General features: G+C 33.5%; 4 protein-coding genes, 1 long non-coding RNA gene and 1 pseudogene across 6 annotated transcripts; 4 read left to right on the top strand and 2 right to left on the bottom strand.

Moving 5' to 3' along the window:
- The first annotated feature begins 3380 nt into the window (after positions 1 to 3380).
- On the top strand, positions 3381 to 6759 carry LOC111897087 (pentatricopeptide repeat-containing protein At4g14850-like; annotated as a pseudogene).
- An 18862-nt stretch (positions 6760 to 25621) lies between these two features.
- Positions 25622 to 26841, top strand: LOC111897096 (iron-sulfur assembly protein IscA-like 1, mitochondrial). The gene is made up of 3 exons (XM_023893066.3): positions 25622 to 25883; positions 26246 to 26363; positions 26515 to 26841. The coding sequence occupies exons 1-3, from the start codon at positions 25694 to 25696 to the stop codon at positions 26582 to 26584; spliced, it is 378 nt and encodes a 125-aa protein (XP_023748834.1). The 5' UTR covers positions 25622 to 25693; the 3' UTR covers positions 26585 to 26841.
- Positions 26842 to 39660: 12819 nt separating this feature from the next.
- On the top strand, positions 39661 to 41482 carry LOC111897094 (pentatricopeptide repeat-containing protein At3g24000, mitochondrial-like). Its single transcript, XM_052766526.1, has 2 exons — positions 39661 to 39786; positions 39839 to 41482. Exons 1-2 carry the CDS (start codon positions 39661 to 39663, stop codon positions 41480 to 41482), a joined length of 1770 nt encoding a protein of 589 aa, XP_052622486.1.
- A 5935-nt stretch (positions 41483 to 47417) lies between these two features.
- On the bottom strand, positions 47418 to 52099 carry LOC111897097 (uncharacterized). Of its 2 annotated transcripts, none has more exons than XR_002852092.2 (2): positions 51095 to 52099; positions 47418 to 47623 (listed from the first exon to the last, which is right to left on the bottom strand). It is a non-coding gene; the product is annotated as an uncharacterized LOC111897097 (long non-coding RNA). The 2 variants fall into 2 exon arrangements; XR_002852091.3 differs by lacking the exon at positions 47418 to 47623 and adding an exon at positions 50594 to 50833.
- An 8678-nt stretch (positions 52100 to 60777) lies between these two features.
- LOC111897074 (F-box/LRR-repeat protein At1g67190) lies at positions 60778 to 63024 on the top strand. Its single transcript, XM_023893043.2, has 2 exons — positions 60778 to 61089; positions 61561 to 63024. Exon 2 carries the CDS (start codon positions 61605 to 61607, stop codon positions 62862 to 62864), a length of 1260 nt encoding a protein of 419 aa, XP_023748811.1. The 5' UTR covers positions 60778 to 61089; positions 61561 to 61604; the 3' UTR covers positions 62865 to 63024.
- A 1366-nt stretch (positions 63025 to 64390) lies between these two features.
- LOC111897075 (mitogen-activated protein kinase 3) lies at positions 64391 to 66979 on the bottom strand. Its single transcript, XM_023893044.3, has 6 exons — positions 66660 to 66979; positions 66402 to 66531; positions 65765 to 65902; positions 65263 to 65595; positions 65002 to 65185; positions 64391 to 64922 (listed from the first exon to the last, which is right to left on the bottom strand). Exons 1-6 carry the CDS (start codon positions 66815 to 66817, stop codon positions 64753 to 64755), a joined length of 1113 nt encoding a protein of 370 aa, XP_023748812.1. The 5' UTR covers positions 66818 to 66979; the 3' UTR covers positions 64391 to 64752.
- Positions 66980 to 72089: the final 5110 nt, after the last annotated feature.

Below are 72089 nucleotides of genomic sequence, written 5' to 3'. Positions count from 1 at the left end.
CTCTACTCAAGTTCCCAATATGTTTTGGGGAGAAGCTGTTCATACCGCTACTTATGTTCTTAATCGAATTCCTACTGCGTACACTTCAGGGAAGTCTCCTTATGAAATGTTGTTTGGACAACTCCCAGATTATTCTTCATTACGAGTGTTTGGGTGTACATGTTTTGTCTTGAAACCTCATGTAGAGAGAGATAAGTTGTCTTCAAAATCAGCTCTTTGTGTTTTTCTGGGATATGGTATTGGTCAGAAAGTTTATCGGTGTTATGATCCTTCAAATCAGAAACTGTATGTATGTCGCAATGTCACCTTTTTGGAGCATATTCCATTCTATAGCATTCATGTTCAGTCACATGATGCAACCCGAGAGGAGCTCTGTACTATTGATCCGTTTAGCATTGACATTGATGATCCACCACATGTCACTGATCCACCACTTGCTGCTGATCCACCACATGTGGCTGATCCAGCACCTATCGTTGATCCTCTGCCTACAAATCATCAAGACCCCCTCCATCGAGACCTTATCGTAATAATAAGTCCACAAAGCTTCCTGACTTTGTCTATTCCTCTTACTCACCGGCTTTTGCCTCTTTTATTGCTAATGTACATCGTCTCTATTTTGATCCCCTTTGGCAGACCGCTATGGCTGAGGAACTTGTAGCTCTTTATCAGGCTCATACATGGGATCTGGTTCCGCTTCCACCAGGAAAACACACGATTGGTTGTCGTTGGGTTTATAAAATCAAAACAAAGTCTGATGGATCCGTTGAGCGTTATAAATCCAGACTTGTTGAGAAAGGGTACGCGCAAAAGTATGGTATGGATTATGAGGAGACGTTTGCTCCTGTTGCAAAAATGACGACTGTTCGCACCTTGATTGCAGTTTCTTCAATTCGTCAATGGAAGATTTATCAAATGGATGTCAAGAATGCTTTCTTGAATGGCGATCTTCATGAAGAAGTATACATGTCTCCTCCCCCTGGTATTGCTCACCGACCAGGTGAAGTTTGTCGACTTCGGAAGGCTCTATATGGCCTCAAACAAGCCCCTCGTGCTTGGTTTGAGAAATTTTCTACGGTGATTACTTCTCTTGGTTTTCAACCAAGTAACCATGATTCGGCTCTATTTATTCGATGTACGAATGCAGGGCGGATTATTCTTTCCTTGTATGTCGATGACATGATTATTACTTGTGATGATCATGATGGTATAGAGTCTTTAAAGTGTGATTTGGCTCACTGTTTTGCTATGAAAGACTTGGGATTACTTCGTTATTTCTTGGGGATTGAAGTTACTCAATCTCCAAAGGGTTATCTTTTATCTCAAATAAAGTATATTTCAGATTTGTTTGAACGTGCACGACTCACGGATAATCGAACAGTTGATACGCCTATAGAGAGTAATGCAAAGTACTCTCCAACTGATGGTGTCCCATTATCATATCCAAGTCTTTATCGTACCATTGTTGGGAGTTTGGTTTACCTGACTGTCACTAGACCGGATATTGCTCATGCAGTTCATTTGGTTAGCCAGTTTGTCACTGCTCCTACTACTGTTCATTGGGGAGTTGTTCTTCGTATTTTGAGATATTTACGTGGTACTCAGTTCCGCACTCTTATGTTTCCTTCTTCATCCTCTCTTGAGTTGCGTGCCTATAGTGATGCAAATTGGGATAGTGATATTTATGATCGTAAGTCCACTACTGGGTATTGTGTTTTTCTTGGAGATTCATTGATATCATGGAAAAGCAAGAAACAAGATGTTGTTTCTCGATCTTCTACATAATCTGAGTATCGAGCCATGGCTATCGCCACTTGTGAGATTGTTTGGTTGAGATGGTTTCTTGCAGATATGGGCGTTCACATCTCTCAGCCTACCCCTTTGTATTATCATAACGAGAGTGCGATAATGATTGTCAAGAATTCAGTGTTTCATGAGCGCACAAAGCACATTGAGATTGGCTGTCATTTCACACGTCATCATCTCCAGAAGGGCACTATCTCCCTTCCTTATGTTCCTTCATCTTTGCAGATTGTTGATATTCTTACGAAGCCGTTGACTGCTCCTCGATTCCATTTTCTGTCTGACAAACTCTCAATGCTTATTGCTGTTGCATTGTGAGTTTGAAGGGGGATGTTAACCTAATAATATTTTGGGCTTTATTTTGTATTGGGTTTTATGATTAGGCCTTTTCGCTAGGAAACCCTAATTAGCTTGTCTATATATTATGTCTTTCCTTTTCATTGTATTTGTACTTCTCTTTGATAATAATATGAAACCATAGCCGTTATATGTATTTCATTTGTTAGTTTACAATTTCCATGTAACTGTTCACATGTTAAATTTATATGAGGTATACATGTCTCTAAATTAATTAACAATATCATTTTACATTGACTAGAATGATCGAGAAATATAATTGGATATGGGTTAGAATGTCACGGCATGCCGTATAGTGTATTATATTAATTCATATATAAAATTTTATTATTGTAAAATATAATACATATAGTCGGGTTGGCGAATGGATCCGCGAATCTAAATATGTAACCTAACCCAACCCAACTCATGAAATAAACAAGTTAGCGGGTCAGAAATCTCAACCCAAACTTGTTTATTTTCATATCTTGTTACATGTTGAGTTGAGAATTGTCATCCATAATCACACCGGTATTCATATCTCCTCTTACTTTTACCTCTCTTAATCTTAAACACTTAAGAAATTTATCTCTCTCGACCCACATACTATGGTACATATATACAAACATAAGTTGCAAGCAGCCAATGCATAAGCTTTCAGGGCTTGATCGTTTCACTAACCTGCTAAACTTAGAGATGTTCGTTTGGATGGATCAATTTGAACCGATCCAATCAAGTGAATCTAAATATATTTTGGTTTCCAAATTATGGATCCGAATAATCAAAACTAAATTCAAATTCCATCTGATCCAACCAAATTATAATTCAGTTGGATCAGTTTTTACAAATCGATTTTCAAGACTCAAAACATATTAAAAACATGTATAATTAGAATATTGGTCAACTTTATTTAAGAAACCAAAAACTAATTATTTAATCGTATATTAAATTTTATAAACAACTATTAAAAAATAATTAAATATATTATAGTTAATATTTTATAGATAAAAAGTTTTTAAGAAAAAAAATACATATTAAAGTCTTTTATTGGGTGAAATGAATTGTAATTTGAAACATAAAAGTTACTTACTGTTCTGCCAAGTACAAGTTGTTTCAGTTGCATATGAGAAATAGAGATGATTGTATCATTCTTTTGACTGATAGTTTATGGAGACGGCGACGAGAAGGATAGGCGGGCGACGGCAGAGCGATCTGGGAAGAGGTGAGAGGCGGAATTTGTTATGACATTTGGAATGTTAACCAAACACTTGCAAAAACACTCGAATACCTTGGCGCACATTATCCAAACCTACGCCTAATCCAAACAGCTATCTAATGGAAAGCTACATCATGCGCAACTCATCACCTCTGGTTACCCATCATCCACATATCTTACCAATCATCTCCTGTCAATGTATACAAGATGCGGTCAACTCGGATACGCCCATAGGCTGTTCGATGAAATGCCTCAAAGAAACTTGGTATCCTGGACTGCTATGATCTCTGTGTTTTCTCAGAATTCTGAGTTCACAAAAGCAATTACCACATTTTGTGGAATATGGGACTCCGGTGAAAGCCCATACCAGTCTGCGTTTTCCAGTGTGATGCAAGGTTGCTCGTCTCTCAAATCAGTCCAAATTGGGACTCAAATCCATTGTCTTGCTCTTAAGGTTGGGTTTAGTTATGAGCTTTTGTTGGTTGTAATTTAGCAGACATGTACTCAAAATGTGGGTCTATCATTGAGGCTTGTATGGTTTTTGAGGAGATGCCTTCTAAAGATGAAGTTTCATGGAACTCAATGATTAATGGGTAGGCAAAAAATGGTTATAACGAAGAAGCATTGGTTTCTTTTAAGAAGATGTTGATTGAAGATGTTACAATCGATCAACATCTTGTTTGTAGTACACTTTGTGCTTGTGGACCTTTAAATGCATATAACATTGGAAGATCTCTTCATTCCTTTGTTACAAAATTGGGATTTGAACAACATATTTCTGTTAGCAATGCACTTATGGACATGTATTGTAAAGTAGGAGACATGGTTAGTGGCTCACAGTTGCTCAACATCAACTCTAAAGGTACAAATATCATTTCCTATATTTCTTTGATTGATGGATTTGTTGAATCTGATCAAATCGAGAAGGCATTCACTATTTTCATTGAGCTAAAAAGACAAAGAGTTGAACCTAATGAGTTCACCTTTTCTAGCTTAATCAAAGCTTGTGCTAATCATGCTACACTTGAACAAGGGGTCCAACTTCATGCCCTAGTGTTAAAATACAATCTTGATCAAGACCCTTTTGTTTCTTCCATCATTGTTGACATGTATGGGAAATGTGGTTTGCTTGATCATTCGCTTCAAGCATTTGACAAAATCTCTAAACCAAATGAGTACACATGGAATTCATTGATTGGTGTGTTTGCTCACCATGGATTTGGGAACAAAGCTATAGATGTATTTGTAAAGATGTTATTGCATGACATTAAACCAAATTCAATCACATTTATAAATCTTTTAAACGCATGTAGCCATTCGGGGTTATTAACAGAAGGATTAAGCTACTTCAACTCCATGGAATCAATCTATGGTGTAAAACCTAAATCAGAACATTACTCTTGTGTTATTGACTTATTGGGAAGATCAGGGAAGCTTAAAGAAGCTGAAAATTTTATAAAAGGTATGCCATTTGAGGCAAACGCGTACACATGGTGTTCTTTTTTAACTTCTTGTAGAAAATATGGTGATAAAGAAAGGGGAGAGCTTGCATCCAAAAGTTTAAGAGAAAATTACACGAATGGTCCCTATGGTTTGTGGTCACTTGCACGCTTGATCCCTAGAAAGATTTTTTAACTCGGACCGTCCCCAAAACTTTAATTTGTTACCCGTCCAGTCCTTCTTTTAACTTTTCCGTCTGTTTAGGTGTTAGTAACTCCCATACCAGGGGCATTTTTGTCCTTTCGCCATTGCAAGGCCTCTAAAACGCACCTCGTTCATTCTTTTTCTCAATTTCTTCTTCTCACTTCTTCCTTTCGTGTTCTTCTCTTGGGCTTTCAATCCAAACGAAGGGAAAAAAGTGTACGTTCCCACTTTCCGGCAGCACATGCTGCTCAGGTATGTCTGTGAGTTGTAATTTTAAGAGACATAAAAGCAGCCGGCAACAAATGTCTGCAGCCGGAGCTTCTTGAAGAAGAGAACCATGAACTATGAAACGGAGCGGCAGTCTCTCATTCTGTGCGGCGTGTGTGCTGGCTTCTAGTGACAGTTTCTGATAGGCCATCAATCGACAGAGTAGCTCCCAATTGGAATCTATCAGCCATGGATGTGCCTGTAAAATTACGATTACAAGGTTTCGCCATTTGAGTTTGAACTTCTGCTTCAACATTTTAGAAATTTCTATGAATAAATTGAAAAGGATTTTGTCCCTCTTTATATGATTGCAAATATTACGTATAAGAAAATCTTTATCCTGAATTTCTAACAATTTCGGTCTCAATTTTGACTTTAAAAGTCAACTGTACCTTGAGATATATATCTATTGCTCGATATATTCCTTCATCGATTGACCTTGCAAAATCAGTGACAGTAGCAACCAAAGATTGAAACTTTTTGAGCTTTAAGTTAACATCGGATGCCACCTCAGCAAGATAGTTGTCGATGAGATTAGCCACCATCGTCACGGGTGTAAGCGAGTAAGAATTCCTGATTAAATCATCATCATTGTCTTTTAAGCAACCCGAATAAGTAATTTCACTTCCATATTAATCGTGATCTCGATCTGCAACCATGAAATGATCAAGCAACCCGACCCGTCTTTCCAAATTCTGAAGGCACAAAGGGCTACATGACCACAAATAATGAAGGGGTGGGTTTTAGAGGTCTTGCAATGGCGAAAGGACAAAAATGCCCCCGGTATGGGAGTTACTAACACCTAAACAGACGGAAAAGTTAAGAGAGGGACTGGGCGGGTAACAAATTAAAGTTTCGGGGACGGTCCGAGTTAAAAAAAACTTTCTAGGGATCAAGCGTGCAAGTAACCACAAACCATAGGGACCATTCGCGTAATTTTCTCAAAGTTTAAAGATTATTGACCCTTTAAACAGTGGGGCCCATGTTTTACTTTCGAATATATACGCAAAAGAACAACAATGGGAGGATGTGAAAAGTGTTAGAAAGATGATGAAAGATAAAAATGTGAAAAAACTTAAGGGGTGTACTAGTGTAGTTGGGTTGATGTTGATAAGAGAGTTCATGTTTTTGGAGTTGAAGATTTGTGTCATGGGGATAAAAAGGAGATTAATTTGAAACTTCATGAGCTTTTGAGGAAGATAATTGAAGTTGGATATGTTCCTGATGTTGAATATGTTCCATTTGATTTGGTTTTTGATATGAAGGTGAAGGTTTTGAATCATCATAGTGAGAGGATTGCTATAGCGTATGCACTTATAAGGATGCCAATTAGGAAACCAATTATTGTGAAGAAGAATTTAAGAGTTTGTGTTGATTGTCATTCTGCAATTAAGTTGATGTCTAAAGTTGAAGGGAGAGAGATTATTTTTAGAGAGAATAGTCGGTTTCATCACTTTGTGGATGGGTCTTGTTCTTGCAAGGATTTTTGGTAAGTTTTAAGATGATTATTTTTGTTTGGAGCTAAACTTTTGAGTAGCTAAAGAACTTTGTACGTCATAGTCAATAGTTAATAGTTGTTCAAAATCATGCATGAACTAGTTGTATCATATGAAAAAAAAACAGATTTTGTAACATGTCACTGAAGCCGTGCAACGACCACTTATTACCAATAACAGTCTACTTTCATATAGTTGTATCATATGAAAAACAAATGTTAAGGAGTACTTTTAGTCGATAAATCATGATACAAATATAAGACCCAAATAGTAGTACATATAGCAGATTATAAAGCAAAATAATATTCAATGATATATATATATATATATATATATATATATATATATATATATATATATATATATATATATATTCAACAATTACTTGCATTCCAGATGACCCATCTCTTCATCTTGGCAACTCTTCCGTATATCTTGTCCATGGTATCCTCAAAAAACATGAAAAGCTTCGGTCTCCAAGGCTTCTTGAACAACAAAACTCCAATAACACCCCAAAACCCTATTGCAAAACCTTCATCAACTCCTCAATTGCTTTCTATTTCTTCTTGGGAGCTGTTGTTGGGTCTTGATTATTTGAGCAATCCTTTGGCAATGAAGCTCAACATAGATTTTTGTTCCCGACATAAGTCTGCAACTGATGACCTGTTGGAATTACTCCTGACAAGTTGTTGTGTGACAGATTCAAATGGCTCAAAAAAGTCAAAGTTGTCATGCTTGGAAGGATCGTCCCAGTCAACTTTTTTGTTGAGGAATTGAGAGACTCTAACCTTTTCATGTTTCCAATGTTGTCTGTAATACCCCCAGTGAGATGATTATTAGACACAAATTGAAGACCCACTAACATAAAAAGTGCAGTTAGCTCAACCGGTATTTCTCCTACTAGTTTATTGCTTGAAAGATCCATGTTAAAAACTATATCAAAAGTTTTTGTATATTCAAGATCAATACCTTTTATGACCTGAATCTGATCATAATCGAGACTGCTAAGATCCACACCCGGTCCATTAGCCATGGCATCCAACTCTCCTAGACAATTCAATTAGGGATGGTTCCTTTTAAGTTGTTGCATGAAACATCCAAAATCTGAAGATTTGATTTGACGTTTTACACATAGATTGAGGAATTTTTCCACTGAAGTTATTTTTGTGTAACCTCAAAACTACCAAAGATGCAAGTTTTTCCCCAATCCAATCCAATCCATTCTAGACAATTTATTATCCCCCACGTCGAAGACTCTTAAATCTCGCAAATTCCCCAATTCTGGGGAAGTTCACCAATGAAATTATTGTCATTCAGTTTTAACCACTGTAATGGTGAAGCAAGAGCTATGAAACTTGGAATAACACCGGACAATCGATTTGAACTATCATGTTATACAACCTTTGCAGTTTCACAAGACACTTGGGCATTTTCCCAGTTAACAACCGATTTATGAAGCAAAGCCAAATATGTACTTTTGCACAATGACCTTGGAATCGATTCATTGAAAAGTTTATTTTCCACAAATAATACCCCACCAAACACATACCCATAAGGAAGGTTTTTCATAGGTCCATTGAGTTTGTTGTGATAGAGATCTAAGAAAGGAATGATGGGCATAGAGTACCCAAGATTGTAGTATTGGACAACACTAAAATCACAAGTTTTCTCTGATATCGAAGCCACTGCATTTGCAATATTGCAAGAAGCAATAGGAATGGAGGTATCCACTCATGTGAAACATTGAATGTCAACTTAGTGTTGGAACAAGTATCCAAGTGTTTCAACATCGAAAGGTTAGCAAAATGGGCTTCAGAAACTACTCTTTCTAAAGAATTGTTAGAGAGATGAAGAGAAGGGAGTTTTGAAAGTTTCCCAACTGAAACTGGAATAGTCCCGTTTAACAAATTTGAAGAAAGGTCTATTTGGGAAAGTTTTCCAAGGAATGTCGAAATAGGACCTGATACTTGGTTATTAGATAGATCTAATACTTCTAGAAATCTTAATCGGGGATTGAACCTGTTAAATCTGTTATAAGATAGATCTAAGCCTCTTAAATTGGTGAGTCTTCCAAATGGTTTTTCTGGAATTGTACCATATAAATCCAACCTCTCCAAAGCATATTGTGAGCATTCTGATATGTTTTCTAGTGATTTGATCGTTTCTAGATCCACATGATTGAATGACGCACTCAATTGTTTAAGATGACATCGTCTCCATATTCCAACATGATTAATCTGTGTAAACCAATTCAAAGAGAGATCAAGCTCTAGCAGCTTGGAGGCATAATGAATTCAGCATGTTTCCTAAAAGGTTGAGGACTCTTAGGGAAGTCATGTTCGTTAAAATGTATGGAAACATGCCTTCAATTGAATTGTATATAATAGTTTCTCAAGTGTATAGATTCATTCTTGGGAAGGGATATTATATACCCTTTTCTGTCTAGTTTTGAAGCAACTTGGTTTCTTTTCTTTACGTTTTTCAGTTGTTTTTGAACTTGAATAATTAATTATTAAAGTGATATTTGTTGAGTTTTGTGACAACCCGAAATTTCCATTTGTACGAACCTCATCTATTCAATAGAAGCTAGTTCAGTTTCAGTTATTTTCAAGCTTTTCCGAACAAGTTTGTGTACATTAGGGTTTATGTTTTAGATGATATCAGGAGAGTGGATACTCCTGGTTTTGTGAAACTTGGGCATTTCAAGTTTCATAATGTTACAGTCCAATATCAGGAATAAAAATAATTTCTGCCAAAATATTCCAGGACTATAAATAGTTTCTGAATGAAACTAATTCATTATTTACAATTCCAAATAGAGAAAAGCCATATTCTCTCTGACGGATCTTCGGGTTTTCATCCCACATTGTGAGTCTACTTTACTAAATGTGTTTCAAAACTTGTTAGATGCTTATTAACATCAATAACATGTTTAGATTACAAGATCCGGGAGTTTACCGCCCAAGAACGTTCTTGGGGAGTAAACTCCAAAATGGAACTTTAATGCTTTCTAGACCCATTCCCATGTTAGACAACTTATCAAGGACATTGTGTATGATCTTTATAGGCTAGAAATCATCCAAGAAACACAAGATATAGGAGTTTACGGCCAAGGAACTTCCTTGGGCCGTAAACCCCTTTTCAAGGGCTTAATGTGCCCTAAACTTCCCCCTAATGCTTAAGGACTTTACCCACTAATACTTGTGCTTATTTAGAACATCAAAAACCCATCAAAACCACAAGTTAGTAGGAGTTTACGGCCAAGAACCCCTCTTGGGCCGTAAACCCCTTTTACTAGGGTAAAATGCATTCCAATCTCACCTTAAGCCTTAAGACAATTTACCTTGAATACTTGGGACTAGAATGGAGAGTAGAACACATAAAAATCACTCCTTGAAAGGAGTTTACGGCCAAGGAACATATCTTGGGCCGTAAACTCCAAGTGAAGGCACAAAAGTGTGCCTCTTGTCCCCATTAGCCTTAGATAAATTCATGGAAGCCATCCTTGATGTTTAAGAGCCTCAAAACAATTAAAAGCCATCACCCATAAGAGTTTACGGCCGTAAACTCTAGGATGAATGGACTTTAGGCCGTAAACTCCCATATGGAGTGTTCTAGAGCCTTAAACTACTTCATGTGTTATTCCAACAAAGCTAGGAGTGTTCTAGAAGCAAGATAGCACCACAAAACACCCAAAACCACCATTTGAGGAGTTCACGGCCATAAACCCATGAGTTTACGGCCGTAAACTCCAAGGTGTGGGGTTTGTTGGGTGGTGAACTCCTATACAAGGCCATTTGATGTTTCAAACCCTTTTGCCTTGTCCCGTAGCAACTTAGATGCAACCATTTGAACCTTAAACACTCATAAAAGTGTTTACATGTTTCCTATGTGTATTAACTTATTTATTAAGTTATTATTTGTCTAATTAGTTATATATATGCTTATTATATGATAACTAGGCTCGTGCGTGTAAACCAGTCTCCGTTTGCCACCTAGCACGGTAGCCGACACTGCAATTCAAACGACTCACCACAAGTGAGTTCATACCCCTTGAATCAACCTTTGAAATGATTTTAAATGTTTTATAACACTTTATGGGGGGGAATACAAGTCAAATACTTATAGTTATTGTTTCAATCACGTGTGATTGCATTTAATCACATGTGATTAATAACTAGGAAAACAACGATTTTCACCACTGTTCAAACTGTTTTTCAAACTGCTTTACTATTGAAATGTTTTACAAACCGTTTTACTATCCAAACTTACTTATAGACTGTGATTCAAACAAATGCTTCTTATACTTAAACTGTTTTATCAACTTATGCCTTCAAAATGATTTATAGATCGACATCAAGTCAATCTTCTCTTGAAATTATATTTATGCTTCAAATGTTTTATGAAAACTTATTTATGCTTTTATATATATCCAATTGCATGCCCATATATGTATAGATATATAAATAATGTTCAAAGGTCTTAGGAAGGCCATCCGCTCTATTTCCTTTTCCTCGATTTGGATGTGGTCTGGTGGGATTTCGGATGACCATCCGAAGGTCGTTTCCATATTACTTATATATCATATATACATGTATAGACATAAAAGTACTTCCATATTCATACTCATCAGTACATCATTAGCTGGTTACCATCGGGGTAACGCAGGATCATACATATACAGATATACTAGAAACAAGTACATATACAGATATACTAGAAACAAGTACATATACAGATATACTAGAAACAATACATATACAGATATACTAGAAACAATACATATACAGATATACTAGAAACAAGTACATATACAGGTATACTAGAACGAGAAGCATTACATATACATGAATACGTAACAATTGTGATCCACTGTGTCGGAGCATGCCTTAAATGTCGTGGCCCGAGTTGTAGCTAGAATTCTCTTGGAGGGAGAGCGTGAGTTTGCGTATAGATCTATACTGGATTGACTATCCTACACCTTGCTGCTAGCTACAGCCGGACCTGCAGGTCTGCGGGTGCCAAACGTCATTTCTTTTATTACGACCATTCATTATGTCGTTGTTACCAGTCGATAGCATGGTGCAATTTATCACAATATACCTTAATATAAATCCGGTTTAAGGTAGTAGTATTTAGTACAACAGTAGTCTTATTATACAAAGCTACAGTACTACAATGATTTACCCATTACATATTTTAGTGATAATCTCACTTAAGCATTAATGTACAAACTATATTTATAACAAATGATAGTTATACTTGGGTAATTACACACTTTTACAACAGAAAAGTTTACAAATCAGTTTAGCCTTGGTAGAAGGTTACTTTTATAGAAAATATAAGATTTTCTGAGAGATTCAAACTTTTACAAACACTTTCGAACATTTACTTACATTTTCACAAACTTATACATTGAGACAGGTTCAAACGTTTTTACAAGAAACCTTGACACTAAAATACTTATGAACTCACCAGCTTAATGCTGATAAACTCTTTCAAAATAACTTGTATTCTTAGGTCATCAGTAGACAGGTACCGAGGCCAGCTTTTGAGAAGATGGAGTGCATTCAAGACTCATCTCATATTATTTTGTTATACATTATTTTGGTGTCTATAACTGTACAGAACAACACTTGTATTAAAATTATATATTTAATGCAATGGATGATGTTGTTTGCTTATTTACATTTACTGTGTTTTGATACTATACATGACGTCCTCCGCCCCAGAACGTTTCCGCCGTTCTTGGTTTTGGGGTGTGACAAGTTTGATGTTATATGGATAGTGTAGGGATCATGAAGGTTTGATCCAAATCATGATCAACCTGTGCATTTTAATATGAATCTTTATAATATTTGGCATCTTAATATTATGAGTTACATTTGTCTTTGGTTTTCTCTAAAATAGGTTGCAAAAGCTCATATTCTCGATGTTTACTACTTTGATTGGAGTCCTCGTGATGAGAGGTTGGGAATTGTTATGGTTGAACTTTAAGGACTAATACTCCTTTGATCCCAAATTTCCTATAGGTGTTTATAGAAGCTATAAACTGTTTAGTCGATATAAGCGATGATGCAATTGAAATGATGTTTAGTCTGAGTAGAACTTAACCCTCTTAGTGTTTATTTTTTACTTAAGGTTAAAATAATTCAAGAACTTGGTAGATAAGTTTTTTTTTTTTTCCTTTTTTACAAATTTGTTAATTGTTATGGTGTTTAAATTTCCCCATGATTTTGGTCTGTGATATTGATAGGCCTTGAACACAATGAAAGGACCAACTCCAATAATGAACAAAATCAAATAATCAAAACCGAAGAAGGTAGAGCCTACAATTTCTTGTCACATGATCCAAAAGTTTTCACCAAAATTAACCTACCTTCTCTCGAGTTGTTTATTAAAATTTATGTTTTTAGAGGTAAAACCTTGTGTGGAAGCTGGGAGTCTTTGGAAGAGGGTTGTATATGATTTTAATAGTTAGCACTAACTAGAGCTCCCTCTCTTGCTTATTAGCTCTGAAGTGTTTGTCCCCAAGAAGTTAACTTCAAACACCTTTCTGGAGCAACATATATCTGCATCAGTGATATCTATTCCAAAGTTTTATATTCTTCAGGTACTCCTAAATCAATTTTAATCCAGTAAATGAACCTTCTTAACTTCCAAGACAATTCAAATGAGTCTTTGAAAGCAAGTTTCTTACTATTAGGATCTTTGTTGCTTCGTGGAAGTTTGTTGTCATTTTTGGAGAACAATGAGAAACAAAGACCACACTTCAACGTTGGCTCGTGGTTAATGTTAATAGTTTCATTACATCTGTGAGGGAAAGGAGTAAAGTATATCTAATGTTTGATGTTTTTTTTATGAAAAACCAATTTAGATAATGTACGAAGATGTTGTAAAATGTATGCACATACTATTATAATATTTTTTTAAATGGCATTTTCGGTGAATATGTAAGAAATAGATGATCAATTTGAAAGTGTTTATTTACGATTAACTAACAAATGACTTATTTGAAATGTAAAGGACCTAGTGTTGCAATTTTATATGAAAATGTTAAAAATGGAAATAAGATGTCCAATGAATATGAAGGCTTTGACAATAATCCACGAACTAAGGGCCTGTTTGGTGGGCAGGATTGGAATGGAATTCGAGGGAAAAGGATTCCAATTCCCTCGAATTCCTGCGTTTTGTTCAACTTTTAGAGAAGGAAATGGATTCCTAAATGAGAAAACATTCCTTCAATGGAGGGAAAATACTTTCCTTCACCAACAGGATGGAATCAATTTCTTGTTAACATGGTAAGTTAAAATTTACCATTACACCCACCAAGCCATTCTAATCTTCTTCTCCAAACCACATCGTTTTTTTTTTGCAATCTTCCACCAGGTCGTCGTCTTCTCCAATCTTCCACCATGTTAGTGAATCGATGCCGACTGTGGATGTTTGAATAACTTAGTCATTCAGGAAGAATAACCCAGTTTATTCGGGAAGTCAAAACATGCAAAATAAAACACAATAATAATTGAATCCAATATGGTATCAACCCTTTGAACATAAATAAAACACCTTTTATTTATCACCATATGATTACACATTATTCATTGTATACTGTTTCAGCTATCAACTTTATTCTTGAATTTAAAACAATAGTTGTCCCATGCTCCAAGCATGTACACTATGTTTTCTTAAACACTAGTCATGCCACACACCAAGTATGCATACTATATTTGTCTATGATCTTTATTTTGTGAACTAGATCAATTGAACATCACTTCAATGATTCTCTTTTCACACTCCCAAATCCTTACTGCAAATGCAAGAATTCCAAATTCATGCCATTTACAAAAATCTGTTAGATTCTAAACTTATATGCATTGATCCGCTTGTAACGATTATGCACAAAGTCACAAAGACTTGGCAACAATCATTACAGAGTATTCCAAAGGAGATCAACTCCTTGAAATATCCTTCTTGCATTAAGTTTCCTTAATCTTACACAGATTGAAAATTCTAACTTTGAAACATTTCCAGATTCCATTTTGACTATCACTTCTGAACAAGAGTTGCCTCCTTACAGATTATGTCAATATGGTCCTTCCAGAATTATCACTATACTTCCAATTGTCCTTGAGTAACCAATCTTTGGTAAACCTTAGATTGTCCTCGACAATTGTTTAATCCTTTTAGTCATATCCAGTTCTAAACCTTTTCCCTTCTTAATGCCCCAGGCATTTTGGAAAATTTTAGAACGGATGAATATAGCACATGTAATCGATCCTATATCCGAAGCATATGGGACACGATTCATGATGTCTTACATAAAGACTAAACCAGTCTTTTGCTATAATATTTCCATTTCAATTTGCCAAGTTCTCATAATTCAGATTATGAAAAGGGATGCCGTAATCATAATCGAATTTTAGAACGCAAATAATGGACCCATATACAGAATTTCCTTATGTTGAGCCATTCCAACATGAAATTCATATATATCCTTGACTAAATGATTAAAACCTCACGATCTAAGCTTATAGATTTGAGATGAAGCATAATTTCCTCTCCCTTAATTATAGCAAAACAACTTTTTCCCAATTGAAACTTTTGTTTTCTATAATTAACATTGCTAACTTGCAATACTTATCATAATTATCATGCTCCCACTAACATGATGATTATTAGCATAACACTTATGCTCCCACTAGCTTTGACATGTACTCAGAAATCAGCTGGACAGTCTGAAATTTAGATTCACATACCCTTTCCGTAGATAGCTCACCTGTGTGTCTAAGCAATTTCAAGAACCATGAAAAGGGATACCGTAATCATGGTCTCAATTGCTTAGGCATTTGCCATTTCTCACAAGTCCATGTTAGTGTGCCGGTTAACCACACGCGCTCCACTAACGACTTTTGAAAATGCAAATAACACAATTGATATCTTCGTAAAATCTACTTAGTGAAAGCGTTTCCTCACCATCATTTTCATGAATCGGAGAGAAACCTTATGACACTTAGATTTATATGGTGTATGAGTTCCTACCCATATGAATTTGTCAAACCATAATCACAAGACAAAGATAATGACAAATCCAAAACCATATGGATTGAACTCAATCTTAACTTCTTGCCACCTGGCAGCTCAAGGGCCTGCCATTGCTTCCAAGTTGTTATGCAACAAACTGAGAACTCTAAGAACTCATATGCAAAGCCAACTTTAACTGGAATGGGCACAGATATGTCAACACGATAGGTTATAAACCTCAAGTCGTGTGCTAGTGAAGAACTTCAGGTTTTATTCTTGATTATTTCTTGAGACTTTCAAGACCTTTAAGACTCCCACTGTCCTCTTGACATATAAGACTCCCTTGTCAAACATCCAAGAGATAGTGCGTATTCTAATCAAGAAAAACACTTTACCCAATTGGCCTAAGTTGGTCTTTGTTTTATCCAAAACATCACAACTTACCAATTTCAAATGTACAAGAGTAGAAAATTTTTACTCTTACATTTGACAAGTGTTTTAAACCTTCTTTAAGACATGTCACTCAAATGACAATCTTGGAGTATGACTCTAAGACTTGTATTGGAACGAAGTATGACTCATCTTCTTGATTTAACCATTTCAACAATTCAAGTTCCTCTTCTTAGTCATAAGAATGCACTAAGATTTCCTTAGAGAACTAATTTTGATATGGTTTCTTAATTATTAAGATGATCACAAAAACTGATACTAAAGTACTCTCCCATCTTTTCAGATTTGAGAAACTTTTATCCTTCTGCCAAATTTGATTCTTCTTATTCGCTCTGCCTTACATTGGAACCTTTTCCAATGTCTCAAAGTTACACTTAAGCATGTAAGTATAATCATATTTACTGAGCTTTAGTAAACTATGACGAATAATCTTATCGATCTTTTGTGGTGGACTTAATCAGTGCACAAGACTGTGTACTCGATCCTTTAGTCCTTCACTTGACTCACACATCCATGTGAACCAGTAATTAGTTTTAATTTTTCCAAAACTTGAAAGTTCTCATTCATCATGCTATATAACTTGCATGATTCCAAGTCCCGGTCCAAATGAAACTTGGGTGATGAGAATCTTTCCTTATTTGGTAAATATAGACATTACCACAAATGAAAGAATCAACTTCATATTTCCACTCTTGCTCTTAATGGAATCATATAAGCAACAATTTTTCCTCAAAAGCCATTGTAAGCATATTTTAAAATAAATAAAATCAAAAAATTTTTCTTTTATTTTAAAACTTTGCGGAAAAACTTATCCTTACAATCCATATGAAAACTTGTTGTTATCTATTCCTAAGCAATATCTCATAACTCCTAAGAAGTTGCTCAAGAATCCGATCTTCAAACTATGCGATAGAAATCCATCTATGCCATCAGATTCAGCATATTCTTTCTTTAAGTTTCTTCACTTTTCTTTGATTCTTAAAACATCACCATGTGACCCAGTCACATCATGTATCAGGAATCTCAGAATAGAAACTTAACAGAGTTAGATAGTGGTCTTTACCTAAAGTAGAGTCAAACTTATTGACTTTAACATCCTTAGGTAAATTTGGCAGCTTCGCAACCAATGCCCCTTCCCTTGGCAATATAAACGTATGGACCCTTTGATAATGGTACACGAGACTATCACAGACTTAGCTTTTCTCTTTACCATTTGGTCAACCGAGTTGACTGTGACATCCCCATTTTTACGGCCAAAAAAGACCGATTTTGTTTATGCTTTATAAAAATCAGAGTACTTCTTTAATAAAAGTGTCGCGGAATTTTTTTCCCCAGAAAAACATGATAAATACATTATTAAAACATTTTCGAAGAAACGTATTTTATTCATTTTAAAACGTTTGGGATGTCATCGTCAATACAGGAACATAAGCATAAACAGAACTTACATTCATTTACACTAATGATTTACATCTCCTTTATTCTCTCAGTGAATTATGTCTTCGTATTGATACCTGTGATACAAAGAAAACTGAGTGGGTCAGGCTTGGGAGCCTGGTGAGCATATAGGGTTTTCAACCCACAATAATACATTTATTATATTCAATTATCAACAATCAACCCAAATATCCATCCCCATTATCTTCTTTAAGGTTTTACCCTAAGAATCGATTATACTTTCTTCATTCATTCCTAAGGGTTTACCTGAGGAACTGGCACACAGTCCATTTGCTACCACGTTTTATACAATAAGTACTACGTCGCATAGTCACCAGGGTTCATACAATTGACACTACGTCTCATAGTCACCAGGTCTTACACAATAGGCACTACGTCTCATAGTCACCTGGGTTCATACAATTGGCACTACGTCTCATAGTCACCAGGGCTCACACAATAGGCACTACGTCTCATAGTCACCTGGGCTTACACAATAGGCACTACGTCTCATAGTCACCTGGGCTTACACAATAGGCACTACGTTTCATAGTCACCTGGGTTCATACAATTGGCACTACGTCTCATAGTCACCACGGTTTGCACAATAGGCACATCGTCACCAAAGTTTATCAAATAGGCACAAAGTCGCATCGTCACCAACTATTCCATCTACCCATGTTCTACCCAACATTTTTGTAGATATAAATACAAACACAATTTAAATCATTTAACACCCGTATAAAAACATCAATTCCAAATCCATCTCAAATAGATAATTAATATATAACACCTAGCACGTATTTCATAGCTAATACTTTATATTTATGTATTAGAAGAAAGTACTATGCACTCACGCATATAAACAATAATATATATGTATACACATAACACGTATTTTATAAAATACTTCATATTTATGTGTAAGATGAAAGTGACTATACACTCACTTGATCAGAAGATGATCTGACAGCACTACGTCTTGCAGAAGTAGTGTCTCTTCGTAGATCTGGAAGATCTTCACAAAAACCGGCTCCTCGCGGGCAGGGCTTCGGCTCGGGAATAACGCTCTTCGGGATTCTCGGGGCTTTGGATCTCGCTTCGGGGCTCGGGAATGATACCGGGGCTTCGGGATATGATTGGCACGCAAATCGAGGCAAAACTTAGAGAGAGGGAAGAGTTTGAACAAGAGAAAATGGCTGATTTCGAGTTCTATTTATAGGCTGAGGGTCTGGGATTACGCGGGGCGTAATCTCAAATTACGCAGGGCGTACTCAGTACGCGGGGCGTACTCGGTTACGCGGGGCGTACTTTGACGTCACTGCATGCGTCGATCTGTGGCACTCGAGTATCGGTCAGGCAACTTGCATCCGCCTGAGTACGCGGGGCGTACTCAAATTATGCGGGGCGTAATTGACTCGTCGAACTTCTAAATTGCGTAACTTTTGCATACGAGCTCCGTTTTCGACGTTCTTTATATCCACGCGAAGGTCAGACCATACTCTATAACTTTCATTTAGACTCCGTCGGCTAATTTTGAATTTTATTTTTATTATTTATTTTTAGAAGGTTGGGACAGAAAACTTCGTTATAAATTCATAACTTCTTCGTTTGACGTCCGTTCTCGCCTAACTTTTCATCGTTTCGCTACTAACAACGAGATCTTCGATTCTCATTTAGATTGTTTCGGCTAAAAACCGCTCGATCTCAAATCGAGTATTCGGGCTGCATACCGCTAAGTTGAAACTTAGAAAAATCATAACTTCCTCATACGAAGTCAGATTTGGGCGTTCCTTTTATGCACGCTCTCGGTTTAACGAAATCTACGAATTTTGTTTAGATCGCTAAGGCTAAATATCGCTCTAACATAAATTCACTTTTTACGTCATTCAGCGTCGTGCCGGTTCTGTCGCGAAACTTCGACAGGTCATAACTTCTTCGTTATAATTCGGATTTCGACGTTCTTTATATGTACAGAATCCTTGTAACATATACTATAACCTAGTTAAGATTATTCATTCTAAATAATCTTCTATCAGAAACTCATTTTTGACGCTTATCGTCTTTAAATTGACTAGCCCCGATCTACGGGCGTTACATTGACTATGGTCGATCCCTTTCCATTGGGAAGAGAATGCTTTACTGGATATCCAATGTCATCATTGTCAATGTCCATAAAGTTTTAGGAAGTTGATCTTAGCAAATAGATAAGATCATTAAGGGTCTTGTCATAGTCTGTTTCATAGGTGTCCCAAAGGAACTCACTATGTGACTTAGAAAGTGATTGAACCACCAACTTTCTCAAGACTTTGACACCCAACTCTCCCGACTTGTCAATATGTGACTACATCTCCAAGATGTGTTCACACCTAGACCTTGCCTTGCCAATAGGGCTTGAGTGACCTTAAACTTTTCAAGAACTTGTGGGTTGGGGAGAATAATTGGAGGAGGTGAAAGAAGTATGATTTCCAAAGGACATCATCTTCATTTAGGAAACCTTGTTTCACTAGATTTGGGAAGATCATAGGTGTCTATTACAGACATCTTTTGGGAGATATTCAAGATAGTTGATTTAAAGTCCTTAATATGACACCCAATATGAAATATTAAGGCTAGGACCCAACAAACTATTTTATAACTTAGAAGAGGTATGCCGTAATCCAAGCTATAAAATATTTGAAGGTAGGTGAATGACGATTCACCAATTTCCACCAAGATAAACGAAATGAATTATTAGGTTTTAATTGGTTTTGAAACTCCTAGATCTTTGAGATTCATTGAACTTTTCAAAGGCATGTTTCAATCTCGAGTGTGCCCTTCAGGTTTTGTGACTGGGATGCCGAGGATCACAAAACAAGGTGTGAAGTAACCATGCAAATTACTTGGTACCCTTAAGTGTTTACCCCTCAATCGATGTGCCGGTTAACCACACACGCTCCACCGATACTATGATAAACATTAAGTTACCCTTTGCCTACCTTGTTAAATACGAGTTAGTGTGCCGGTTAACCACACACGCTCCACTAACCGACTTAAACAAAGTGCAAAGTGTAATTTCATGGATTAGCACCTTATTCACATTTTTCTAAGTAACTAAGATTGGGTATTATTAAGAGTTTAGTTACTTAGTATTTATCATTAATACTTTTAATGAAGGGTTAATTATAGTCTTGTCAAACCCGTTCGGCTAACGACCCTCCACCGGTCAAGCAAGCGGTGGGTGAGAGTGGACACCCATTAAGTTGCCATTTTATAGGCAACAACCTTATACCCACCTTATAGACCGGCTTCGTGAATGAGGCGTACTAGCGGTAAGACTGACTTTACTCTTATACATATATATATATATATATATATATATATATATATATATATATATATATATATATATATATATTATTAACTTATAATATTATAAAGTATAAGGGTTGAATTTTAACTTTTAAAATTCTAAGGGCTAACTTGGAATTAAAGTATTCATAAGAGAAAACTTTACAAATTCCAAAACTTGAGGGCAAGTTTTGAAACTATTCAAAACAAATTAATTCCATAACTTATGTGTTTAAAGTAGTTTTAATCCAAAAACTCTTTAAGTTCCATAACTTGAGGACAAGTTATGGAAGACTTTAAACTAATAAAAGAATTAACCTTTTCTTTATTTTATAACTTATGGAATTAATTAAGGTTACACTTTTTTTTTAATTTATTATTTAATGAAGAGACTCTTGGTCCTCCATAACTTGAGGACAAATTATGGAGTCATAACACCTTTTAATTAGAACTAGACTCTTCATTTTTGTAACCTTTGCCAACTTTTATGAGTTTTAAGATTCATAAATGTGACTTATAAGTTACATAAACACATTTTATGAACTTCTTTTAGATTAATTTGGATTAAAACTAACTATCACATAATTTTATTCATTAATCTAAATTCACTCATAAAACAAGGTAACACAAAAAACTTTTGGTGATCCATAACTTATTCTTAAGTTATGGAATCCTTTAAAACATTAACACCAAATTTTGTAACTCCATAAAAACTTTGAATCAATTTTTTTTAAAAACCTTTTCATATCCATAACTTATGGAGGTTTCAAAAAATAAAACTCTTTAGATCAAACTTTTAAAACTAATAAAATAATCATATCATTTTATCTTTTATTAAATTTGACCTAATTCAACTCATAAAGCAAATTATTCAAATTTTACAAATAATTAGTTTTTCACAAGAACAAGTAATTATCTTAAAATTTGACAAACTTCATGGTTTTTTTCCTTTTTTTTTCAACTTGGAAAATAAAATATTTGCATCAATATAACAGAAAACAACCCGTGACTCTGATACCACTGTTGGGTTATGTGCATTCTAACACTTCCTAAGTGTACATGCAACCCTAAATACCTTGGATCTATGTTTTCTCTATTATACATGCAAATAAGAACATCCAAGGTATTATCCTAATCTAGCATACAAAAACTATGAATGTAACAAGATAGAATACATACCTCTTGATGTAGCTTGATGTCTTCAAGCTTTAAGAGCTTAGCCCCAATAGTGTGGAAGCCTCAAGTGGAATCACAAATCACCAAGACACCTTGGAATACTTTAGAGAATATGATTACTTGGTTCTCTCTAGTGAAATTGGCTAGCCCTTCTTTAGTGTATCCACACTAGTGCCTATTTCACCAACCAAAGACATCTTTATATAGTATGGAGGATTAGGGTTAAACCCTAATACCCATGACCTTTCATTTCCTAGGATCCATGGGTTAAACACTCCATGGACTATCCATGAAAGCTTAGCCCAACCTAAATGAACTTGGCCCATTCCATATATATAAGAGTCCATATTTAATTAGTTCCTTTTGATCACTTAATTAATTATAAATTAATTCTTGATCAATACTAATTAAATAATATGATTCCATATTAATATATTAGAACTTATAATATATTAATATTAATCATAAACATACTATTCTCAAAAGATTATCCATATAAATTGTGTCGGTGAAGTGCAACCCAAATGGACCATGCCGGGTCGGGTCAAGTACATACCAAATATAGTTATGGACTTAGACATTAATCCAACAAAAGTAGCAGTGCAAGCTCTAATCTTCCTACTTTGAAGGCAAGTATGGTTGTCATTTAATGTCCTTACAAACCAGGGAGATTTTATGTTTGACCTAGAAGCATGAAGGAACCAACTACAGTTTACTTTTTCTGAATTTACCTTTTTGCCCTTGCTTTTATTTTTGGTATTAAGGCCCACCACCCCACTTGCATTCATGACAGGGACTACACCTCTACACAATGCCCGAAGTCTAAGCTTGTCATTCTTTTTATAATATAAATTCCTCCTAGTTTCTAATGCGTGCATGTCAATTTTTTCTTTCAAATCTTTCTTTGATTTAAACTTTTTCGCAACATAAAAATTGGCCTTATGGACATTGCCAAGACTGCATCTTTTCTCCTTAGCCAAATTCTTAAGAACACATCTTCTTTTCCTTTCATCTTCTGACCCTTCATCTAACGAATCCCATCTATCATTGTCAATGACTTCTATGTCCTCATGTTCATCATTTGTCCCAACCCCGTTATGAAACCCATCCATTTGAACACAACCATTATCCTTATCAAGATTGAGGTTAAAGTCAGTCATATCCACCTCCACTTCTGATACATTGTTTTCATCATCAACAAGTTCATCATACCGTTCTTCTGATTGTTGCCCAAGATCATCACCGTCAACAGACTTTTCATGTTTAGACTGATGGTCTTCAACATTCTCATCTTCTGGTGGTTGATAAGGTTCTCCATCAAAAGGATCAAAGTGATCATGAGAAAAGTTCTCATAATGAAAGTCATCATAATCAAAGTTATCATGGTCACCACCTTGATCTTGTACCACATCATCCATGTTAGCATGCTCACCAGCTTGATCTTGTACCACATCATCTAATTTAGGATTCTCACCACCTTGATCTTGTACAACATCATCCAATTTAGCATGATCACCACCTTGATCTTCTACTACATCATCCAATTCAACTAAACGAAGCTTTTTGGCACAAGAACTTTGGCCAACTATTGAGTTCACCCTTCCATTTCTTCTATACTCTGGTGAAACTTGTGTAAGGACTCTGTCAAAGAGTATCAAGGACATATACCCTGCCAACTGTGTTTGATCATTAGCTTCATCTATTATTGGGGTTTTATCCTTTGCTGGTACTTGAGGTACATTTGCTTCTTTTGGAAGATCACCATCACAGAGCTCCTTAATAATAACTTTTTTGCTTTCCTTTTGGAGACATAAAATAGGTCAGCAAATTAGTTTGTCCATGTTCTGTATACACTTCAATGACCTTGTTATCTCCAATAGATTGAGCCAAATTCAAGACATCATTATCATTCCCTAAAGCTCTAAGACCAAAATCCAAGTCTTCATGAGGAATCCTAAAATGGTAATATATTACTGGGGGTATAGAGTAACCTAGCTCTAGCATCATTGCGTCTAGTTCATGAACTGAGAACTCATCAATGTCTACTAAATCAATATATCGCACTTCACCTTTAACATATTTCGTGTTTGGAAGCTTGGTAAAACTTCCACCATGGCGTAGCTTTATGGTGAACATTGTTGGTACACGCTCTACAAGATACAAAAAAACATTAAGTAGGAAATTATCAGATGTTTGTATTTTTGGCTCTATTCTTCAGATCATCAAGAAACCCAACAAAATTTCGTAAACAGAGGATAAGTGAAACTAACGATATTCATTTGTGATGTCATACGTCTCGCCTTTTGGCCTAATCGCCCACATTACGAACACCATTTACAGTTGAAAAGCAAAAACAAGTAAACACCTTGGACCAAATCTTGATTAGGGTTTTTGCGTTCAAAATGAATGACGAAGAAGATGGAAGTGTAGGAGATAACTAAATATTTTGTGATTTTGTGTGTAATATGGCGCTAAGACGGTAACAAGTGGGTTTATTTCAGGAATTGTAAAAATGGTCCCTCAAGTAAAAAGACATTTATGCCCTCGTGTGCAATGCACGTGAGGGGTTTAACAGCCACAAACTAACGGAAGTTAACCCCAAGGACTTGTTCCACAAACAAACCTGTCAATAAGGACCATAAATCCAAATTTTAAAAGGTTTGGACCATATCCACAAAAAATGACAAACCACAAGGACCATTTTTGCATTTTTGTCTAGTATTTATGTAGGTTGGAAAAGGGGTAAAAAATTGATTTAAAAAAAAAACGGTAATAGTTTGAGTAAAAACGGCTAGTTGTGTAATTTATTTTGGAAGGTAATTCGTAGACAATAATTTTTTTTCCCACAATAATTTATGCTTAAAAATGATGTAATCCTCCTTAATAAATGAAGGGTTTTTTTGTCACATGTCAATCTCTCATGAGTTTTGATACTTGTCATTTTGTGGTACTTTTGAAATAAATATTATCCACTTGTCAATTTTTGGTTTGTTAAATTTTTTAAAATTAAAATCATAAACTTATATAGGTAAAGTATTGAATATCATATATATATATATATATATATATATATATATATATATATATATATATATATATATATATATATATATATATATATATATATATATATATATATATATATATATATATATATGATATTAAATTGCAATAAATACATTTCTTCTTTTTTTTATTTTAAAGTTGTATATTAAAAAATATTTTTTGTTTACATTTTAATGTTTAATTTTTTTTTTAAATCAACTCGTATATTACACAAGTCTGACACCTAGTGTATATTAAATATAAATTCTTATTTATTATTAAAAAAAAAATTGTCTTAAGTGATTTCCCATTGATTTTGGATTTTCTAATCTTGATGACGAATTACCAACGTGACGGTCAAAAAATGTCGAAAAGTAGATACCCTAACAACAGAAAATTCCATTTCTATTCGATTCAAGTTCCATTTCAAGATCACAATTTCTCCCAACCACGAAACGCGATCCGTTGAATGGCGTCTCCGGTACTGGCGAAGGCGGCGGCGAAGGTGGGTTCGGCAGCCCGCCGGCAAGCCCTCACGCTAACGGAAGCCGCTGCGGACAGAATACGACAACTCCTTCACAATCGCCAACGCGCCTTTCTCAAGCTCGGCGTCAAGGCTCGCGGCTGCAATGGCTTATCCTACACCCTCAATTACGCAGGTTCGCAATCGACATATATTTGAATATGTTATCTATGTTAATTTATGCTTCTCTTGTCTCTACAGAATTGGGCTTTTTTTGTATTTCGTTTTGTTTAATCGTACTCGATTGCTTTTCGCAAAAACCCTAGTTGCTTCTTATCAATTTGTATTCATTCGTTTTTTCAAGTGTTTGCGTTCGACTCCAGATTTATGTGAATTGTTAAACCTAATTCTCCTCAAATCACATATTATTTTGTCCGTAAAAGATCAGAAAATCATAATCAGAATCAGAGGGTGTATCCTAAAGTGCTAGATGATGAACGTGTAGTTAGACTGTTGGTTATCAAACTAACTCCTGTAAATTGTTGGTTTTCTGTGTAGATGAAAAAGGAAAGTTCGATGAACTGGTTGAAGACAAAGGTGTGAAGATTGTGATTGATCCAAAAGCTCTGATGCATGTAATCGGAACAAAAATGGACTTTGTAGATGACAAGTTGAGGTACGAACATCATACCTTCATTACCAGATAAATTATTTCTACTTAGAGTATCGTTTCAACATCATCATTAGTGTCTCAATCTTCAATATTTACACCAGTAAGCTGTTGTTTATCTCTTATCTCTTATTTATTTATAATTGTTATGAAACAGGTCAGAGTTTGTATTTATCAACCCTAACTCAAAGGGACAATGTGGGTGTGGTGAATCTTTCATGACATAGAGGGTTATTGATAGTTGAATGGGAGAAAGGTGACAACTCCATTGGTTTGTATATTCATTCAACAAATTAAAACTATACAGATTAACCTTATTTTGTAATTTGTATATGATAACAGCAACAAATTGTTCTTCCCCTTATTTTTGTGTTTGCATCAGATTGAACTACACTAAATTGTTCTTGATGTTACTATTGTGCTTGTCTACATTGATCATTATGTTTATGCTTTTCATGAAACATAGAACAAATTATTTGTGTGAGTTTGAATTGATCGTGATGTATATTCATAGTATAAGTTGTATTTCCGTCGAACTCTTTGTGTGTGGGTTTGAATTAATTGTTTTCTTTTCTTTCTATAATCCTGTATTTATTATTATTATATTTTTTTTTTTGATAAATTGGTCTGTGTCAATCACCAATAACATAGTCTTAAATCTATATCTTATAATAAAGGTTCATCCAACTTAATATCATTCAAGATAGGTTATATATATTGAACCATATTCGTTTGAATTTGTTAAACTAATCAATCATTTTTTTAACTTATTGTATTTAATTAGTGGTTATGTTATTCGACTGGTTATATCGAGAATATAGTTCATTGAGATAAATCAAGTTGCTAGAGCCTGAAGAATGAGATGAAGGAAAAGAGGATTTGAAAATGCGTTCATATTTTTTTTTCTAACTTCCTGCAAGATTTTGTGCGTTACTTCTATTATTTGCCAACTTCTTTGAAGATTTTTCTTTTTGTGAGCATTTATATGCTCATGGGATGAAAGAGATAAATAGATAGAACTTTTATCTTTTGAATGAACTTATTGTTGATTAAATCCATGAAAATCATTAAAGAAAAAAATGATTATGTTTTAATTTATTCATGTAATCAATAATTTTTATGTTAGTTTATTTTAACGCACACATTTTAATTTACTTCAAAACTACTCTTTAATTTTATATGTCTCGGACGAGACTTAACCCACAATTTCACAAAAAAGTGGCGTGACAGCATATAGATTAGGCCAAAAGCATGTTTTTATGTTACTTACCTAAATGGTAGTTAAATTGTAGTTGGTTATATGAAAATAGAGTTTTGGGGTTTTATTTAGGAATTTAAATAAAAGTTAAACCATATTGCTATTTTTATGATAGAAATGTGCAATTATGAAATATAATAGTTGCAATGTAATTAAGTATGTTGTTGTACCTAACAAATTCCTAAATGGTATTTTTCTTAACATCCGACAAAACTCAAAACTCAATAAGAAGAAGAAGGAACTTAATGTAAGCTATATTTTCAATTTTATTTTAGATGTTGAGTTAATTCATGTAAACATATTTTCTTATGTTTTATCATTAGACACTCCATATATAATGCATAAATACTATTATATATGTAATTGATGTTGGTTAAATTTACTTGTTGATAACATTATAATTATTGCAAATAGGTGATTATGATAGAATGTTTGATTTTTATGATGAAAACTTTATAAATTGATACATGATGTGTATTGTGATAACATATTTACAACTAATCATGTATATTTATATAATGTTGTCCGGTTCTTATATGATATGTTAATATTTTTTACTTATGCACAATGTACGGACACACTTCTAATATACTTTAAAACAAGTGTCATTTGACTTCAATAATAATTATTTGAAACTCTTAAGACTTTTCAATTTCTCTTTTAATTAACACTTAAACTCATTTATTATTTTAATTTCAATAATAACTTTTCAATTTTCAACCCAATATATTTAATTTATTAATTTAAGTTGGATGTATAACATTATCTTTTTTTGGAAGAGACCAAAGTCTCGGCAAACTATAATATTATCTTTTTAATGCTAACATTTTATAGTTAGTGATCTAGTATACTTAAATTTGTAATCTAAATATAATATTAAGTGCAAAACATAAATCAAAAGTCAAATAAACTTGAGAAAAATATCCATAGACTAGTTTTTTTAGATAGTTAAAAAAATATGATATAATTTTAAATGTAAAGCCTACATCAAAATGTCAAATAAACAAAAAAATGACCACAAATTATTTTTTATAATAAGTATAATTTTCCATAAAGGTACTTTTATAATAACTAAAATTTTATTATTTTATAAATAACTTTAAAAAAAACATACTTCCACGTCCCAAAATTATTGTCCACGGAAAAAAACACAAATTAATAAAACATTAATTACCATTAACTTTATTAAAAGAAATGACAATTATATCATTTTGTTGCGTTTAATTCCATGATAGTTGAATTTAATTTCATGGTAGTTTAACTAATAATTGTGGGTATTTTGGTAAAAATAATATTTAGTTTTATAAGTAGGCTATTATTTTGAGACAAACCAAAAATGAAACATAGACTATTAATATGGGGCGGAGAAAATATTTAATTACCTTGAAAACAATAACACATTTTAAAATAATAATAATAATGAAAACTAAAAAGATTATAGTATGTGTTATTTTTAGAATTAAATTAAAATAAGTCGATTCAAATATCATAATAATGTTAGATCGTACAATCTAAATAAAAATTTGAAATTAAGCAAAAAAATGGACGATCAAAAACTATATTTTTATAATAATAATTGTTTTCAAATCAATAGTTTTTAATTAATTTACTATTAAGATGATATAATTATAAAATGACTCTATATAAATCGGTTAACTATAAGACTGCACCAAATGGGTGCGTCAAGCTCACTCGCCCTGCACGCTAATCACGCCAAACACCGCACTCTGGTGCACACCAAGACTTTCATGATGTATGGTTAGTGTGAAGAGAGAGAAGGAAAAGAGATGACGGTGACCCCTTGACTAGCTTAAACCAATCAAATTTCACATAACCCTAAAATGATTGTTAAAAAATAAGCATAAATTGTAAATGATTTAAAAAAATGATGTGGTATGCTAAGAAACCACCACTCTCTAACATCATGCTATGTTTAGGTATATGGTTGTAAACAAGCCGAATGACATGAATAAGAGCTTGTTCATGTTCGTTCATTTAAACAAGTCGAGCAAACGAACGAATTCTATTGTTCGTGTTTGTTCGTTTAACAAATTACATTGTTTATATTCGTACATTTATGTACATGAACATAGTAAACGAACAAAGATAAACAAACACGATTAAATACATATGAACCTAAACAAACATATAATATAGTAATATAATAATAAATTGAACATAAATAAATATAAATAAACTTAAATGAAAAAATATAAACAAACGTAAACGTACAACATAAATGAATATTTACCAATATAAATAAATGAATAAGATCATTGCTCATGTTTGTTCATTCAACTAAACAAACATGATCTTTTTTTTTTATTTTTTTTATTAACCGAAAAAACAACCACTTTTCTTTAACATGATAAAGAGAAGAAAGTTTCTGTCAAATAATTCGACAAACTTTCAGTAGGTCTGACAATGGAGCGGATTTTGACCCTGATCCGATCAAAACCCTTAAAAATTATATGGGTTTGGAGCATAGTTTTTGATCCGTTTACCCGTTAACGACCCGTACCCACTAACCCTTTTATTAAAAGGGTCGGGTATGGATCAGCACCGATCCGCTCCGTTTATAACCCGCCCCATATAAATTTTAGAAATATAAATTTATATTTTATATTGCATAAAGTTTATATTAAATTCCAATCAGAAATACAAAGATAAAAAGCTAAAGACTAAATTATTTTTACATAGGAGTCAAAGACTCAACTTCTAGACTTCTAGTCTTCTACTCTTCTCCCAAGATTCATGATTTCATTTCATTTATTTTTCATCATGTAATCACCAATTTCATTTATAAATCAATAAGATTATTTATCAACCGGAAGAAAGTTTGTAATTTCTATTCTCTATCAATGCGATCGACGGTCAAAAACCAATAGGAAGTAATTAAAATAATGATTTTAATTCCAATAGAAAGTTCTCGAGTACATAATGTGTTTTCTAAATCAAAACTTAGTTTTATTTAATAAATGTGATTTTATGATTTAAGTAAAATGTGTTTTATTATTCAAAAAACGTACGGGTTACGAGGCGGGTTTGGATTTCTGCTGATTCGGTGGATAAGGGTATGAGTTTGATTATTCAAAACCCTGCGGGTTACGGAGCGGGTTTGGATCGGATTTTGAAATTTGTTAAAAGGGTTTGGATCAAGATCGATTCGCTCCAAACCCGTCCCATTGCCAGGTCTAACTTTCCGTTCATAATCTGTTTACAACACTACTTAGGTGGTATGAAAAAAGAAACATAATACCGTATGTTTCCCTCTAATCTAATAGAGTAATAATTAAACTCCGAAGAACAATATTGGTGGGTATCTTGATTTAAAGCTTATAATATATATATATATATATATATATATATATATATATATATATATATATATATATATATATATATATATATATAAAACTTAACAGTCAATTAAATTTAGTAAATCGAATACAAAACACATATAACATGTTAATTTGTTATCATTAAAAAGATGACTTATTATTTATTTTTGTTTGTTTGAAGACTAGGTGTGAAACTCGTGTATTACACGGGTTGGTTCAAAAAAAATTAAACATTAAAGTGTAAACGGAAAATATTTTTTAATGTATAACTTTAAATTAAGAAAGATACATATTTATTGCAATTTAATATATCATATTTAATACTTTACATATATAAGTATATGACTTTAATTTTAAAAATTGGAACAAACCAAAAATTAACAAGTGGATAATATTTAATTCAAAAATACCACAAAATGACAAGTGTCAAAATTAACGAAAGATTGACACGTGGCAAAAAAAACCTTCATTTATTAAGGTGGATATTTCCAAGAAAAACAAGAATGCTCGCTCCATAAAATGATTAAGCCCCTCAGGTATATGAATGAGAAGAAGATCTGTCAACACGCACCAGAGTGGATGTACCTACAAACCACCACCACCATCACCAACACGCACGGAGAGACAACCTTCCGCTTGCGTCTTACCCTCACTCACACAAATTAGATTCCATCCCTACATCTTCTACACTAAACCCTCGATCCATCAACTCCTCTATTTCTTTACTGATTCAACTCTATCACCCACTGCATCTTGTTTTGACTGATAGCTTATGGAGACAGCGACGAGAAGGATAGGCGGGCGACGACGGAGCGATCTGGGAAGAAGTGAGAGGCGTAATTTGTTATGACATTTCGAATGTTAACCAAACACTTGCAAAAACACTCGAATACCTTGGCGCACATTATTCAAACCTACGCCCAATCCAAACAGTTATCTATGTTGGGTTTTGAGCATTCTAACACTTCCTAAGTGTACATGCAACCCTAAATACCTTGGATCTATGTTTTCTCTATTATACATGCAAATAAGAACTTCCAAGGTATTATCCTAATCTAGCATATAAAACAATGGATATAGTAGGATAGAATACATACCTTTTTGGTGTAGTAAGTCTTCATGAAGCTTGAGTGCTTAGTGCCCCAAGTGTGACACCTCAAATGGAATCACAATCATCAAAACACTTGGAATGACTTGAGAGAATTCTACATTCATCAAAATCGGCTAGCCCTTTCTTCACTATCTCTAGTGGCCGATTTTTCCTCAATAATAAGATGCTTATATAGTTACACAATTAGGGTAAACTCTTAATTGTCATGGCTTTCCATTTCCTTGGATCCATGGGTACAAATACACCATGGAGCATCCATGGACCATCCTATGGGTTTTAGCCCAACTTGATTATCCATGGAGCATTAGCCCACTATACAAGTATGGATGATTTACACAATCAACCCATATATTTAATTAGTCTTCTTTTGATCACTTAATTAATCCTAGATTAATTCTTGATCAATACTAATTAAATAATCTTATTATTCTTATTATTAATATACTAGAACTTATAATATATTAATAACCATAAGTGTCTTATTTCTCTCATTCAAGTGCATGATGGTATGCAACCCAAATGGACCATGCCGGGTCGGGTCAAGTCTTACCAATTATAGTTATCGACTTAGACATTAATCCAACAGTCTCCCACTTGGATAAGTCTAAAACTATTATTGCGTATGACTTCAGGAACCAACTGGCAATCGTAGCTCTCAAAAGCTTCCGTCGAACTCTGACCTTGTAGATGAACTCTGACCTTTGTCAATGACTTGTCCATTAGATAAGGGATCATATATTCCTCCGTTCTAGATATCATATGGACTGAGACATGGATTATAATCATTCTCTCTGTCCATTTGTTGTTTCCCGATTTCCGATTTATGACGACTGACTAATTGAACAAATCAAATCAGTCCTGGCCCGGCCGAGCACTTCCATTTGTCATCATCAAATCATCGAGGGGCCCACAGATATCGCTTTTATCCCGAAGGTAAAAGGAACGGATAAACTTCGACTCATATGGCTTGTTCTACTACTTGTTGAATCATACACAAAGGCACGTTTTATAGCACCGAGTTACCAAATGCGTTTTCGTGCTATCAATGTACTATCAACTCATAGTAACAACTCATATCTCTAGGTTTGAAGAATATAAGATATTATCGTCTCATGATCACTCGTGATAAAATCCATGAAGTGATTCCAATGAGCGCGGGTTGAATCCAATACTCAGAACTTATGAGCACTCATGATTGTTGTAGCCTTGTCCAACACCTTAGACCTCTACAACCCATCATGACAGTCTTAATTCATATCTACTTCCAAAATACAACCGACTGTGGATGGTAGGAATAACTTAGTCATTCCGGAAGAATAACCTAGTTTATTCGGGAAGTCAAAACATGCAAAGTGAAACACAATAATAATTGAATCCAATATGGTATCAACCCTTTGAACATAAATAAAACACCTTTTATTTATCACCATATGATTACACATTATTCATTGTACACTGTTTCAGCTATCAACTTTATTCTTGAATTTAAAACAATAGTTGTCCCATGCTCCAAGCATGTACACTATGTTTTTTTTCAAAACACTAGTCATGCCACACACTAAGTATGCATACTATGTTTGTCTATGATCTTTACTTTGTGAACTAGATCCATTGAACATAACTTCAATGATTCTCTTTTCACACTCCCAAATCCTTACTGCAAATGCGAGAATTCCAAATTCATGCCATTTACAGAAATCTGTTAGATTCTAAACTTATATGCATTGATCCTCTTGTAACGATTATGCACAAAGTCAGAAAGACTTGACAACAATCATTACAGAGTATTCCAAAGGAGATCAGCTCCTTGGAAACATCCTTCTTGCATTAAGTTTCCTAATCTTAAACAGATTGAAAATTCTAACTTTGAAACATTTCCAGATTCCATTTTGACTATCACTTCTGAACAAGAGTTGCCTCCTTACAGATTATGTCAATATGGTCCTTCCAGAATTATCACTATACTTCCAACTGTCCTTGAGCAACCAATCTTTGGTAAACCTTAGATTGTCCTCGACAATTGTTTAATCCTTTTAGTCATATCCAGTTCTAAACCTTTTCCCTTCTTAATGCCCCAGGTATTTGGAAAATTTTAGAACGGATGATTATAGCACATGTAATCGATCCTATATCTGAAGCATATGGGACACGATTCATGATGTCTCACATAAAGACTAAACCAGTCTTTTGCTATAACATTTCCATTTCAATTTGCCAAGTTCTCGTAATTCAGATTATGAAAAGGGATGCCGTAATCATAATTGAATTTTAGAACGCAAATAATGGACCCATATACAGAATTTCCTTATGTTGAGCCATTCCAACATGAAATTCATATATTTCCTTGACTAAATGATTAAAACCTCAAATCTAAACCTTATAGATTTGATATGAAGTATAATTTCCTCTCCCTTAATTATAGCAAAACAACTCTTTCCCAATTGAAACTTTTGTTTTCTATAATTAACATTGCTAACTTGCAATACTTATCATAATTATCATGCTCCCACTAACATGATGATTAATAGCATAACACTTATGCTCCCACTAGCTTTGACATGTACTCAGAAATTAGCTGGACTTCTAGAAATCAATACTTCATTGACTTTCTTACCAAAGTTCAGATTTCTGATGCTAGATTGTTTTGATAAAGTTGTATCAAAATCATACACCTTCCCTTAGATAGCACACTTGTGTATCTAAACAATTATGAAGAGGGATGCCGTAATCATAATGTTTAGACCTTTTTGCCACTTCTCACAAGTCCAAATTAGTGTGTCGGTTAACCACACGCGCTCCACTAACGACTTTGAGAATGCAAATATCACAATTGCTATCTAGCTAAAATCTACTTAGTGAAAGTGTTTCCTCACCATCATTTTCATGAATCAGAGAGAAACCTTATGACACTTAGATTTAATGGTGTATGTGTTCTTATCCATGTGAATTGTCAAAATCATAGTCACAAGAAAAGGATAATGACAAATCCAAACTCATATGGACTGAACTCAATCTTAATTTCTTGCCACCTGGCAGCTCAAGGGCCTACCATTGCTTCCAAGTTGTTGTGCAACAAATTGAGAACTCTAAGAACTCATATGCAAAACCAACTTTAACTGGAATGGGCACAGAATATGTCAACACGATAGGTTATGAACCTCAAGTTGTGTGCTAGTGAAGAACTTTAGGTTTTATTCTTGATTAGTTCTTGATACTTTCAAGACTTTTAAGACTCCCACTGACCTCTTGACCTATAAGACTCCCTTGTCAAATATCCAAGAGATAGTGTGGATTCTAATCAAGACAAACACTTCACACAATTGGCCTAAGTTGGTCTTTGTTTTATCAAAAACATCACAACTTACCAATTTCAAATGTACAAGAGTAGAAAACTTTTACTCTTACATTTGACAAGTGTTTTAAACCTTCTTTAAGACATGTCACTCAAATGACAATCTTGGAGTATGACTCTAAGACTTGTATTGGAACGAAGTATGACTCATCTTCTTGATTTAACCATTTCAACAATTCAAGTTCCTCTTCTTAGTTATAAGAATGCACTAAGATTTCCTTAGAGAACTAATTTTGATATGGTTTCTTAATCATTAAGATGATCTCAAAACTGATACTAAAGTACTCTCCCATCTTTTCAGATATGAGAAACTTTTATCCTTCTGCCTAATTTGATTCTTCTTAACGATCTTTAGTGGTGGACTTAATCAGTGCACAAGAATGTGTACTCGATCCCTAAGTCCTTTACTTGACTCACACATCCATGTGAACAAGTAATTAGTCTTAATTTTCCAAAACTTGAAAGTTCTCATTCATCATGCTATACAACTTGCATGATTCCAAGTTCCGGTCCAATTGAACCTTGGATGATGAGAATCTTTCCTTATTTGGTAAATTTAGACATTACCACAAATGAAAGAATCAATTTCATATTTCCACTCTTGCTCTTAACGGAATTATATAAGCAACAATTTTTCCTCAAATGCCATTGTAAGGATATTTTAAAATAAATAAAATCAAAAAATTTTCTTTTATTTTAAAACTTTGCGGAAAAACTATCCTTACAATCCATATGAAAACTTGTTGTTATCTATTCCTAAGCAATATCTCATAACTCCTAAGAAGTAGCTCAAGAATCCGATTTTTCAAACTATGCGATAGAAATCCATCTATGCGATCAGATTCAGCATATTCTTCCTTTAAGTTTCTTCACATTCCTTTGATTCTTAAACCATCACCATGCGACCCGGTCACATCATGTATCAAGAATCTCAGAATAGAAACTTAACAGAGTTAGATAGTGGATTTTACCTGAAGTAGAGTCAAACTTATTGACTTTAACATCCTTAGGTAAATTTGGCAGCTTCGCAACCAATGACCTTTCTTTGGCAATACAAACATATGGACCCTTTGATAATGGTACACAGGACTATCACAGACTTAGCTTTTCTCTTTACCATTTGGTCAACCGAGTTGACTATAGCCGATCCTTTTCCATTGGGAAGAGAATGCTTTACTGGATATCCAATGTCATCATTGTCAATGTCCATAAAGTTTTAGGAAGTTGATCTTAGCAAATAGATAAGATCATTAAGGGTCTTGTCATAGTCTGTTTCATAGGTGTCCCAAAGGAACTCACTATGTGACTTAGAAAGTGATTGAACCACCAACTTTCTCAAGACTTTGACACCCAACTCTCCCGGCTTGTCAATATGTGACTACATCTCCAAGATGTGATCACACCTAGACCTTGCCTTGCCAATAGGGCTTGAGTGACCTTAAACTTTTCAAGAACTTGTGGGTTAGGGAGAATAGTTGGAGGAGGAGAAAGAAGTATGATATCCATGGGACATCATCTTCATTAGGAAACCTTGTTTCAAGAGATTTGGGAAGATCATAGGTGTCTAAACCAGACATCTTTTGGGAGATATTCAAGATAGTTGATTTAAAGTCCTTAATATAACACCCAATATGAAATATTAAGGCTAGAACCCAACAAACTATTTTATAACTTAGAAGAGGTATGCCGTAATCCAAGCTATAGAATATTTGAAGGTAGGTGAATGACGATTCACCAATTTCCACCAAGATAAACGAAATGTATAATTAGGTTTTAATTGGTTTTGAAACTCCTAGATCTTTGAGATTCATTGAACTTTTCAAAGGCATGTTTCAATCTCGAGTGTGCCCTTCAGGTTTTGTGACTGGGATGCCGAGGATCACAAAACAAGGTGTGAAGTAACCATGCAAATCACTTGGTACCCTTAATAAATTACCCCTCAATTGATGTGCCGGTTAACCACACACGCTCCATCGATACTATGATAAATATTAAGTCACCCTTTACCTACCTTGTTAAGTCCAAGTTAGTGTGCCGGTTAACCACACACGCTCCACTAACGACTTAGACAAAGTGTAAAGTGTAATTTCATGGATTAGCACCTTATTCACATTTTTCCTAAGTAACTAAGATTGGGTATTATTAAAAGTTTAGTTACTTAGTATTTTCATTAATACTTTTAATGAAGGGAGAATTATAGTCCTGTCAAACCCGTTCGGCTAACGACCCTCCACCGGTCAAGCAAGCGGTGGGTGAGAGTGGACACCCATTAAGTTGCCATTTTATAGGCAACAACCTTATACCCACCTTATAGACCGGCTTCGTGAATGAGGCGTACTAGCGGTAAGACTGACTTTACTCTTATACATATATATATTATTAACTTATAATATTATAAAGTATAAGGGTTGAATTTTAACTTTTAAAATTCTAAGGGCTAACTTGGAATTAAAGTATTCATTAGAGAAAACTTTACAAATTCCAAAACTTGAGGGCAAGTTTTGAAACTATTCAAAACTAATTAATTCCATAACTTATGTGTTTAAAGTAGTTTTAATCCAAAAACTCTTCAAGTTCCATAACTTGAGGACAAGTTATGGAAGACTTTAAACTAATAAAAGAATTAACTTTTCTTTATTTTATAACTTATGGAATTAATTAAGGTTACACCTTTTTTTATTTTATTTTTATTAAATGAAGAGACTCTTGGTCCTCCATAACTTGACGACAAGTTATGGAGTCATAAAACCATTTAATTAGAACTAGACTCTTCATTTTGTAACCTTTGCCAATTTTTATGAGTTTTATGATTCTTAAATGTGACTTTTCATATAACTTGAGGACAAGTTACAAAAACACATTTTAGAATCAATTCTTAGATTAATTTGGATTAAAACCAACTATCACATAATTTTCATCATTAATCCAAATTCACTCATAAAACAAGATAACACAAAAAACTTTTGGTGATCCATAACTTATTCTTAAGTTATGTAATCCTTTAAAACATTAACACCAAATTTTGTAACTCCAAAAAAACTTTGAATCAATTTTTTTTTTTTTTTTAAAACCTTTTCAAATCCATAACTTATGGAGGTTTCAAAAAAAAAAAAAAAAACTTTTTAGATCAAACTTTTAAAACTAATAAAATAATCATATTATTTTATCTTTTATTAAATTTGACCTAATTCAACTCATAAAGCAAATTATTCAAATTTTACAAATAATTAGTTTTTCACAAGAACAAGTAATTATTTTAAAATTTGACAAACTTCATGTTTTTTTTTTCCAACTTTGAAAATAAAATATTTGCATCAATATAACAGAAAACAACCCGTGGCTCTGATACCACTGTTGGGTTTTGAGCATTCTAACACTTCCTAAGTGTACATGCAACCCTAAATACCTTGGATCTATGTTTTCTCTATTATACATGCAAATAAGAACTTCCAAGGTATTATCCTAATCTAGCATATAAAACAATGGATATAGTAGGATAGAATACATACCTTTTTGGTGTAGTAAGTCTTCATGAAGCTTGAGTGCTTAGTGCCCCAAGTGTGACACCTCAAATGGAATCACAATCATCAAAACACTTGGAATGACTTGAGAGAATTCTACATTCATCAAAATCGGCTAGCCCTTTCTTCACTATCTCTAGTGGCCGATTTTTCCTCAATAATAAGATGCTTATATAGTTACACAATTAGGGTAAACTCTTAATTGTCATGGCTTTCCATTTCCTTGGATCCATGGGTACAAATACACCATGGAGCATCCATGGACCATCCTATGGGTTTTAGCCCAACTTGATTATCCATGGAGCATTAGCCCACTATACAAGTATGGATGATTTACACAATCAACCCATATATTTAATTAGTCTTCTTTTGATCACTTAATTAATCCTAGATTAATTCTTGATCAATACTAATTAAATAATCTTATTATTCTTATTATTAATATACTAGAACTTATAATATATTAATAACCATAAGTGTCTTATTTCTCTCATTCAAGTGCATGATGGTATGCAACCCAAATGGACCATGCCGGGTCGGGTCAAGTCTTACCAATTATAGTTATCGACTTAGACATTAATCCAACAATCTAATGGAAAGCTACTTCATGCGCAGCTCATCACTTCTGGTTACCCATCATCCACATATCTTACCAATCATCTAATGTCCATGTATGGGAGATGCAGTCACCTCGGGTACGCCCATAGGCTGTTCGATGAAATGCCTCAAAGAAAGTTGGTGTCTTGGACTGCTATGATCTCTGCGTTTTCTCAGAATTCTGAGTTCACAAAAGCAATTACCACATTTTGTGGAATGTGCGTTTTCCAGTGTGATTCAAGCTTGTTCGTCTCTCAAATCTGTCCAAATTGGTTAACAAATCCATTGTCTTGCTCTTAAGGTCGGGTTTAGTTTTGAGCTTTTTGTGGGTAGTAATTTAGCAGACATGTACTCAAAATGTGGGTCTATCATTGAGGCTTGTATGGTTTTTGAGGAGATGCCTTCTAAAGATGAAGTTTCATGGAACTCAATGATTAATGGGTATGCAAAAAATGGTTATAACGAAGAAGCACTTATTTCTTTTAAGAAGATGCTGACTGAAGATGTTATAATCGATCAACATCTTGTTTGTAGTACACTTTGTGCTTGTGGACCTTTAAAAGCATATAACATTGGAAGATCTCTTCATTCCTTTGTTACAAAATTGGGATTTGAACAACATATTTCTGTGGGCAATGCACTTATGGACATGTATTGTAAACTAGGAGACATGGATAGTGGTTCGCAGTTGCTCAACATCAACTCTAAATGTACAAATATCGTTTCCTATACTTCTTTGATTGATGGATATGTTGAATCTGATCAAATCGAGAAGGCATTCACTATTTTCATTGAGCTAAAAAGACAAAGAGTTGAACCTAATGAGTTCACCTTTTCTAGCTTAATCAAAGCTTGTGCTAATCATGCTACACTTGAACAAGGGGTCCAACTTCATGCCCTAGTGTTAAAATACAATCTTGATCAAGACCCTTTTGTTTCTTCCATCATTGTTGACATGTATGGGAAATGTGGTTTGCTTGATCATTCGCTTCAAGCATTTGACAAAATCTCTAAACCAAATGAGTACACATGGAATTCATTGATTGGTGTGTTTGCTCACCATGGATTAGGGCACAAAGCTATAGATGTATTTGAAAAGATGTTATTGCATGACATTAAACCAAATTCAGTCACATTTATAAATCTTCTAAACGCATGTAGCCATTCGGGGTTATTAACAGAAGGATTAAGCTACTTCAACTCCATGGAAACAATCTATGGTGTAAAACCTAAATCAGAACATTACTCTTGTGTTATTGACTTATTGGGAAGATCAGGGAAGCTTAAAGAAGCTGAAGTTTTTATAAAAAGTATGCCATTTGAGGCAAACGCCTACGCATGGTGTTCTTTTTTAGCTTCTTGTAGAAAATATGGTGATAAAGAAAGGGGGGAGTTTGCATCCAAAAGTTTAAAGATTATTGACCCTTTAAACAGTGGGGCCCATGTTTTACTTTCGAATATATACGCAAAAGAACAACAATGGGAGGATGTGAAAAGTGTTAGAAAGATGATGAAAGATGAAAATGTGAAAAAACTCAAGGGGTGTAGTTGGGTTGATGTTGATAACAGAGTTCATGTTTTTGGAGTTGAAGATTTGTGCCATGGGGATAAAAAGGAGATTGATTTGAAACTTGATGATCTTTTGAGGAAGATAATTGAAGTTGGATATGTTCCTGATGTTGAATATGTTCCATTTGATTTGGATTATGATATGAAGGTGAATATTTTGAATCATCATAGTGAGAGGATTGCAATAGCGTATGCACTTATAAGGATGCCAATTGGGAAACCGATTATTGTGAAGAAGAATTTAAAAGTTTGTGTTGATTGTCATTCTGCAATTAAGTTGATGTCTAAAGTTGAAGGGAGAGAGATTATTCTTAGAGATAATAGTCGGTTTCATCACTTTGTGGATGGATCTTGTTCTTGTAAGGATTTTTGGTAAGTTTTAAGATGATTTTGTTTATTTGGAGCTAAACTTTTGAGTAGCTAAAGAATTTTGTATGTAGTAGTCAATAGTTAATAGTTGTTCAAAATCATGCATGAAATAGTTGTCATATGAAAAAAAAAAACATATTTTGTAATTTGTCACTAAAGTTGTGCAAAGACCACTTATTTCCAATAAAGTCTAGTTTCATATAGTTGTATCATATGAAAAACATATTTTGTAACATGTCATAAAAATTGTCGGACAAGTTGTGTGAAAAATTCAAATGGCTCAATGTCTAAAGATTCTAGCAAGAAGCTATAGAAAGAAAAAAACCAATTACAAAATGTCTAAAGGTTGTTGTAACCAACAAACCCAATTTCTAGAGCATTTATTATTTCTATTGCAAAACCATAAGAAAAAAAATCCTTTATCACATCAACAATTTGATGTTTTCTAATCTTAATACATGCAAAAACTTGACCGTTCCGAAATCGCCACAAATTCCAAATGGCAATACACATCACCGCATCAATGATTTTTTTTTTCCACAGAACCATGATAGTCATCAATTAGGGATGAGCAAAAGGACCGAACCGGCCGGAACCAGACATGACCCAGGAACCGGCTTCGGCCAAAATCAAGAACCGAACCGGCCCGGCGGTTCTACCGGTTCCGGTTCTATCGGTTCCCGGTTTTACCGGTTCTTGTCGTGTCTTCAAATGTTGGAACCGATCCTCGAAAAATAGCATCATACAATTCCGGTTTTTGCCGGTTCTATCGGGTCCGGTTCTATCGGTTCCGGTTACTACCGGTTCCCGGTTCAAAAAATCCACAGAAATAACGTCCCGGTCCCGGCCCGACCGGTTCCATCGGGTTCCGGTTCCAGTGCTGGTTCCGGTTCCGGTATCGGTTTCGGCTAGTTCCCGGTCTATATGCTCATCCCTATCATCAATAGCATCAAACATAGCTCTAGCTGAAACCACATTAACATCAAGCCAACTAAACATTGCATTCTATCTTCTAGTTGTCGCCTCAAACTTCAAAAACAAATGGTTTAGCTTTTCAAAGTTGCCATGCTTTAAAGTTAGAAGAACTTGTAATAGTCTTAAAAGATAACATATTCTCTTAGCCCCCACCCAATCGATTTTCCCTGCTCATTTTCACGCTATGAAGTTTCCTAAATTTCCTCTATATACGGTTTCGTTTTATCTCACAAACAACTACAAATTAGCCGTTTTTAGAGGAAGCTAGGGGTTTGAAACGAAATCATCTCCAAATCAATTCCTATAAACTAGGGCGGAAAACTTCCTTCTTCAACTTCTTAGTGTCTCTGAACACACAGAGACACAATCCACAAACATCAAGATTATGGTCTCTTCATCAGTCTATTAGAAGTGAATGTGTTTATAGTGTTGTTGTATTTTTTTTTTCAACCGAAAGATGTAACAATGTAAGATGCTTTGTTTTATGTGTTTTATCTCATACTAAAGCCGATAATGAAATTTCTACATCTGATTTTGAAATTTATGGGCGTCATAGGATGCCCTCAGGCTTATGGAGATGTGTTTGAGGAATCCAGATCATATTTGGAAACTTTAGAGGTGACGAAAGAACATCGATCCCTTTTCTCTCGGGTAACCAAGATTTTTATTATTTGAATGGTGTATTATTTGAATGGTGTAACTGTTGGTCAAATACGATTTCAATTTAGTCTTCTTTAACTGCTTCAGTTTCTAGGGTTTTGTTTCTTTTAGTGTTTTGATTCTTTAGGTCCTAAATAATTTATGTTATTTTTAAACGATATGATGTGGTTTATGTGTTTTAACTTTTAATAAGACTTTAGATTATATGAAAGACTAACAAAAAAATTGGTTATATTATTTAGCCTTAAATTACTTTATGATGATTTTACATAATGGGCTGCTCAATCTCTATCTTTTATTCCATGATTTTTTGAAGTGTTTAGCTCAATCTCTATCTTTTATTCCATGATTTTTTGAAGCGTTTAGAAACATGATACACATTTGACACCGATTCAACAATTACACTCTCATAATTATCACACTTATTATTAATGAAACAGGATATACATATTCGACCAACTCTTTAGAGAAGGTAACTAATTAATGGAGCCAACATGTTTTATATTTTTCTTTGCTCAATAAAAGTGTATAAAATTTTCAAAAATTGGTGTTGTTTAGATCTAGAAATTGGTTACTGTTTTTCGTCATTTGTTTTACTTGGTTTTTATAGCAAATTTCAAGATTTTAATCTAGGTTTTTGCTGAAACAAGGGAGGAACGGAAATATCTTTCAAGATTAAAGGAGAGAGGCCTCATTTCTGTTAGGGAGATTTCATATATGCCCCTTTTAAACGTCAAAATACCATATTTGTCTAGTTTAATTTCTCAATATCATATTTACTTTTCATAAACCTTCAAAATATTATATTTTCCTAAATCCTTTTTTATAATGTTTTTAATATTTATAATAATTTTTATACCTTATAATTATTATAATAATTAAGAAATTTAACCATATTATCTTTACGTCTATGATAATGGAATGTGAACTTCTAAATTGTTGGAATGTCGGTCTCTTGACAGACAAAAAAATTTATCTTTAACCCTTTCTATGGAATGTATATTTTGATTGTTTAGTTTTTGTTGTTGTTGATTATTATCATTTTGTAGATGAATGATATTTTAGATATTATCATTGATATTTTGATGTTTAAAAAGTGCATATACGACATGTTAATAACAATTCTCTCTCATAAGATTTATCCTAGGTGAGAATATTTTGAAAGTACATTACTATTTTATAAATAAGATTTGAAGTTTTTATTCAACATAATATCAAGTAATTTGTTGGAAGATTTAATGTCTTTTGACAATTAATAAAATTTAATTCTTATATACAACTTGTGATACATGAGATAAAAGGTGTTGGTATTTTCGTAATTTATAATACTATAAATTTTATGTTCCCTTAGGAACAGTATGTACGGTTAAAAATTTCCTCTTCTTTTTACTTGTTACCCGAGTTATCTTTTTACTGCATATCTGCAATTCTGTGGGTGATAAGAAAGATGTCGGTAGGTCGGTGGGTATGCTTCGCTCCATTCTTCTGAAACCCACCGCTTCCACAATTACCCACAAAACCTACAATCGATGTTTTTGCGTCTACTAACGATGATGATAAACCCTACCTATGCAGGCGATTCAACACAAGATTACCTCCTCTACCGTGCTTTGTTGATTTCAATTTGGTATTAATCGATTCATTTATCGAAGTAGCTGTTGTTTAAAGGTCGTTACATAAAGAGAAGGGCGGCAACACGCAAGGCCTCGATGAAGATCGACACTAAGAATCTGATACCCACACATATTCAGTCGTTACATATTCAATTGTTCTACTTCCCTTTTCTGGTATGTCGCATTTTTTATCAAAAAAATTAATCGCAGTCAAACAACACATGCACTGTTCAAGTTTTGTTATTTTTCATTTCGTATCATATGTACCAGAGTTACTATCTGCCAGTTTCCTATTAGGAAATAACTGTGGTACTCTTCATGACCATGGTACACATGCTGTTTCAAATCGACTTTTCCTAATTGAGAACAAAGTACTCATTTCTTTAAAAATTTCTTTGCTTCATTCATATCTTTGTGTGATGCTCTTATACACAAATTACATTGTAGATGATCTTTTTTATCGTTATACCACTATTGTTAGCATTAAAAATGATAGTGAGGTATTGTAACTAGACTATTTTTGCATAAATTTCCTTTCGTGCTTTTTTTTTTGTGACAAATCACTTTCCTCTATGTATAGAGTTCTACCAGTGGCATGAAAATTAGGGGGGAAAAAAATACTTCACAAGTCTAGAGCTATACTCATGCCTTATTTCAGTAAAATCCTTTCTTTTGGGTAATGTTTATTTGTAGTACACACCATTGGCTTTACTACTTCTTTAGACATAAAGTTAAGAAAAATGTTTGTGTATTGAGGGACTGTATTCAATTCTATGTTAAAAGGTGGAGGATTACATTTGTTAGGTACCAGATTCTTCATATGACTTTAATAACCTACAATAATTCAGATTTCATATCCTAGAAAATAAATTCTTTCTTAATTTACCAGTTTTCATGATCATTGGACTTGAAGTCTATATGTTAATGTTTATTTCATCTTTTTCATCACTTTCAATAGGTCAAGAAGCACGCCGAATACAAACTGGGAATCATTTCCACATATCAAGTACACTAATAAAAACTATTTGAAAAGATTAATTTGTTAAAAATATATATATCACCACCTTAACTATTGTTTATCAGCTATATGATCTTTTTTAATTTCTTTATAGCACCTTTTTTTATGCATTAAAACAATAAGAAACATCACCAGAGCTTGAACGATGGGAATTGAAAATGCAAGTTATCAGCTTAAATAAACCAACAACCATTATAGATCAACACAAAAGTTTGATTGGGAATTTTGAAGAACCCTATACTTGATGTCGCAACAGGTGAAGATAGAAATCCAAATGTAAACTTTTTGTTCTTCAATTCTCACAAATATTGTTTTCTTTTTTTCAGCCTATTCATTGGAGTTCAACTCATAAAAGTTAATATAGACCATTAAAAGGATCCATAGACATTACACCAAAAGGCATTTCTTCAAGGGTACGTTTGTCACACTGTTGTGTGTGATTTAAATTGTGTTTTCTGTTCTTGTATCATTAGGGTTTTTACAAGTTTTGATTATATGTGTTTTTTTTTCAACTTTAAGTTCCATGTGTTGTTTTTTGTTACTTTTTTGTTTCTATATGCATTTCAATTGCAAATGGCTGTGAATTTCTGATAAATACCGGTGTCGGGTGTTTTGGAAAAGTTACTGTAACCGTCAACATTCAGGTCATGTTCTCCTGCACAAGCCATTTTAACAACATTTATCACGTCACTTAAAGATTTCCTTGATTTGCTTTACAGGGCTCATGCATAGGTAAAAAATCCTATGTATTCTCACACTATGCCTTTTGAGATTTTTTTTTACAAAAATGTAACATTTTGACAAATGTGTAGATTGAACATGTTCATCGGTTTATAGAAGATTCAAGTTAACATCCTTTTGCAAACACTCAATGACTTCCAACCCCCGCAAAGTGTGGAATCTTCACTAGTTTAGCATGAGAGGAAAAGATTTCAATCTTAGGATTTAATGATATTGGGCAAATGAATGTGTGAAAAAGGTTACAGTGTAATCATATAGTTTTGGTCTTTCGGATAGACTAAAGTGCCAATATATATCTATAAAAGGTATTTATCATAATCATAATCCATATATATATATATATATATATATATATATATATATATATATATATATATATATATATAGAGAGAGAGAGAGAGAGAGAGAGAGAGAGTGTGTGTGTGTGGTTCAAATGAGAACCAAAAGAAATTAAGAACCCTAAGAATCATTTTTAATTTTTTTGCATTAAAGACATTTTGGACAAATCAAACATTAATAGAGCAAGGTAGTTGTCATTAAGAAACCTAGTTTTCAACTAACTGCCACTTGCTGTCGGACCGTCGTCCCATCAGACTGCCCTTGGATCGCCCCCAGACCACCGTCGGACTAACACCAAATTCAATGACATATTTTAGGTCGTATTTGCAATTCGCAGTTTAATAGAGCAAACATTGTAACTCTCATTTATTTGGTAATACTTTTTAACATTTATTATTTTATTTTTGCAGCAAAATATATAAAATTTAATAACAAAAATATAAAAATTTTCTCTCTTCTAAATTGTAGATTTCTTAAAAAATATATATATCGTTTATAAGACATATTCACAGTTTCAAATACCATTTTCATAGTTTAATAAACATATTAATTCACTAATAAATAGTTTAATATTTTTATGCATACATTCAGTCATATTTTACCATAAAAATTCTATAAAATATACAATTTAATACAATCAAATTTTAATTTAAAACATAAAATTCACAACATAATACAATTCATTATAAACCAGTTTACATGTTCAAAAAAGTCAAACCCAAGCTATGCCACCACCAACTACCACATGTCACCACCTAAAACTTATTCCACCAGCGCAAATAACGTTCTTTTCAATTTAGATCTGCATATAAAATCATGGATTAATAGCTTAAGTAATATATTTATAATTTAATAAACTAATTAATTTACTAATCCAAAGTTCAATACAAAATAATTATAAAAAATGATACATTTTAGATATTTATACAACACAAAAAATAAATATATTCACAAGAAAATTAATACAAAAATTCATACATCAATCATTCATATCATATCATACATACTTATAAAGCTAGCATTTTTTCTTGAATCTCATGCATTTGAAACCCCCATTCTTTTTTCCTTTCACCACATTCATTTGAAACTCCCATGACTTTTCAATTTCTTTATAATAATAATTATAATTTGTTAATTAGGTTAAATAAATATCAAATCTAAAGTGTAATCATATATAAACTAAATTTCAATATTAAAATAATATCTTTACTTCTACTTATAAAATTATGTTTTTTTAACTTTTAACATATTATACTTAATTTATTAGTTTTAATATATTGTTGGATGTAAACCATTATCATTTTAAATGTATAATTTTTGAATAATTTGTATAAAATACTTAAATTATTAATTAAAATATAACATTATAGGCTCAACTTAAATATAAATTTTATTTAACTTAAACAACCCAAAAACTATTTTTTAAATAGTTAAAAGTGATAAATTATAGTGTCTTTCTAATAATGATTGTAAGTTGGTTAATAAGGTTAAATAAATATCAAACCTAAAGTGTAATCATAAATAGACTAAATTTCAATTTTAAAATAATATCTTTACTTCTATTTATAAAGTTATGTCTTTAAATTTTAACATATTATACTTAATTTATTAGATTAAAAATGTTGTTGCATGTAAACCATTATTAGTTTAAAGCTACAACTTTTGAAAAATTTAGAAAAAATACTTAATTTGTTAATTTAAATATAACATTACAATGTCAACTTAAATATAAATTTCAGTTCCACTAAAAAAACCAAATAATATTTTATAAATAGTTAAAAGTGATAAATGCAAAAACTAAATTGTAATATCAGTTTAACTAAAATATTTCCTAAATATATTTTTATAATCGTTAAAAATTTTCAAATAAGTAGCTTAAAATAACTTATAATAACAATAGTTAAAAATAACTCTATATAAATGATTATATTGTTACCTTTAAAATCAAAAAATAATGCTTGATGTTTTAAATAATTATAATGATAAAAATTAAAACATTAAGCAAATAAATTTTAAAAAATTAGTTAACAATAACAACTATAAATAATATTAAATCATATATAATATTTAATTTTATTGATGTGTAACTCGCGAGTAGAAGTCATTCAAGCGATTGATATTATGACGTTATAATAGATGTATATATTATCATATAATTCAAAATAATCAATATATTATATCAAATTAATATACAAATTATTATATCAAATTTAAAAACAATGTTAGTGTTATATTTAAAAAATATAAATTTGTAAAGACTTCAACTATATAGGTGTTTATGTGCATTACAATGTCAACTCAAATATAAATTTCAGTTCCATTTAAAAAACTAAAGAATATTTTGTAAATAGTTAAAAGTGATAAATTGTAGTGATAAAAGCAAAAACTAAATTATAATCTCAATTTAACTAAAATATTTCTTAAATATATTTTAATAATCGTTAAAAGTTTCCAAATAAGTAGCTTAAAATAACTTACAATAACAATAGTTAAAAACAACTCTATATAAATGATTATATTGTTGTCTTTAAAATAAAAAACAATGTTTGATGTTTTAAATAATTATAATGATAGAAATTAAAACATTAAGCAAATAAATTTTAAAAAATTAATTAACAATAAAAACTACTATAAATAACATCAAATCATAATTATATTTAATGTTATTCATGTATAACTCGCGGGTAGAAGTCATTTAAACGATTGAGAATATGAAGTTACAATAAATGTATATATATTATCATATAATGCAAATATAATCAATATATTATATCAATTTAGTATATACAAATTATTGTATCAAATTTTACATAACATTATTGTTATATTTAAAAAAACATATATTTGTAAAGACATCAACTATATAGGTGTTTCTGCGCAACGCGCGGGCATTCGCCTAGTTTTAACATAAAATTCATTAAAAAATTCACAACTTAATATAATAAATTCACAGTTTAGTACACATAATTCACAGTTTAATGCACAAAAAGTATACATTCATAGTCATATTCTTAACTTAAAACTTACATTTATACATTCAAATATTGAGGCTGGTGTTTCTTTCAAAGTTTTTTTACACACTATTCACAATTTAAATTTCACACACTTTATTCAAAATTAGATAAAATCATTTTGGTATATAACGCGCTTCTTTCATAATATATTTTAAAATCAAACAAAAAAATTATAAAATATCACAACGTAATATTAGTCAATTTATATTTTAATACAGTTAATTCATAATTTAATACAAAAAATTCACAATTTAATATAGTCAATTCACCATTTAAACGGGAAATTCACAACTTAATAAAATCATTTCATAGTTGAAAACACAAAAATTACAACTTAATACACAAAATTCTCTACTTAATGCAATAAATTCACAGATTAATAAACAAAAAGTATGCATTGATAACCATATTATCAATTTAAAACTCTTAATACAGTCAATTCACAAATTAATACACAAATTTCATAGCTTCTACAATAAATTCACAGTTTAGTTCTCAAAATTTACATATTCACAACTTAACAGCACTTAAAACTAAGACGAACAAAAATAGACAAAAAAATAAGAGATTAAAATATTAAATTCACACCTTAATAAAAAGAAAAACAAGAAAAAAACTTACATCATAAATGTAAGTAGAAATTTAATACAAATATTTATACATAAATTTTTCGTATTTTAACAAATATTTATACATAAATGTAAGTAGAAATTTAATACAAATATTAAATGTAAGTAGAAATTTAAAAAGAAAAACAAGAAAAAAACTTACATCATAAATGTAAGTAGAAATTTAATACAAATATTTATACATAAATTATTCGTATTTTAACATAAATTCACAACTTAATAAATAATCTATTCACAACTTAATACATTGTACATTCACAACTTAATAAAATTGTATAATTGTCTAATGATAATAAGATTTATTTATGCATCTCCACTTTGGTTCTAATTACAGCTTTCGAGTAACAGCATCTTCATTTTACATGTTTACTGACAAAGTTTACTTCACACATTAGTATATTAGTATATATATAAGTATATATGACATATTTACGTTTTATATATATATATATATATATATATATATATATATATATATATATATATAAGTGTATGTTATTGTGTGTATGGCATATTATATTTATATATAACTATTTATAACTAATACCTAAACCACTTATTCTATCTATCATAGTTAATTAGTTAATTAATTAATACTTTAAGTAATTCAAAAGTATAGATAAAAAGTACCTGCAAAAGTGCAGCATCAAAATTTAAGTTTTTCCTTTTCTCCTGTTTACTTTTGCAACTTTGAGAATTACAACTCAATATGATATTAATAAAATGTCGACGTCTCATTATTCTCTTTTCTAATTCCCAATCGTAGGTGCTGCTTTTACTTCTCTGTTTGCACCATTGACGACTTATTCCCTAAAGTATCATTTTGAGCTATCGTCGTCGGAGCTCATCATCAAAATAAATATCAATCAGATCTGGAACAAAAAGAACATCGACGATGGCTTGAAACAACATAGTTAATGCCAGAAACAAAGATTGAAGCAATTGAAACTCGAATTCACTTATATCTATACATATATGGACTAGAAAAACCACTGGAATCACTAAAATCGAAGTAGATTTGAGCAGGAAGTGTAAAGGAAAGTTACCGGATTCATAAATCTCTTGACAAACCATCGGATACGATAGTCGGAACTTCGTTGGATATCACATACGAGGATTTGATGTTCGTTTGCTAAAGGTTTTGGTTCATTCGTCAGAGAACTAAGACCCCGACAGTGATGACAGTGGTTGTTTCGTCATCGGAAATGGTGGCGGTGATTGGAGGTTGCAACAGAGTAAGAGATGTGACGCTGGATGGGTTGTCGCCGGCGGTGTGGTGGTGGAAAGGTTACCGTCGGTGGAAAGGGCCGTTGTCGACGGTGTGGTGGTGGAAAGGTTGTCGTCGGCGGTGGTGGAGGTGTTGATGTTCATCCACATGAAGAAGAAGTTGAGAGGGTTTTTTTTGTCTAAGAGAAATTATGATCAGATCTGAAAGAACAGACACAAAAAAAAAATCAGGCTTAAGTTTTGTTTTATTTACCATCATACCATTTTTTGTTTTAGTTTATTGGACAAAAATAACATTTATTCGATAAATAACAAATATTTATTTGATGATAGGATAAAAGTTATAGGTTATTAGGGTTCTTAACCTTTAGGAGTTCTTATTTGATATATATATTAGGTTATAACCTATGGAAACGTTTGTATTTTAAAATTATTATATAAACAAAAAAGTATTAAATGTCAAAAAAAATATTCATGCCTAGTTGTCTAAAAATGTATTTTCAAACATAAAAATAAATATGAGTTAATATCCTTTGATAATCATCAATACAAGCAAGTCAAACAATCCGAATGTAGATAATTTAACCATGAAAATTCAAATTCCTTTGTTTCACTTTCAACGGTAAAACAAAGTACTTGAAATAAATATAAGTTTATGATATTGTGGTTTGCAACAGTGCTTTGTGAAATTGTAAGTAAAAATGTAATAAGTTTTTATCTAGTAATTCATCAAAATCATTAAAAGCGATGTAATTTCCACTATTTATTTGCATAAAGCGTATAACTGCTAATGACAACGGACAAAGAATGAAATAAAAAAGAAATATAAAAGGGTAGGTAGGTCTAAAAGTTTTGATGCCTTAGAGAACCAAAAGAAAAGATTTGAAACTTATAACATAGCCTAAAAATAAGCAAGTCAACAATCACTTCAAAGGGTTAATCCCACCATGACGATCAAGAAAACAACAAATTTCGTAGTCTTTCCTACAAGAGAAAGAAAGAATGAATTCATGTTAGTACAACTCTCTAAAGCTATCTTATGCAGTCAAAAATATCCCCATATGTAGACCTTCATACATTTGCTCAATATGTTAGCTTTGGTGATAATTATATAAATGGAATGAAGCACCATGTATACATGAGAAGAATCAGATCACATAGTTGCTTTTAATAAAACTAAGAGAATGAAGAAATGAAAAATAAGTTTATGTCGGCTGAACTGTTAATTTAAATAAACAAAACTGAGATATATAAGAAAGGAAATTAGTATTTGCACTAAATTAATAAGCACACAAACAGATATCTTAAGCCAAACATACACACACATTATATCCATTGAAGCACAAAGTGCCACATCATTGACGCCACCTGGAGATCGATATTGCTTAGTAAAACATGATAAAAACATCATCAGTCAAAGTTGAGACAACTTATGAAGTTAAAGCAAAACCTTAATCCAAATTGTATGAGGTAAAAGTTCCTCTTTAAGCCTAACTGCATTGAATTCTCCAGTCCATAGTACAAAGACACAAGAAGCTTTCTTACTCTGTAATATTCATTTAATAAGATCAGCAATGAATCAAAATAAAAGATATACTATTGTGAATTCATTTTATATGTAATCATGTTAATCAATAGTATTTACCATTTGGCCATTCCCCGTCCTCAATGCTTTCCAGGGCATACAACTGGTTGATGTGTCACAACATTGAATGAATACCCAACATTCTTTGAGACATCTTGATAACCATTAATAGTAACAATAGGATCATTTTTATGTATAGTGAATTAGTTGAAAACAGTTCAGGAAGTGTACCATATACATATAAATTTTTGAAGGCAATCCAAATAAATAGCTTTAGATCAGGTATTTTTTCCAGTACAAAGATGCGAATTGCTCCTGTCCATATCAAATTACAACAAATAAGTATATTCCAGTTAAAGAAATTTATATGAGGCATTTTGTTAAACATGTTATGAACATCACTATAGTCCAGTAGAACAATTCCATATGATTTCAACACCTTAAATGCTTCAACAGTGCTATAAAAGAAAATAATAGAAGAAAAACACATTACCTTGTATACATCTTCTTCGAAATGGCAGATAAACTAACAAAGTTTGAAGTTCCCCTTCTTAGTGATGAAGAATGTTGCAACAGATCTAAAATTAGAGGGTTCTGGCCTTGCTTTTTCTCTTCATGGATCCATCAATATAGTTACGTTTCCACTTAAAGCACTAAATTTATGAAGGCCAGAGGATAACAAATCAACAAACAAAAATAAATTGAGCCAAAGATGTATGTTTGTGTGTGTTTCTTGTTTATGTAGTGGAGAGAAAACAATGACGATGATAAGGATGGTTTCAAGGGTGCCACAGATGGTTGATGGAGTTGGCGAAGGTGGTAGCAGGCAGCGACATTGACGATGACGGTGGTCATCTAGGGTTTGTCTAGAAAAAAGGAGGAACATAACTTGATTTGAATTTTTAATGAACAATCGTATCAATTTTAGGAACTTCACAACAAATATGCGAGAATTTAGGAGAATAAAATAATTTCAAGAATAAGGAACATCAAATAAGCGGGAAAACAATAACAGTAGAACACGTGTAATTTTTAGAAGACGGGGTGAAAAAAGTTGAAAATTATTAAAAAATGACAAGTGGCAAAGTTAGGATTCTTTTATTAAGATAGGTAGATATATATATATAGGGCTAGGTTATTTTGTTTTTACTAAGTATTGTGTGCCAGAATGCACAGATCTGGACCAACGAATGAAATTAATCAATGGACATGATTTGAGAGTGTATGATATTATAATGGGGTAACATGTACCATATAATCACACAATTTTTAGCAAAAGAGTATTTTGGACAATTAACTACATTTATAAAAGGAAATTTTCGGATTTTTAGGGATGATTAATTCTCCTAATTTAAAAAAACAAATCTGAATTTTTTAATAAATTCAATTTCAATTTTTACTGATTTTATTCTGTCAGAATATTTTTTGTTAGAATGATGCTCTTTCAGAATTTTATTCTAATAGAATATTATTGAAGAAAAACAAAATTCTTGAATCAGATGTTGAAAAATAACAAACATTCTAATATATTCTTATACATCCGAACTTAAATACAAATTCATACATATTCTTACAGACTAAACTCCTTATACATTTTAATATAATTATACATATTCTAAAAGAATATCAACAAAAATGATTAAAATTCTTAAAAAATAACAACATTCTTAAATTATGAGTATTATCAAACTTTATTCGTTCTTCAAGTTATTCTTATTAGGTCTTCAACGCCTTCTTCCAGCCATTCCTATCACAAATACAACAAAAACCAATAATTGTTAAAACATGTTACTTGCAATTAACTATTACTTAATATATTTTGATAGAATACATAAAATATTACAGAATACATATAATATATTCTGACAGAATACATCGATTTTATTCTGGTAGAATATATTCTAATAGAATACATTCAAGAGTATTGTATTTACTGCTAATATAATTTTAGATTTCAAAAATACAATAACGAGAGACAATAGAAATTGGAATTCAAAATCACAAATTGAACCAAAATAATACACAGACAAATTAATTATCTTTTTAAACAATTACATAAAACATGTGTTGTTAGTAATTCTGACAGAATGCATACCACAAGATTAAATTCTTTAAATTCTCTTTCAGGTATTTCAACAAACACTTGTTAGGCATTATCATCAAACAAGCCAAAAACCATATTTGATTTACTTGCAATAGTTTACCTATAAACATAATTTCCAGCAATGGTTGTGATTTACAAATAAATTTATTGATTAAAGAAACCAACAATACTGAGAGAGTAGGATGAAATAATAAACCTGTTATAAAATTTCGCATCATGTTGCAGACATGGAGTTGACACCCTCTGTGAAAACATTGAGTCGACACCATCTGTAGGTGTGGCGGCAATAAGCGCCATCTTGAGGAGGCAAGGCGGTGGTAGATCGAGATTGTGTCTTGCTTCATATCTGGTACCAAAAATACCCTTGATCATAATACACTTTTCGGATGCGATTGTCTCCGATGAAGAAAGAGACGTCAATGGTTGTGATTTGGTGTTTGATGGCTACTGTGGGGAAAGAATACGTCAATTACTTTTGTGGTATAGTGGTTTTTGTAGGGTTTAAAAACTTATTGCAATTTTTTAGGGATTTGATTTGATTTTAATTTTGGAATTTATTTAATATACAAGCAATATTACTAATTTACCCTTAAATGATTTATTTAATTGTTTATTATTTCTTGAATTCTCATTGGTGCATTTAGGCACACAATACTTGTTAAAAACATTTGAACCTAGCTCTCTCTCTCTCTCTCTCTATATATATATATATATATATATATATATATATATATATATATATATATATAACCCGACCTAGCCTCCTCCTATCAACATAATAACATCTCTAATCAATACTTTCTCTTGTCCTCATTTCTAAAGAATGGGTAGAAGACCATTCTACCCCTCCCTGACCTCTCTTGAACCAGCTTGACCAAAACCATAAGGTCAACTGAAGTTAACTCTAGTCAACGGTCAAAATTTGACCAAACTCGTCGAGTGCACTCGTGTGACTCGGTGAGTCCATGTGTGTCCTCTTAATCCTCATAAATCCTCACTCGACTCGTCGAGTTAACCTTTAACTCGACGGGTTACCACTGGTCACGAATCGCGGGGCAACCCGACTCGACTCGTCGAGTCCTCTTATGGACTCGGCGAGTTCCCTCCATGGCAACACTCAAAAGACCTTCTGAGGTCAGATCTACTTCTCTAACCTATAGATCTGACCTTTCAATACACAATAATCACGTAAAGGTCCAACCTTTACACTCATGCAACACTCATAGGGCTTCTTTTGGTGAAATAGCTTCTAAAATGGCAACCTAGGTTCATATCTCCAAAGGAATAACATAAAGCAGGATAGATAGGACTCTCTGGACCTCTTAAGGTCCATATCTAAGAAGAATTCCACCTTGGGACCTCATATGCTTTGAATTCAAGCTAAAGAAGGCATAAAAAAACCCTAGATCCAAGTAGATCACCATATACACGAGAATGAGCACAGATTTATACCTCTAGCAGCCTCTTCTGATCAAATGGTAGTAGATCTGAGCTCCTCAATCTGCCTAGCTTGCCCTCCTTCCTTCTTTCTTGCAAGATCACACTAGAAATGATGAAAATGGCTTTTTTCCTCACTCACAATGCTCTCAGGTTCTCTGGTGCTCTTAAGGGTGAAGGTGGCCGCAAATGAGGGCCATAAGATCCCTTAAATAGGGCACAGGACTGGGGATTTAGGGTTTCTGTCCACAACGCGGACTCGTCGAGTCAACTTGCCAACTCGTCGAGTCTATTCATTAAATCCAGTCAACAATCGCGATCCTACTCGACGAGTCTAGGCGTCAACTCATCGAGTCCCTGTTCTTGACACAAACTAAATAATTAAAATATGATACCTAGAATTCCGGATGTTACATTCAGATTACAAAAAGGGGTTACGACACAACTTGTTGCTCATTTACCTGCTAAGTCAATGTAAAACTTTCTTCTAATGTTTTATATAATGATAACCAACAACCATAGGTTTTGCTGTAGCAACAATCTAATAAGTAAAATGGACAGAAACTATGATTTCTTTGCTGATTTTTTGGATATAAAGTTGAATGTTTGAAATCGAATTTAAGCACCAAAAAATAAGGTTAGACAATAAAGAAACTTTGAGCGGGAATTAATAGTAGAAGAGTCGTTTATTAGAAGAAAGATATATATATATATATATATATATATATATATATATATATATATATATATATAAGTTAAATTGAGAACACTTAAAAGGTTGAGAATATGAGAACAAATCACAACCCTTTAAATTTTCAAATCAATGGCAAGAAACATGGGTCTTATGTCAATCTATTTAAATATAAATTGAATAAATACGTTAGGGGTGTTAGGGGTATACAGGGGATTACAATTTTGTTTGATTCCTAAATATTAGCTTCTTACGTTTCATTCTCACTTCAACCCATAAGGACCTAATATTCATCATGCGCGACCAAAACCAACACTATACCCCACGAACATCGGAAGTGTTTTCGAATTAATTCGAGTGGAGAAATATCGAGAGCGAAAGGAAGTGATCTAGTAAGCTGTCAAATCTCCTCCAAACAACTTATAGGTGTGTTTTCTACCCTATAGATCTAAAAAACCTTAGGCGGACATCGAAATTAATACCACAGCCGAACGCAAACACCATGTTCAATTTCTTACTGTTCAAATTCTTTTTAGAATTCATCTCACACACACACTTGGAAGCTCTCCCCTTTTCATCATTTATCTATGAGAGGACAAACCCTATTAATCGTTTACACCGAGTTCCTTTAGTAGATCACATATCACATCTGGTTTGACTAGCGCTTTTAATATCTAGGTATTGTTTTTATATGTTTTTTTGTTACTTTTGAAGTGGATTCATTATTTATGCATACTGTTTGACTATTTTGAGGTGTGATTTAAGTTTTTCAGCACATAGGAGTTTTCATATGGAGTTTATGGGTTTTATATCTAGGTTCTTGAACAATATGATTTAGGGTATTTTCTTCTAAGGATTTGCATATCTATGATGCCTGTGTCGACACTTTGAGTGAATTTATTCACATTTTTTCTTAACATTTTTATTAATCATAAACTAACAAATAACTCTTCCTCTCCATCTATATTCGTTGATAAATATATGGACAGTTGTATGATATTCACTTGTATTAATTGGTAAATATATGTGTAATTCATTAACGATTATATGACACTTGCATGAGGTTGAGCCACAATAAGAAATTAGACAAATCTATCCTTTTTGTGCGTATTTATTTGATAACGAATATGAGAATTTTCCATTGTCAGGTTTTGATCTCTAATAGAAAAATCTAATCTCTTTCTTCCCATTTCCTTTTATATTAAATATTTTATTGTATTTACATGTTATTGTCATTTTGTATAGATTCATTAAAGAAATGAGGGATGCTAAGATTTTTTTAGGTATCAATGATGCTGGTTACAAAAGTAAGTGAATTTCAGCAACAAAAAGAATTCTTCTCAAAGCTGCTCATTACAAGTCAAACGATTCCAAGCTGCAATACATTGTGCTTTAATCATTTATGATTAAAATTATATTGTAATTTTTTGCATTGCGTTATATTCATTTATAATTATAATTGTAGTTGATTTTTTTAACAATACATTGTCCTTTTAATCATATATGATAGAGTGTATTGTATTTCTTTTATCTATATATTGTGTTTTATTCATTTATGATTACAAATACATTGAAATTTTTATCTTTATGTTATGCTCATTTTATTTTATAGTTACAAATGTATGCATATATAATTACAAGTGTATTTGGAATTTTCATCTAAAAAACAAATTAAAAAAAAAAACTAATTTAACAAAATTATAAAATTAAATTGTAGTTTCTTCATTTATGAATGTACTCCTTAAGAATTAAGTCATAGAAAAAAAAAGTTGTTTTCTCATTTTGAAAGAAAATTTGATAAAAATCAATTTTATTTTCTATTAACAAAAAGGAAAAAAAACCATTAGGTTTTTTAAGGCAACTACTAGAGTTTAGGAGATTATCATTTAATTTTAATATGTTACAAATTAATTAAAATGCAAAATTACTAATTTATCCTAATGCAATGATTGGTGGGATTATTCCTTTAAGTTCCTGAATCTTAAAACTACTTGATTTTGATCCTAACTTCCATAAATTTGAGTGTGCTTTTTGAATCTTGAAATAAAGATCGATATTTAACTAATCTTTACCCAAAGTTTTCGGGTTTTATGGAACTGTTTTGGCTTGCTTTTGACGATTACTTTGGTGAATTTCAAGTCAATGGGTAATGAACATGGAATGAGTCTGAAGCAAAAGGCATATCAAGACCAACCATAAATGAAGTTGAAAACCGTAAATTATTGGTAGGGGATTGCAATATAAAATCAATGAGTAATTACATAATTTTTATTTCTCACAATAAATCTTAAAAACAACTCGAGTTCGTATGATCAGATAAAACCTAATGACCTACAACGATTATGGAAGCCTTGGTGATTAGAATAACGCTAGATGATTGTGTAATTTGAGTTCCATACTTGGTAGGTGTTTCTGGAATGAGAAGTAGTCATGCAATTTATTTTGAAAGTGTATTATGGTCAATCGAAATTTTTTTAATAATAAAATTATTTTAACTAATATAAAATAATTAAAAAATATTTAAAAATATTATTTGGACAAATATGATATTTTAAAAGTTTCATAATATATGAAATTTAGCATTTATATATATAAAATCCCACTTATTTAAAACTTTAAAATCATAATTAAATTTACAAAACACTTATAAAATAATAAAATAATAAAGTGGAAAATACAAATCTAGTCAAAATCCTTAATTACTTATCAAAAAATAGCGAAAAAAAAAACACTTAGCCAAAAATAGCCCACAAAAGAGTAGTCAACTGTAGGTTGACTACTGTTTCGCCAAATCGTCTACTGTTTCGTGTTTTGTATAAAAAAAATCATTTTTAGGATACAAAACCATAGGTTTTTTAAAACCTATGATATCCCTTTTTTTGTAGTTAAAACCCTCAAAACAGTAAATTTAGAAGAAAAAGAAATCGTATTTTTTCACCCAAAACCGTAGGTTTTAAAAAACATACGGTTTTGTATTCTAAAAAATAATAAAAAGTTTATCCAAAACACGAAACAGTAGACGATTTGACGAAACAATGGACGAATATCGAAACCTACGATTTTGTGGGCTATATTTGGACATTTACTAATTTTTGGCTATAAATTACTAATGACTTTTTTAATTTGGCTAAATTAGTAATTGCTGTTATTATCATTAAAAGGATGACTTATTATTATTATTATTATTATTATTTTTATTTTGTTTGTTTGAAGATATTTCCAAGAAAAACAAGAATGCTCCATAAAATGATTGGTTAAGCCCCTCAGGTATATGAATGAGAGGGTATTACTATTAAGTGCAAGATCTCTCACGTGCAACCCATTCGCACACGCACCAGAGCGGATGTACCTACAAACCACCACCACCATCACCAACACGCACAGAGAGAGAGACAACCTTTCGCTTGCGTCTTACCCTCACTCACACAAATTAGATTCCATCCCTACATCTTCTACACTAAACCCTCGATCCATCAACTCCCCCCTATTTCTTCACTGATTCAACTCTATCACCCACTTCATTTCTTCGTCAATCTTCCCAGGGTTTGCTTAGAGATTCTTCATGATTACCCTCCCTCCTGGTATGTTTGACTTTCCCTGATCTGATTTTAGTGAAAAGAGACTTGATGAGCGTGTAATCTTTGATCAATTTGTAGTTTAAATCATTCGATTGACGCAGGAAGATGCCTTTAGGTGTGTTCAGTATGCTTAAATCTATGTCGGATCTTCGTTGATTCGCACGCGAAGTGATTGATCCATTTAGTTGGTTGAATTAGGGCATTAGATTTTACAACTTCTCAAAAAGTTGTACTGTGTTCTCTCTCTATTTTTATTGGATTGGTGTGGTTACTGTGTATACAGTTTTCTCAAATCTAGATTTCCTTTTGTTTTTGGGGATTGCGATATGTTCTCTGTTTGCAATTTGCAAGCCTTTTATGTACAACAGATACTCAATTTCTGTTCATTTAGGGTTTTTTTTATGGATGTGAGGATTTGAAAACTGATTGTTTGCGTACGGGGCTAGATGATGATTTGGCGATCCTGTTTTGCAGGGTTTCACCGACGAGATCAGATTTGATTGATTGATTGATCGAATATGGAGCATCTTCCGGTGGAAGTCATCGGCAACATCCTCTCTCGTCTAGGCGCCGCTCGTGACGTCGTAATCGCCTCCGCCACTTGCCGGAAGTGGCGAGAAGCCTGGCGCATCCACCTTCACACACTCTCCTTCAACTCAAACGACTGGCCTGTTTATCACGAACTCACAACAAGCAGACTCGAAATCCTCATCACTCAAACAATCTTCCAAACCACCGGCCTCCAATCTCTCTCAATCATCATGGACGACGTCGACGAGTTCTCCGCCGCGCCTGTCATCGCCTGGCTCATGTACACTCGAGAATCCTTGCGTCAGCTACATTATAACGTAAGAACATCACCCACCATCAACATCATAGAAAAATGCGGTCGTCAAAAACTCGAAATCTTAAATCTATCTCACAACACCATAACCGGAGTCGAACCAAGTTATCAACGATTCCCTTGCTTAAAATCTCTCTCCTTAAGTCACATCTCCATTTCTGCTCTCGATCTAAGTTACCTCCTTACCGCCTGCCCTAAAATCGAGATTCTGACACTTCTAAGCCTCGACATCGCAATGTCAGATGCCCAAACATCAATGGAATTGAACTCTCCATCTCTAAAAGATCTATCCGCAGAAGCCATAAGTCTGGAAAAGTTCATTCTGGAAGCAGATAATCTGGAGAAGTTACAACTGAAAGATTGCACGCTGGAAGTTTTTGAACTCATTGGCAAAGGTACGTTAAAACTTCTTAAAATCGATGATGTGAGTGTGATTCATCTGGATATCGGTGAGAACACGGAGAATCTTGAAGTGGTGGACGTTAGTAATTTCACAATCATGTGGACGAAGTTTCATCATATGATCTCGAAAGCATCAAAGTTAAGAGGGCTTCGGCTATGGGGAGTTGTGTTTGACGATGAAGATGAAGTGGTGGACATGGAGACGATTTCCGTTTGTTTTCCTCAGTTGACGCATTTATCGTTGTGTTATGATTTGAAAGAGGGGTCGCTTCAGTACAGTTTGCAGAGATGCTTTGAGTTGAAGAATGTGATAATGTTGGAATTGGGGTGGACGGTGATTACTGATTTGTTTTCGCAGTGGGTTGGTGGGCTTTTGGAGAGGTGCCCGAATCTCAAGAAGTTGATTATTAATGGAGTTGTGTCAGAGGCTAAAAGCCATGAAGAATGCCAGGTTTTGGCTAATTTTACCACATCCATCGTTGGTTTAATGCGGAGGTATTTGCATGTTGATGTTCAGTTTGAATATGAATAACGGTTGGATTTGTTTTCGTGTAAATTCAAGTCTCTCATCGTATTTCGTCTCCAGAAGCAGGTAAATGATATTTTGATGGGTTTCAACCTCCAAGTTTATTGATTTACACATAATGTAGATTTTGTGGTATTAGTTATAATTCAAACAACATCTCATTATATTTTCTCTGTGTTTCTCTTTTGGATGCCCCCTTTGAATCAACTTGTGTCGAAAAGCAAAATTAAAAATCCACAACTCAACTAAATATTTTTCAACTAAATAAGCTCTTTGCTAGCTTTAGGCTTAACATCATGTGGTTGAAAGATGAATGCTTGGTTGCAGTCAGACTCCACAACTCAACATGTGTTCATTTAAATGAGACTTGAACAAGAGGTTAAACCTCTTGCTTGACTTTGGTGTTGTTTATATTCAACTTAATGGACATAAAGAGAGTTTTTGGGGTCTATGAAGGAATGTAGAGGTTAATGTTGTATGAACCCGAATATTGGCCAACAAAGAAGACACATGAAAGTTGCAAAAGTGATGATGCTATAATGGCAATGTGTTGTAACTAGGGAAATGAATAACCAAGAACCGAAATGCATAAAAATATACGGGTTTTTGGTTCTAGAACCTTGTTTAGCTCACAAAATGTTTTTTCTTCAACCATTCTGGATGATATGTAATTCCGGTTTGGGATTGGTTTTGGTTTTTTCCGATCCAGTTTGGGTCAAATTCTTATCTATAATTGGGTGGAGATAAAGGTGTCTTCATCTAACTCTCCCTCTAGAGTTATTGATAGACTTAGATGTTGTTTCCGATCCAGTTTGGGTCAAATTCTTACCCATATATCATATGCGATTTTGGAAAAAAAAATTTCAGAGTTATTGATAGACTTAGGTGTTGTTTGTTTTGGAAGTGGTTAAATGTCTTTTGTCTTTTTCCAAGTTTGCGGAAGAAGACGTGCACTTGCGAAACGTCTACCCGCTAGAAGGGAAAAGTACTCAAAAAATACTTTTGTAGAAAAACAAACTGAGGCATTAATCTTTCGTATGTTTCTTTCAACTTAATGTGGAAAGAATGCATTAACGCATAATGTCAAGAAGAGGATGTACTCATATAAGACCAAGACCGTAACCTAAATTCTCTTTGACACTCATGTAAAGCCTATTCAAATAGTTAATATTCTAAGCAGTTTTATTTTGAAAAAAAAAGTATATCATTATTATAATATTATAGTTTTTCATGTTAGTTTGTGGAGAAAATCTGTGTGTTTAGGCACAAAACAAAACATGAAGAACAATACCCAATTTGTGTATGCTGTTTGTAAATTAAAAGAGCCCAAAAATCTAGTACTCCGTATTACATATTTGTTTATACTAGTAATAACTCACGCATGCATAACAACAACGAACATCCAATATAACAACTACTAAAAATAACCAAAAAGACAAATGTTGATGGTAAATGTGAAAATGACCCATTTTTATCTCAAAGCCCCAAATTTGTGGAAGTAAATGTGAAATTTAAAGAGGAACAAGTGGCAATTCTCATAGAAAGAAAATACATAAATAGATCTTAAGTAATCAACTATAGATTGCATTACACCATATCCTAAATCCATCCTACTTTAACAACTCATCAACACAACCCATAAGGTATCAAAAAGGAGTCTGAAAACCAAACCCCTTCCATCAACCAAAAAGCAATAAAACAATTTCAAATTTAAACAACAACACTCATGACTCATCAGCCACTAGATTCATCTGCAAATTGGTTTACATCAATAATACATACTAACTACAACACATTTGCAGTTCCAGTTTTGGAGCATGGAGATGGAGACATCTTTTTTTTCATACCAGATTTATTTAGCATATTATATTGTAGAGTGCTGAATTCCATTCCTTTAAGCAAACCCCGGATTGTGTGCTAATGCCTCCTCATATATCAAGTTCTTAATCTGCTCTTCTCCCAGAACTTGTTGCTCAAATTCAAATGAAAAAGGATTCGAACAAATTGGCTCATCGGCTACATCATGTAGTCTAGCAAGGTAAGGGTGTTCTAATGCATCCTCAACTGCTCAAAACATGAATTCTGGTTACCTTTTTTTTTAACAAAAAAAAAAAAAAATGAAAAGGTTGAGATATGGTGTTACCTGTGATTCGTTTAGTTGGATCCAAAGTCAACATTTTGTCAACCAAATCAATAGCCAATGGATGAACGTGTGGGAACATCTTTAATAATGATTGGCGAGGATGTTGAGGGAGTTGAGCAAGATACCTTTTTGCATCTTCATTACGAATAAACCGAAGATCAGATTCAGTTGGGGTACCTAAAAGCTAAATACAAAAAAATTGGAATTAGATGTTTTTAATAAGAAAAACATATGAAAATGAAGAAATGAATATAACATTACCTCTGTTAATATGCGCATTTGATGGACAGTATCTTTACCAGGAAACAAAGGCTTTTTGTTCATGAGCTCCATGAAGATGCAGCCAACTGACCAGACATCAATGGCTGCAGTGTAATCTGAAGAGTTAAGCAGGAGCTCAGGGGCCCGATACCATCTTGTCACAACATATTCAGTCATAAAATCGTTCTCAGCACTTGTTCGTGCAAGCCCAAAATCACAAATTTTTAAATCACAATTTGCATTCAGTAGCAAATTACTTGGCTTCAGGTCTCTATGAATCACATTGGCAGAGTGAATATACTTCAACCCTCGTAGGAGCTGATACAAGAAGTACTGCAGGATACAACAAGTTACAACACTGTGTTGAAATATCACAAAAGTTGCAAAGTTTGTTCAGTCAAAGTCAAGTCAAATAGACCCATCGGTCAAAGGCTAGTCCAGTCATAGAAAGTTTCATCAGTCTAGTCTAGTCTACTCCTGCACAGTGTAATAGATTGAATACCTGACAATGCTCTTCTGATAAGTTCTGATTGGATCGAATGATTTGGTGAAGGTCAGTATCCATAAGCTCAGTGGTGATGTAGACATCGCTGAACTCTCTCCTTAGAGGTGGTGGGATTATATCTTTTATAGCAATTATCTGAATAATGCTTCAAATCACAATCAATAGCATACTATATATGTACAACTTTAACCAAAAAGATTATTCCTTTCCTCTTTAAGTAAGTGCACAGATATGTTGAACTGGCATATCATCTCAAATTTAGCAAAAATAGTTGCTTGATTTGTACTGTGAGCTCAGATCAACAAATTGTCCAAACCACTATATAAAGCAATCAAAGTATCGTATCAACTTATCTCACCATATTCATGCTCAATCTTGAAGCAAGAGACATGATTTTTACAAATAATCTTAACTGGATTAGAAGCAAATTTTCATAAGTAATTTAGGGTTCTTAGATTTATTATATGTATAGGTTACAGCTAATTGATCTGAAAGCAGCGTTGAGGATTTAGTGATTCAGAGTTAATAAGTTCATCATATGATTTAGATGCTAGTGATCAAGTAGAGCTTAGAAGTTGTACGATTCTACATGGAATTTATGAACGAAACAAGATTGTAGTGAAGGACAACTCACATTTTCATGATCCAAATGTCGAAGAAGCTTGATCTCGCGAAGCGTCCGCTTAGCATCCATGTAATTATCAAAAGCATTTGCAATCTTCTTCACAGCAACCATCTCGTTCGTCTCAGAGTTCAACATCGAGCTGATTAAAATCGGAAACACACAGTAACTCAAATTAATCTGATTACAAATCAACAATCATAGTAGCAAAAAGAAAAAGTCAACGACCTCAAAACCTCATCGGAAAAAGTGAATCAAACATAGACATACCAGACGATTCCATAAGCACCACGACCAATAGGCATGATTGGAGGACGATACTTGTTAGTGATCTCAAATTCATTACCAAATATGTTATAGCGGATGAACTGGCCTCCGTGAGTCGACACTGCGGGAAACTCAGTGTACCCTCCACTAGCGTCTGCCATTACTTTACACAGTGACCGACTTCCGATTGCAGCCTATGCAAATGCAGAGAGAGAGAGAGAGAGAGAGAGAGAGAGAGAGAGAGAGAGAGAGAGAGTTAATGTCGGATTATTATAAAAGCAAGTGGCGAGATTGGGCTGAGGGTGGGGGTAGAGATGGAGGGGAAAATCAAGGAAGAAGATGCCAAAAAGGCAAAAAAACAAAGCGAATACGCGTTGGAAATGGAATTGCAATTGTTTTATCTAAATTTTCTAGTTATTTAATTACATCACTCATCTTAAAACAATTTTTAAATGAATATAATTTTATTAAATTCTAATTCATATTTATATTCGTTTATTAATAATCAATTACAACAATCATGTGAAAGAATATAGAGAAATTTGATTAGTTTAAATACTCTTATTAATGTATGTGGTAAACAAAACATCGTTATCATGAAGGATGTATTGCTTTATACATACTAAAACAAACTTAATAAATCTTAAATAGTATAATTTAAGAAATATAAATTAATTCGTTGTTGAAACTGTTAAGATTTCATTGGGATAAAAGTATTAAGGTTATCCAATGTGATGTTTACTAATGAAGAGCATGTCGCATCATCAAAATAACCACTCCACATATTTTTAATAGCCTTGGAGACGGTGTTCTTAGTGAACATCAGAACATGTATTGTGTGTGAGAGAGAGAGAGAGAGAGTCAACTCACAAATACCTCCGTGAACATCCGTCACCACTCCCACTCCACAACACAATTACTATGCTTCATGGCAGTGTTCACTAGTGAAAATCTCATCCACATATGCTTCTTGTAGTGAAAATGTTCTCATACCTAAAGCCCTAAAAAGTTAACACATAAAGATGATATAACAAGTAAAAGTTGAGTGATATTTGATTGTTTTTAGAATTTAATTGATAGATATAAACTATAGACTAAAATATATGGTGGCTTTTCCTAAGTATCAAGTTTAGTCCACAAGAATTTATTTTTCTATACTTTATCAGTAATTAAAAGTTTCGTTCTAACTTTGGTCACTTGATATATAATGACTATTATGTTGTTGTTAAGCCCAACATGCGCATATGACGTGGGGGTAATTTTGGTCATTTCAAATATCCCTTTTATTTTCCTCCCTTTGGTATATGGATGGTGTGATATCCTCATTTTTAGGCATCTTATAAATTTTTTATTTATGATTATTTAAAACAGAGTTTATTTATAAATGTGAAATTTGGTCTCTTAAAAGTATTTCCGAAGAAATATTTTCATTGATTTATAAATGTTTGGGATGTCATAACTGATACAAAACATAAACATAAACAAACCTTATAGTATCTTAGACTATCATTCTACATCTCCTTGAATCTCTCATCATTCATGTACCTTTGTACTACTACATGTGATACAAAGAAGTTGAGTGAGACATGTTGGAAAACCTGGTGAGTACACAAAGTTTTCAACCTACAATAATATAGTTAATATGTTTAATTATCAAACAATTAACCCGATCACTCATCCCCGTTTTCTCTTTATTATTCCCTAAGGATCTATCATAAGGGTCATCATAGTCATCGTTGTTGACAATACTGTTACAGGTATTTTTCCACAATATGTGTCAGTAGGTTTTCTTTCTACTTTCATTCCTAAGGATCATCTTAATAATCGATGCTGACAGTACTGTTACAGGGATTTCTCTGCAATACGTGTGAGTAGGGTAGAGTATATCAATTGGGAACGAAGTTCATCACCTACAGATTATAAACATGTCTGTGTTTGTAACATCTGGATTCCCAGGTATCTTATTTTAATTATTTATCTTGAGTTTTATGGAGGGACTCGGCGAGTAGACGCTCAGACTCACTGAGTAGAATCACGAATTCTTGTCTGGATTAATGACCGGACTCGACGAGTCGATGAATGGACTCGGCGAGTCCGCGCTGTAAAGTGAAACCCTAAATCTAAGGGCCTGAGCCCTATTTAAAGGCCCTTATGGTCATCATTTATGGCCACTACTTCCCTGTGAAAACCCTAGAGAGCTTAGAGAGCATTTTGGAGGCTAATTCTTCATCCTTTAGTGTGATCTTGCAAGAAGGAGTGGGAAAATCCAAGCTAGATCGATTGTGGAGCTTGGATCTGTGTTGTTCACACTGAGATTCACGTTTTGAGGTACAAGTTCCTTCCAATTTCATGTATTTGATAGATTCCTTGAATCTAGGGTTTCCTTTGCACAATTTTGAGTTAGATTGTGAAGCATATGAGGTCCCTTTGGGTATAGATGATAGATCTAGACCTTGAAAGGTCCAAAATGTCCCAAGCTTCCAGCTTTCTGGGGTTTCATGTGAGCCTTGAGAGTAGAACCCCATTTTAAAGGTTATTTCTCCATTTTTGGTCTTATAAGCATTGCATGAACGTAAAGTTTGAACCTTTACGCGACTTTCGAGTGTTAGAAGGTTAGATCTACTGGTTGGTGAAGCAGATCCGACCTCAAAAGATCATTTGAGTGTTTTCATGGGAGGAACTCGTCGAGCCCATAAGGGACTCGACGAGTCGAGTCGGATTGCCCCGTGATTCGCGACCTGTGATAACCCGTTGAGTGTAGGGTTGACTCAACGAGTCGAGTGAGGACCAGGGGCGAAGAGGACATGCATGGACTCGCCGAGTCGCACGAGTGCACTCGACGAGTCTGGTCAAAGTTTGACCGTTGACTTTTGTTGACTTTTAGGGTTTGGTCAACAATTGGACTTATGGACCATTTGAAGGGTAAAATGGTCTTTTAGCCTTCTTAGAGGACGTAGAAGAGACTAGTCTAGCCTAGAGAGCTGTTATTGATTTGAGATAATTGTTTATGTGTTTAGGCGGAGACTAGATCAGTATATACGTGTGCGAGATTATCCGAGATAGCCAAGGTGAGTCTTCTCATTATACTGTACCTGTAAGGGTACCTATGTGTGACCGGAAGGTCTTATATGCTATGAGATGTATGTGCTATATGTTGATATGTGATATGTATGTGTTATGTATGCTATGTATGATAAGGACCAAAAGGTCAAGATGATATGGGCCGGAAGGTCAAGAGGACATGGACCGGAAGGTTAGAAGGTTTGGGGCCGGAAGGTCGATACGGGTAGGACCGGAAGGTCTACCGGGATTTGGGATGGAAGTCCCCTGAGACACATGGACCAGAAGGTCCCACAGAGTTATAGCCTGGAAAGGCGTATGTGTTGTATGTGGTATTTTGGGGAGCTCACTATGCATTTATGCTTACAGTTGTTGTGTTGGGTGTTTTGGGTACTAGCGAGGACCGTGGGAAGGCGCCGACATGATCCGTACACACTGAGAGGATTTATGTATTTGAAATCTTTTGAGATTCTGGGATTTGTTTGTTATCATGACATTGGATACAGTTTGATTGATATTGTTTTTGATGATTGAAAATATGATTTAAAAATGATTTTTTTTTTGAAAATTCACATCGTTACAAGTTGGTATCAGAGCCTTGGTTTGAGGGATTCGGATGCATCTTCGGGTGTATTTGAACTCAAGCTGAGGATTTGAGAAAGTTTTTCATAAAATAAACAATTTTTCCAAGAGAGTAAAAGATTTTGAGAAAGGCAGAACAGAGCAGTGTGTGCGATCGGCCAGTACCCGAACGGTGATTTCCCAAAATACCCTTACATTATGTGTTATGACCCTCAAGCAGGGTACTGATTATGTTACTGTGGTTACCAGGAAGTTTCATGAGAGGGCGATGTTCTGCCCTGATCAGGTGTCTACTGAGCAGGCACGCATGAGCCGGTATTTGGGCATTCTGAGGAGGGATATTCGGGAGTTCGTATCGAACTCGACTTACCGGACATTTGCCGAGCTCCAAGCAAATGCCCGAAAGAGGGAGATTGAGTTGGAGACTCAGGCCAGGGAGGAGGCCGAGTCTCAGGAGATGGACCGGCAGTCGACACAGTCTCAACCGACAGCCAAGCGGGAAAAGCCCGCCGATTCGAGATCTGGAGGCCAGAAGGGCCGCACTTGCGGAAAGTGCGGCAAGGGACATGAGGGGGTTCGTCGATCGGGTGCTTGCTACAAATGTGGCAAGGAGGGGCATATAGCCAAGGATTGCCCCAAGGGATTCATGGTTTGCTTTCATTGCGACCAGACAGGCCATCGGAAGGCCAAGTGTCCGCAGCTGTGGGGGACATCACAGGGAGCATAGCAGGGATCTGCCTCTACCGCCGTGCGAGCTACTGAGGTTTGGCCGGTGAAGGTCGAGGCACTGAAGGCTCACGGGAGAGCCTTCCAGTTGACAGCGGAGGAGGTCCGCGCAGCGCCCGATGTCGTGGCTGGTATGTATTCTTTCATTTATTTATGTTGAGTTTGAGGTGTTGTGCTTATATTATGATATGCGTAGGTACTTTTCTTGTGAATTATGTACCTGCTTTGATGTTATTTGACTTGGGTGCGAGTCGGTCATTTGTTTGCTTTGCGTTTAGTCAGCACATTAGTATCCGACGAGAGGCGCTGAGTCGACCTCTGCGAGTTTCTATAGCTGACGAGCGAGCGGTGTATGCCACTGATGTGATTCGAGGATGTGTACTCGAGATCTTCAGTGTGGAGTTCCCGATAGATCTGGTCCCGGTTGCAGTGGGAGACGTGTGTGTCATAGTTATGGTTGTTAATCGGGTTAACCCGATCGGGTTTCGGGTTAAACGGGTTGGGTTAGTCGGGTTATTTTAGAAAAACTATTCACCCCAAACCCGACCCTAATAAGGTACGGGTTAGTCGGGTTTGGGTTAATCGGGTTTCGGGTTTGTAGGGTCGGGTTAATCGGGTTAAGGTTGAAATGTAAGATGAATTTATGTTGTGTTATTTTAATACATAATCTACATGTATAGAGACTTAAATTGTAAAGTTGGTATACCATATGAATTTTTGGAGTTTCTTTTACCATATTAGTAATGTAAACAGTGAATAAAATTCGTAAAACTGTTACAACACAACCGTACTACATTAGGAAGAGAGGAAAATTATGTTATTTTATACATCTCTATACAAAGTAATTTTACTATCTGGTTTGTTTAAATAAGAAATATGTATTAGTTGTAAAATCTCATGGGATCTTGAATTCATGTCATTCAACGCAGTAAAAAAAATTTTTGGTAATAAATTCTTAATCGGGTTATTCGGGTTGACCCGAATTAGGGTCGGGTTTAGGGTTGATTTTTTCAAAACAATTCGGGTTTCGGGTCAACCCGATTAAGAGTTCTAACCCTATTAAAC

This window comes from Lactuca sativa, chromosome 8 (genome assembly GCF_002870075.4).
Source record: "Lactuca sativa cultivar Salinas chromosome 8, Lsat_Salinas_v11, whole genome shotgun sequence".
NCBI classification, from domain to species: Eukaryota; Viridiplantae; Streptophyta; class Magnoliopsida; order Asterales; family Asteraceae; genus Lactuca; species Lactuca sativa.
The sequence above is the reverse complement of the archived record's forward strand: the minus strand, read 5'-3'. Positions and strand labels throughout refer to the sequence as shown.

Coding starts and splice junctions, on each gene's coding strand:
- LOC111897096 (XM_023893066.3), top strand. CDS start 25,694: ATGGCGTCTCCGGTACTGGCGAAGGCGGCGGCGAAGGTGGGTTCGGCA. Junction 25,884..26,245: donor CTACACCCTCAATTACGCAG/GTTCGCAATCGA, acceptor TTTTCTGTGTAG/ATGAAAAAGGAAAGTTCGAT. Junction 26,364..26,514: donor TTTGTAGATGACAAGTTGAG/GTACGAACATCA, acceptor GTTATGAAACAG/GTCAGAGTTTGTATTTATCA.
- LOC111897094 (XM_052766526.1), top strand. CDS start 39,661: ATGCCTCAAAGAAAGTTGGTGTCTTGGACTGCTATGATCTCTGCGTTT. Junction 39,787..39,838: donor AGTGTGATTCAAGCTTGTTC/GTCTCTCAAATC, acceptor CTTGCTCTTAAG/GTCGGGTTTAGTTTTGAGCT.
- LOC111897074 (XM_023893043.2), top strand. CDS start 61,605: ATGGAGCATCTTCCGGTGGAAGTCATCGGCAACATCCTCTCTCGTCTA.
- LOC111897075 (XM_023893044.3), bottom strand. CDS start 66,817: ATGGCAGACGCTAGTGGAGGGTACACTGAGTTTCCCGCAGTGTCGACT. Junction 66,532..66,659: donor GGTGCTTATGGAATCGTCTG/GTATGTCTATGT, acceptor GATTTTAATCAG/CTCGATGTTGAACTCTGAGA. Junction 64,923..65,001: donor TCCAACTAAACGAATCACAG/GTAACACCATAT, acceptor TGTTTTGAGCAG/TTGAGGATGCATTAGAACAC.